Genomic DNA, 72089 nt, shown 5'->3' on the forward strand with positions numbered 1-72089 from the left:
AGTCACCAGAAAATTGTAACGTGGACAGCATTCACCAGACAATCGTAATGTGGGCAGCGTTCACCAGAAAATCATAATGTGGGCAGAGTTCACCAGAAAATCATAATGTGGGCAGAGTTCACCAGAAAATCGTAATGTGGGCACCAGTCACCAGAAAATCGTAACGTGAGCAGCAGTCACCAGAAAATTGTAACGTGGACAGCATTCACCAGACAATCGTAATGTGGGCAGCGTTCACCAGAATATCGTAATGTGGGACAGAAAATCGTAATGTGGGCAGAGTTCACCAAAAAACTGCAATGGTGGCAGCAGTCACCAGAAAATCGCCATGTGGGCAGCAGTCACCAGAAAATCGCCATGTGGGCAGCAGTCACCAGAAAATCGCAATGTGGGCAGCAGACACCAGAAAATCCTAATGTGGGCAGCAGACACCAGAAAATCCTAATGTGGGCAGCAGACACCAGAAAATCCTAATGTGTGCAGCAGTGACCTGAAAATCGCAATGTGGGCAGCAGACACCAGAAAATCTTAATGTGGGCAGCAGACACCAGAAAATCGCAATGTGTGCAGCAGTGACCAGAAAATCGTAATGTGGGCAGCAGACACCTGAAAATCGCAATGTGGGCAGCAGACACCAGAAAATCGTAATGTGGGCAGCAGACACCAGAAAATCGCAATGTGTGCAGCAGTGACCAGAAAATCGTAATGTGGGCAGCAGACACCTGAAAATCGTAATGTGGGCAGCAGACACCAGAAAATCGCAATGTGTGCAGCAGTGACCAGAAAATCGTAATGTGGGCAGCAGACACCTGAAAATCGCAATGTGGGCAGCAGTGACCAGAAAATCGTAATGTGGGCAGCAGACACCTGAAAATCCCCCTGCAGAATTTCAGAGCGCCCCCCCCCCCCCCCCTGGGGCCCGCTCGTGGTCGGTTTTTGTGGGCTGGAGGGGTGGCAGCATGAGGGGAAAGCCTTGCCCACAGTCGGCGGGGAGAGGGGAAGTTCCCCCCTCTCCCTCACCTTGGGGCTCTCCCCTCTGCGCCCCCCTCCAGCTAGTGAATGTGTGTGGGCAGCGGCAGCGGGATACATACCTTCTTCCTTGCGTTCCATCGCCGCCTTCTCGCTCTAGCGGCTGACGTCACTTCCGCTTCCAGAAGTGACGTCAGCCGCTAGAGCGAGAAGGCGGCGATGGAACGCAAGGAAGAAGGTATGTATCCCGCCGCCGCTGCCCACACACATTCACTAGCTGGAGGGGGGCGCAGAGGGGAGAGCCCCGAGGTGAGGGAGAGGGGGGAACTTCCCCTCTCCCCGCCGACTGTGGGCAAGGCTTTCCCCTCATGCTGCCACCCCTCCAGCCCCCAAAAAACGGCCCCGAGCGGCCCCAGGGGGGGGCGGGCCCCCCCGCGGGCGCAGGCGCTGCAGGGCCTATTGCTACGCCCCTGGCCGCTGTAATGACCCTCAATGCTTGAGCTGTGATCATCTTGTATCTTGCCCCGGCATCAGCCCCGCATGAGCGTGATCGTGGCAGAGCAGAACATCTTCAGCCACTATAATGACAGAGTCCTCTGAGGCCTCTGTTCTGTTTTTTTACTGGTGTCGCCCTATGACCCTGGCGCATATGCGCCACAGGTCTGTAGAGGGCGCCAGTAGAGAAGGCAATATGGAGGCCTCGAAGGACTGACCGTGCAGATTGGATTTCAGCAGCAGCTTATCATGTCAGCTCCCTCACACCAGCAGCTGTTGCCCTTTTCCTCTGTAGCTGGCAATGGCAAGATTAAGAGCCAGGGGACATAGATATAGTATATAACTTATGTTACTTGTATCCTTAAAAAATTGTAAGGCAGGGTCATTAAGATGTAAGTTTAGAAAACATATTACATTGGTCTTCAAAATTTTAATTTTTGCAGTTTAATACCACTTTAATAATTGCCAGTGTGCTTTATTCCACAATAAAGGCTAGATTAACACCGTGCATGTTGAGTAGCACACCCATTATAATGTGTGTGAGCTGCAATGGACACTGAGTGCGTTATACGATACATGTTAATTCAAAGTCTGTATGCAGTGAGTTAGAATAACACGATCCGTTAAAACCCAGTACTGTGAACAGGCCCATAAAATTATAGGGGCAGTGAGATGACATGCAGAATTCTTCCGCAATGCAACTGATACACGTGCAATGTAAGTGAAGGGTATCAATGCAGGTACTATACACTTGGCACTGAGTCTGACAGTGTAAAGCCCCATCTACACCATACAATTTTTTCTCCGATTCGATTTGATTCGATTCGATTTATTGATTCGATTCGACATGTCCAATCAAAATTCAATTCGATTCAATTTGCCATTGCAAAACAATGACAAATTGAATCGAATTGAACCCTGATCGGACATGTCGGATTGAATTGAATCAAATCAATGAATCGAATCGGACAAAAAAATTGTATGGTGTAGATGGGGCTTAATACTGCATTTTACCTGTATTGACTGATGAAGTAGAATAACTCTATCAGTACAAAGGGAAACACAGCAGAGATAAGGAAGGGATAGAGAGATTGATGTCAAGAAGAATGTTCTAAATTAAGCATTGGCTGTTTATATTACAGAAAATCCTGTAATCACAGTCACACATTAGAATGCTTAGAGTTAGTTTTGAATAGTTCATATTTTTGGATTTTAACAAATAAGTAGTCTGCTGTTATCTCTAAATTAATTTTAGACAAAGCTGTTTTTAAGATACTGTACATGTTTTACTATACCTACTGTATGCATTTTGATTGGTATGCTATCTGAAACATTTGGCAGAACACATTCATGACATCTGCTGCAATTTTACATTGAAGCAATAAACTCTTAAGCTATATGAAAGAAGTGAGAGAGAGAGATAAAAAACTTTCCTAAATTAGGCTGCTTAACACAGATCTAAAATCAACATATCTATCTATCTATCTATCTATCTATCTATCTATCTATCTATCTATCTATCCATATATACAGCAGTGATGTATCTACCACAAGGCTGCAGGTGCTCACAGCACTGGGTGTAGCCATGGCTAGGGGTGCCGCTTTGGTGCTCAGTCACTGTGTTCTACCAACTGGCATCCCCTTTATCATAGTTTGGGTAACATTTGGGAAAATAGCAGCAGGCAGTGCAGGGGACTGTACTACTTCCTGCACTAGATGTAGCACCCCTCCCTCTTCCTGTCCCATGAGCAATGTGTCTCCTCGCTTGCTACACACAGCCTGCAGTGAGTGAATGTACAGAGCAGCAGGGTGCCTGCTCCTTTGCCACCCGCCATCTTGCTAGGCCCTTCTTCCGTGGTGTGCTGCGTTGCAGTATTAGACTGAGTGAGATAGCGGTCCATCAGCTGCTGGTGCGCTCTCTCCATTCTCCGCACTTGCGCCGCTCTATTTTCAGGTTCCGCTAGAGTGATTTTATGGCATTCGGGGGGATGTTCGCCGATGCTCAGTCAGAGCTCTCTCTTCACGTTACCGCCATGCGGGCGCTGGAACCGGAAGTTCAGGTGTGATATCTTTGATAAGGTGTGATATTTGAGTTATTACGGTTTAGTGAATCAAGCCCAGGGTGTGCAGAAAACGCATACAGAAAACGGACAGATGAGTGTGCTCCCAGCCTTAGCTTATTACACTCACTCTGTCCATCTCTGGAATCAGCTCTGCAGATTCCTCCAGCATCACTGTACACAACACTTAGGGAGGGGTAGAGAGGTTGGGGGCTGGGCGCTGTACAGAAGAGCCTGCTACACACTGAATAGGGACTGTCTACAAAACTTTGTATGATTCGTTATCAGTGGCTGAGCAGATGCAGTGATTAGAATAATTGTGCAGAGACTCTTCAAGAATAACTACAGTACACAGCACCCATGGAGGGGTAGAGAGGCTGGGGGTAGGGGTAGAGCAGCGCTGTGCACAAGACCTTGCTGAACACTGAATAGGGGCTGTCTACAAATTTTTGTCTGCAAAACTGTGTAGGATTCATAATCAGTGGCTGAGCAGATGCAGTCATTAGAACAAATGTGCAGAGAACAGAAAGTATTTTCTCTCCTTGCCCTTATGCTAGGTACAGTCTATGATATGTTCTGGCACATTTACTATCAGATCGATTATTTCCAACATGTCCGATCTGATTTCCGATCGATTTCCGATAATTTTACGATCAATTTCTGATAGAAGTGAACGGAAAATAGATGGAAAATGATCGGAAATCAGATTGAACATGTTGGAAATAATAAATCTGACAGTAAATCTGCCAGAAAATCTCATAGTGTGTACCTAGTATTAGTTGTCAGTCTCTCAGGAGGTGCCAAGCGTATTTTGGACTCCGTGCTGTGTATTACTCCAGTTGTTTATTGCCTGAGGAAGCGGGATTTTGCCCGTGAAACGCGTTGCAACTTGTCTTTGGAGTATATAAATAAATTATTTATTACTTGAATCGACAGTACCGGTGTCTGTTTTGGGTTGGCTGGTCCACCACCGCATCCCGAACGTTTTAAACGTTTTAGTGACTTTTATCCTACTGGCGCCTCTGTACAGCTCTACACATCAATAATCCACCCTTGGTGGAAGGGTGGTACACCCTCTTTTTCTCCTCTATCCACAAAGAGCGACATCTTAATCCTGAGTGGGGACAGGCTTGGTCTCCCCACCTGCCTTTTCAGTGGTTACCTTGGAGGTAACCCTGGTTTGTAAGTACAATACTTACGTTTCATCATTATCATTCGCACTCCTCCAATACAAGCTACACTATATTGGGCTCTCGGTTTTCTACCTCTCAGGACGGGGCCCCCTGTGGCTTCTGCCCCCCCCCCTGCGGCTGCATCCCTTGCAGGGTCTATTGTTATGCCCCTATTATTAGAGCTGTACAAACTTTAATGACTCTCTGCAATAAAAGTAAACATTTTTAGATGTGTTCACATTTTCTTTCCTAAGAGTAGGTGCTTACATTTTAGTTTAGGGAGTTTAATCCCACTTGAAAGTATATCATAGTTTTTTTGGTGCGGAAAGCTGCCAATGCTTAAAGTGGACCTGAACTCTTGCACAGGACAGAAGGAAAACATAGAGAACTGCATCCTCTATGTATTTAGAGAGTTAATCCTGTTTAATCTCCCCTCATTTGTGTCTAATCACAAATTGTAATCTGATCTCTCCCCGTGTCACATGACTGCCATGGCAGATAAGGCACATAAGCTCATTTGAAAGCACAGGATGTTGACAATAGGTAAATATGAAAGCAGGAAGTAAAAACAGTGCAGATTTGTTTAAAGGAGTCATCAGGGAAAAAAAAATATATCAGCCTTACTCACCTGGGGCTTTCTCCAGCCCATTGCAGCCGACTGTCCCACACTGACCGCTCCGCTCTCCGCTGCTGTCCCGGGCTTCCCGCACACTGTTCAGGCCGACCTCGAGGTCGTTCTTACTGAAGCTACATAAAGCGCCGCTGTCAGTCATGGCCACGTGGTCCGCGGTGTACTGCGCAGGCGCAGTAGAAAGCCCCAGGTGAGTTAGGCCGATTTTTTTTATTTTCCCCTGATGACTCCTTTAATGACTCCTCTATCTGTCTTACTATCTATCTATCTATCTATCTATCTATCTATCTATATATCTATATATCTGTTTATCTATCAGCTACCTATCCACTCATTCACCAATTCAAAATTAAATTAAGTGGAATTAGGGGCCTGCCAGCCATTTGAAAATCTCACACTTGTAAACTTCATTATAGAAATTATTATCTTGTTATTTTTCTCCCATCAGCATTTTCCTCATGTTAGGTAACTACTTTTCATGTTAACTTTCTCGTTTTCTTTCAAAATTTCGTTCTTCCTGAAAATATCATTACCATTGCAAACAAGGAAATGTGTTTATCAGAAACTGCAAACTCCTTCAGGGCCTCATAGGATTAATCACGGTTATAAAGTTTTATTAAACACAATTTTTGTTTAATGACAAGCTCCACCAGTCCTCCCTGTTCTATAGCAAGCCTGTCCTAAGGGTGTATCTAACAAAGCAGATTGTTTCCGACAGACTCTCGAGACAATCCCTAGTACTTTGTCATGCACGGAGATATTTTTCTTCCTGGATAATTTGAACTTCCTTAAAAATCACATCTGTTTCATTCTTTATTTATTTGTAATTTAAATCCTTAAATTGAATCTTTCATTACCAACATCTGGGCTTGAAATTCAGCCCACTCGAAAAAAAAAAATTACCAAATTTTATTTTTATTCGTAGTTACCCCTCCTTCGCTTTTTTTTTTTTTAGTGAGCATCGGTAAAAACATTCCCTGGCCAGAGGCAAAACAGCCGGGTATCTTAAAGCTGGGCTGCCATACCACGTGTAATGTGGTTCCCTTGAATGTCCCTGAAGTGACTGGCAATTTGCCCAGAATTAGACTGAATGCGTGTAATAAGCTGCAGAAATTCCACAATATTGACAATTAGATATCTCTATACAGCAGCAGCTGTGTATTGTTCTCATGGTATATTCCCCTCAAAGCGCTTCCTAAAAAAAAAAAACTGCTGGCAGAAGGTTGCAGCCAGCAGAAAGGTAACACAGATTGTGCAAAATTTCTCATATTCACATTATTGAGGCCGTTTATTTTATCTTTTTTTTCCTATCCCTAAAAACGCGCTATAAATTCTTTTTTTTATTTTCTTTTGCAGCAAATGGTTTTGCGACTGTATGCGGTATAGGATGTCAATTGTTTTAAAAGAGAAAGAGAAAAAGAAGGATAAAAAATGTTTTAAAAAGTTTATTATTGTTTGCTTGTTGCGGAAGAGAAAAGGTCATCTTCCTGCTTTTTACAGAGCACAGACACAGCAGAAAACCACGCAAACAGTTTACAATATATAGTATTCCAACGCTTCCAAATAATATAATATTGTCTGTGGATACCATTATTCTAACGAATGCAGTAAAGACTTATCTTTGTGGCTAGTTTCACAGTGGGACGTTGCGTTGTGATGCAATGTTAAAGTCGCAACGCAGCATTACAATGCAACGCCAAAAAATGGTGGTAACGCAAATTAATGTTGCATTACTATCACATACAGTAGGTACAGTAAAGCATACAGGCAATGAAAAGTATGCTTTCCTGTACCCAGTAATGTGTGCGTTCAGAGGTAATGCACTGCAGCAGTGCATTAGCATAACGCTACATGTTACAAGTAACATCGCACTGTGAACATCCCATAGGCTTATTATTGCAGTGTGGTAAGCTGCATTATAAGACTTTATAACACAATTCCGCAACGTCACACCGTGATCCTAGCCTGTATCTTACAAGTAAGTGCTCACCTGCCTGTACTCCAGGGACATTGCACTGCAAGTTGTAAGATTGCTGAAATGACGTACTTGTGAAATAGTAATGCAAAATGTAGTCACAACAGACACCCCTATCAATGTACTAAAGGAATAAAGCATACTTTATTGAGGTTAAAAACGATCAATAAAAATTGCTGGATTGTGTCGTCCAACAATAGAATAAGTTATAAAGCATCTATATGTGTGGGGGTCTTTGCTGACCCCCCACCGGCCCTCCTCCCCCAATGTAGGAATTGCAGGGAGGGGTATAGCTACCCCACACAACAAAATAGTAGAGCTAGCTTAAGCAGCTCAGGGAGTAACAGGAGCAACAGCACTAATGTAAGCCTGCTAATTAAGATGCTAATGACTGGTGACACCACTGGTGAACCTATTTTGTTGTGTGGGATAGCTACCCTCTGTTATAATTTAAGTAGGCCTCAGTTATTTGGACTGAGTTAGTCAAAAAGGCTTGGGGAGCAGACCTGCCCTTTAAGGGGATTTTCTCTTAGAGAGAAAATCTGCAGTTCTGTCAGCAGAACTGGAACATACCAAGAAGGTGTTCTATGGACAAGGCCACAGGTCTCCCTGACCTGTGCATGTACACCACTAGAACAGTAAACATCAGCCATATTTACTAAACACCAAATTCTTGTATGTATGTCAAAAGCCTCATTGAATATTAATCGAGTAGGTGTGTATGATGACACCACGAGGGGGTCCACCAATAGTCTGATCTAGGGGATGGCGAAGATGAGATCACAGTTAACTCTTTCCTAGTCGGTATAAATAGCCGGACGAGCTGAAAAAGGGGGCTCTCTCTCTGATTCCTGCTATGCTTCAATACTGACTGGGACCTCTAAGTATGTTCATTCCTTTCTGTAATCTGATATGATGTATGCTGTACATAGGTAGTCTAGTGTAACATAGAGTAGATATAAGAATACCTGCCTAACTTCCGCAGGGAGTTAGGCAAGAGCTGCAACGCCAAGAAACATGAAGATCTGCTTTGCTTGCTAGGATATGATGAACTGTATCTATCTGTATTTCTGTTTCCTGAATAAATAACGTGAATATGGAAGAAGCCTGAGAAAGTCTATCTCCTGCTTGCTGTGTGAGGAGTCGTGTTTGCAAACTCCTGCTGACGAGTTTGCTGGTGCCGGAAAAAGGTGATTAGAACAGAATATAACACCCTCCCTGCAATGGCGGTTCGATCAAGACCAGTCTTATCAGCTGAACGACGGACTGTACACACGCCCGATTTGACGTCCGGACGACTGAACGATGGGACGTCCAAACGACGGGTCGCTTAAAAAATCGGACGTGTGTATGGGCCTATACGTTGGGGGAGGTGGGGGATCAGCAAAAACTCCCACACTTGAAGATGCTTTATAACTTATTCTATTGTTGGATGAAACAATCCAGCGATTTTCAGTAAAGTATACTGTGTTCCTCTAGTACATAGTTCCCCAACCCTGTCCTCAAGGTCCACCAACAGTACATGTTTTGCAGGAAACCACAAATGCACAGGTGGGGTAATTAGTGTCTCAGCAGAGCTGATTAATTACCTCTGTGGATTTCCACAAAACATGCACTGTTAGTGGGCCCTAAGGACAGGGTTGCGGGACACTGCGTGTAGGTCAAGGGAGCTTTTGTGTGCCTTATCTGGAGAAGTAGCGTCCTCCTTGGTCTGCATCTATGGAACCCAGCAGTGTGCAGAGTCCGTTGGAATGTCTGCCTTGAGACATTGCCACCAGCAGAGCGCAGAGTCACTAGGATGGCCTTGGTGGTGATCCTTGGATTATTTTTCACTTCTCTCATAATCCTCCTGGCCAGCACAGGTGTCACTTTTGGCTTCCAACCACATCCTCTGAGATTTTCCACAGTGCGGAACATCTTGTATTTTTTAATAGTGCTTTGCACTGTAGCCACTGAAACTTGAAAACCTTTAGAAATGGCCTTGTAGTCCTTTCTTGACTTGTGAGTAGCCACAATGCACAGCCACAGGTCCTCACTGAGCTTGTTTGTCTTAGCCATGCCTGTCCACAAAATAACTGAAGAGAGCTGCTGTTTTCCACATGTTGAGATGATTAAAGCAGCTGTTCCCAATTAATCAGGGTAATTAGGATGCTTTAGAACAGCTTGGACAATTTGGAATGGTATAGAACTTTGTATTTTCCCACAGACTGTGACAGTTTGTGAAGGGTATGAATAAGTTTGGACTGGACACTTTTTGCTCAAATGTAAATAAAGGCAGAGAAATGTTTTTCTTTTTCCACAATAATGCCTCATGTACATCATCTTATTATCTTTTGGGAGACACCTATGTCTCCTACAAAAAATGACTTGCTGGTTGAATAAAAGTAACTTTAAGTCAAAATTTGCCAGGGGTATGAATAATTATGGGCAGCACTGTATGAACATTATGGCGTCTCATATCCAACAATTTAGCCCCATCACATGTCTTCTGTCTGGAATGAATAAAGCACTGGCTGAGATTGACTAACTTCTGATACCCAGTAACAGGGTCAGAACCACCTGGTGTTATCAAAAGATGTTCTTCTAGGCAAGCAGCCCACACATATGGCTTCAGCATGCATCTCATTGTCAGCTCACACTCCGTAACTCCTCGCCCATTTTCACTAATCTACCACTCCTATCGGAAAGGCCATACTCATAGAGTGTGCCACTGGATAATAGGACTACAGAAAAAGGCTTTTACAGTAGTCTACTTGCAGGTCCACTCCCTTCCTAGTTTCTTCTTTACACACATATTGGTATAGATAAAAGGGTAGGGCTGTTTCCCATGAAAAACACTAGTGATTTTGGAGCAATTTGGTGGGAAATATCCTTTGGATTTCATTGTCCAAGAGGTTTTGCAAAGCATTGGAAAGCACAGGCAATCAGAAAAGCTCTTCAAGAACACCCTGGGTGTGAAACAGCCCTAAGGCTTTGTTCACATTATGCTGTGCGTGTGGCCATGCATTTACAGTACAACGCACGGCATCTGCATTGCTCTTCATTGCTGACCATAGTGGTGCTGATTCCCTGACAATGAATGAGTCGCGGCTGAATTTTGACAAAAATGCATGCAGCAGTGTGTAACAAAAATGGATTGCATTACATGGGAGTAACTAGGGCTGTTACTGAGAGATCTGGGGACCCAGCAGGCAATGCACACAGATTTTCAATAGATTTCATGCTGAAGTCTATTGAATATCTATTGAAAATCTGTGTGTAGTGTGTGGAGGGATACAATCATTTAGAATCAACTCTGATCAGCGGGATCTATCTGATGGCCACATCGACTAGTGTAATGCTAGTTATGCACCAAACAATTTTCTGTTAGATTTTCTGTTAGATTTACCTACCAGATAGATAATTTTCAACATGTTAGACATTATCTATCTAACCATCTATCTGCCTAGCAATTAGGCATTGTTCTACTCAGCAGGAGATAACCAGAAGACAATGCACCAGAGATAAGGACCAGTCTCTGCAGAAAATAATCGTACAGAAAATCTAACTGAAAAATCTAATGCTGGGCATACACGAGTCGATCCGGCGGCTAATCGACTCCCGCCGCATCCCCGCTCGTCCGTGCGTGTGCCCGGATCGATTCCCGCTCGTCGCCGCTTCTTATCTTCTGCTCGATTTGCCGCTATTGTCCACCAACGGGTATCGAGCGCGGAATCGATCCCCGCGGTGATCGGACACGTCGGATATTATCAATCAAGCCATCAGGCTCGATTGATAAGCCCCCCTCGACGTTGTGTATGCCCAGCATAACAGAATATTATTTGGTGTGTACTAGGCCACCTTTTTACTAAGTAGCCTTTTGTGGTGGATAAAAAGGAGATGACCTTTTCCTCAAAGATATTGTCTGTACAATAATTTAATATACTGATCCGTTGTGTAAAAAAAAACTAAGGTATCATGGCTATCCGATGCATACAATGTGCTCTCATTTTTAATACAGAACATCACATCAAAGAAAAATTAACACTTCAAAGATATTGCATTAATATGTCACCCTGCTCTTACACATTGCTAATAATTATACCAATAATCTACATTTTAAGAAGAACATGTACAAACTGAATAATGCCTTTGTTTCCACTTTATTGGTGTGGAAGGATTAATAGTTTAAAACTGGTAAATCATTGTAATGCTGTTATTATCAATTATTTGTTTTGCACCAGCAGCATGTGCTTCTGCTCCATACACTTTAAAAAACAAACATGGGCACACAATATAGACATTGGTATGTTATACAGAGGAGGAAGATAGCATAAATGTCACAGTGACATACAGTATATTCTATCAAACAAAATGCACAGTAAAATTAATTTCATTAGCTTACCTAGTGTTTCCTTCCCACTTTTTTCTAGATTGTAAGCTTGTAAGGACAAGGCCTCACTTAGGGCCAGTTTACATGGGCTGCTGCCGGCATCAGGGCCGGATTTAAGCCAAGGCCACCTAGGCAATGGCCTAGGGCACCACACGAGCAAGGGCACCAAAGCAGCAGGCTAAACCGGTGCAGCATGTGCAAGCTTGCAAATGCTGCAATGCAGGGAGATCAGGCGAGCGCCTGACCGGGGTACTCTGCTGCTAGCCGCCTGTGCACATTTACATTGTGGCTGGCAGCTATGGACATGGGCAGCATTTACGACGGAAAGGAAGAGGAAGCTTCTGCACTGGAGAAATGAGTGACACTGATGGCTGCTGCGGTGTGAACGTGAGCTGGCTACCTATAGTCAAAGGGGGGGGGGGGGATTAAGGGAGTCATCTGACGACCTATACTGGAGGGAATGGGGGAGGTGTAATCTGGCTACCTATACTGGTGGGAAGGGGGAAGTGTCATCTTGCTACCTGTACTGAATGGGGGGCGGCTGGTGACAGTGGCCTTGGGCGGTAAAGAGTACAAATCCGGCCCTGGCCGGCATCAGTGCACATTATTTACCACTGCGATGCACTGCGTCCCGAATTGATATGAGTGACATCATCAATGTGTTTACCGTCAATAGCGGCTGATTGAGCTTGCTCCGTGGTTGATCAAATTTTTCGAAATGCTGCATGTAGCTTCTTGCGTAGGCTGTGTTGGCGATTTTGTATCCCCCTAGCTGAAAACATACCAAGAGCTTTTCTGCTACTGAGGATTGCGTCATGTTTGATATCGATGAAATGAACCACATGGCAAACGGCCGTGTCAACCAACTCTTTATGCCTTTGTTATTTTTGTTCCACTAAAAAACATGTACTTTGTTGTACTGTACTAATATACAGTATACATACACATTTACTGCATGTACTGTATTGCTGTTGCTTTATGTTACATGTATATATCACACTCTGTACAGTGCTATCAAAGATGGTGTATCCTACCTAATAAAACCTAACTGTCCCTGCGTACTCCTGTCCCTGTGTCCTTGGGTCCGTGCTTTTGGCTACTGTGCATGTGCGCAACACGGACAGCCATTGGGACAGGAGGACGGGGCCAGTTAGCCAGGCGGGCATATGCACAGGTGGACAGGTGCGGTGGTTGTGCGAGCGCATGTAGCCCCTTACACACTCTTAGGAGTTTTGGTTCACCATGAGCTTTCTGGGTAATCTGTAACCCTCACAGGACCCAACAGATTTTAAGGTTTTGGCAGGCAATTTTCTTTTCTCCCCAAAGAAACACAATAATATTAAATATTAGAACCCGTGATGCCTAAAAATCTTTCCTTCCTAGTCTAACTACATTTCAAACAATAGTTCCCTATGGATTTGGCGATGTGGGAAAAGCCACAGTTCTCCTGGCTAGGCCAAATAAATATAATCAGAATGAATCAGCTCAAAAATGGCTATACTGATTAATAGAGACCTGCACATGTGGAATTCTTTGAAGCATCTGGAATACTCTTACGAGAGAGTGTGGAGACTATTTGGGCAAACCATAAACCTACCCTTGCCAAAACCAAATTTGACAGGGGACTAGGCTTTCCGGGCCTTAAAGGGGAACTGAAGTAAGAGGTATACGGAGGCTGCCATATTTATTTCCTTTTAATCAATACCACTTGCCTGGCAGCCCTGCTGGTCTATTTCTCTGCAGTAGTATCTGAATAACACCAGAAACAAGCATGCAGCTAGTCTAGTCAGATCTGACTGAAACACCTGATCTGCTGCATGCTTGTTCAGGGGCTATGGCTAATAGTATTAGAGGCAGAGGATAAGCAGGGCTGCCAGGCAACTGGTATTGCTTAAAAGGAAATAAACATGGCAGCTTCCATATACCTCTCTCTTCAGTTCCCCTTTAAGATCTGCAGAACTGTTTTTATTTTTGAGAATTATTGAGAATGCTGGATTTACTTCATAATAGCAATAATAAATTGTTATTACAGTAAGAAAAGATTAGTCAGACCAGATTGAACTTCAAGGACTTCCGAGGCCAAAATCCGGCCCCCAAATGTAAAAAAAGTTATCTACCTGTATGACTTTCTAAGGCACGGAGGACGCCGTCCGCGCCCTCCGTGCCGTTCCGCCGGGTCCCCGCCTCTCAATACGACCCCGAATGGCTCCCGACCCCACTGCCAGGGTCGGGCTCTGCTGCCTGTATAAAGATGGCCGCCGACCCTGGCCGCGGCTGCGCACTCCGCATGGCCGCTACTGCGGCTGCGCAGCACTAGGGCCAACCCCCTGATCCACGCTACAGGAAACAGCCTGTTGCGTGGATCGGGGGGTTGGCCCTAGTGCTGCGCAGCCGCAGTAGCGGCCATGCGGAGTGCGCAGCCGCGGCCAGGGTCGGCGGCCATCTTTATACAGGCAGCAGAGCCCGACCCTGGCCGTGGGGTCGGGAGCCATTCGGGGTCGTATTGAGAGGCGGGGACCCGGCGGAACGGCACGGAGGGCGCGGACGGCGTCCTCCGTGCCTTAGAAAGTCATACAGGTAGATAACTTTTTTTACATTTGGGGGCCGGATTTTGGCCTCGCAAGTCCTTTAAATGAGGAACCACATTCAGAGACAGAGGACAATCCCCAGGCAACTACCAAAGTCTTGAGCAAACTGGCTCATCTGATTCTAATTACAGCTCGAAAGGTGATCTTCAATATGTGGATTTACGCAAGCCCTCCCACAATGTGGGATGTTAAAGAGGAACTCATGCATCTTCACCAACTGGATAAAATGGACACACTAAACCACAAGGATAGAAAAACAAAATCATTCTTTAAAAAGTGGAAACTCTTTATTGAAAAGATTTATACACAACAGGAAATAAGAGACTTGATGGAACATTTCAAGTACACAAAATGGTATCTAACGGAACATTTGCTGGGCACGCTGGGAAAACTAGACATTTCTTACATTTTTTTGGAAGTTTATGGTTTGGAGTGACAGGGAAGGGCGGAGGGGGGGGGGGGGGGGGGAGGGCGGGGTGTTAGGGGGGGAAAGGACGATCCGGAAAACTACTCCTTCAAGACACTACAAGGAGAGGTTTTCATTGGATCCTTTATGATTACATAAATTGGTTTGTAAAAGCTACTTCCTGTATGCTAGAATCTTTTAAGCCCACTACCGTGTTGAAGGAATGAAACCTTGCCTGTGTAATATGTGAAATGTTCAATAAAATGTTGTTGGAAGATTGAACTTCAACCCCTGGTTACCTTGATGGAAAACACCTCCAATTTATGCTTATATATGACCAAAGCTACGCTAACGACCTGGGACAATTTGCTAAGAGGCCATCAAGTCTCAATATGCTGGATGACACCCAAGTCACTGGATTTTTTAAAATATCGCCCATGCCTTTTTGCTTAGCTCGCAACTTTAAAGAGGCTCAGAGTCAGAGATATGGTATTAGAACATGGCAAAATATTAGAATTAGAAGAGCATCCTGGGCCAGATTTTCCGTAAGGCACTGTAGGTGTGTGCCTACAGGCACCTGATGATAGAAATGCGGCTCACTCTCCTCCCCAAATGCCTCCCTCCTTCCTTCCTTATTCAGAGTCTTGAGCCCAGCATAAATGAACGGTTACTGACCAAGCTTTTGCCATTTCACGGATAAGGTCTTCTTTCAGCTGGGGTCACCCTTAGCTACCTAATACTTGGGGCATCTCTACAGTAATTACTTAATACTGAGGGTACCTTTGGGTATGTAATACGTATGGACACCTGTGGCTACCTACACTGGCAGGTGCATATTTGCGGGGTGGTTCAGGTAGTGGAGGGGGGGGGGGGGGGGTTGGGTTTGAGGAGGGCAAGATCTAGGCTGCCTGAACATTTGTACTGATAATCTCCTGCAATGTAAATTCGGGCCTGCCGAAACCCATACCCGACAGAATTAAAAAATACCCAAGGAAGCTGAGGTGAGAGACAAATGGAGGCTGCTATATTTATTTCCTTTTAAACAATACCAGTTACCTGGCAGTCCTGCTTATCTTTCCGGTCAATAGTGTTTAAAGCACATACCTGAAACAAGCATGAACTGTCAGATGCAGGACAGCCAGACAATGTGCATTATTTAAAAGGAAATAAATATGTCAGCCTCCATATGCCTCTAACCTCAGGTACCCTTTCACTATTTGACATTTAGAAGCAAAAAAACCAATGGTCCAGGATGGGCAACCACCACATAGGACTTTACACCGTCTGATGAAGAATATCTAATATACAAATATAGCTATTGCCATTCTATTTAAAATTTTTAAAAATTGGACAATGGAATAATCCTAGAAGTCAGGACAAAACATGGTCAGAGAGAACCGGGAGGTTGATTTTTTTCAGAAGCGTGGCAGAAGTAGCTTTAGCTAATTCATAATTGTTTCACAGTGTCTGAAAGAGAATACATTTAAATTAAAGCTGAGATGGTAAAAATGGCTGAATTTCATAATGAAATTCCTGACCATTCATGCTGATGCTGGGATGTGGTTGCATCAGAGGTACTATGACACACATTTGCTTGGAATTTCAACCCATACACACTTTTAACTGCTTCAGGACCGTAGTTAAAATTACACTAGCTGTACACAGAGAATTATACCTTACCTCCAACTTGTGTACATAACTAAAAACAAATAACCACTAAGTTGAAAACCTTTTTGCAACCATTCTTGTGATCTGATCTGACCCAAAGAAAAGCTGTAGGCCTTTGCCATCTGATGCTGCTATTTAAAGTGCACCGGAGACATGACATACTGCATGATTTATAATTACCTGGGGTTCCCTACAGCCAGGGTAGTTTATAGGCTTAGGCATTACTGGCCATTTCCTGGAGTGCCATTGGTCCTGGGGAGGCCATGCTCATGGATGGAACCCCACCCTGAATGAAGCCACGCCCCATACTAAGCTAAGAACCACCCCACGGGTGTTCTATCACCTGCTGCGTCCGGGTAGCGTAAGTTGCAGGCAGCGGCCACTGTGTCCCTCTGCGCCACCTCCACCCCCCCTGCGCATCCCTCTGTCCCCTTGTGCCTCCTTCTGTTCCCTTTGTGTCGCCTTCAGTCCCCTGTGTCACCTCTGCACGCATTTTCCTTCTCCCCATATGCCTCATTCTGTCCCCCTTTGTGCCACCTTCTGTCTCCATGTGCTTCCTTCTTTCCCCCTATGCCTCCTTCTATCCCATTGTGCCTTCTTCTGTCCCCTTGTGCTACCTCTGCCTCTCTGTTCTTCCTTCAGTCCCCCTCTGCCTCCTTCTGTCCTCCTGTGTCTCTTTCTGTCTACCTTTGTACCTCCTTCTGTCTCCATGTGCCTCTTCAGTCCCCCTGTGCCAACCCCCGTCTGTGCTCCTTTGTGCCTCCTTCTGTCTCTCTCTGCCTCTTTTCGTCCCCCTGTGTCTCCTTCTGTCTCTCTGTTCCTCCTTCTGTCCCCCTGTGCCTCCTTCAGTCCCCCTCTGCCTCCTTCTATACGCCTTAGTGCCTCCTTCTGTCCCCCTTAGTGCCTCATTCTTTCCTACATTGTGTCTCTTACTGTCCTCCATGTACCTCCTTCAGTCCCCCCGCACCTCCTTCTGTCCTCCTTCCATCCCCCTTTGTGCCTTATTCTGTCCCCTTTGTGCCTCCTTCTGTCCTCACTGTGCCTCCTTCTTCCCCCCTATGTGCTTTCTTCTGTCTCCCTGTGTGCCCCCTTCAGTCACCCTGTGCCTCCTTCTGGCCCTCATGCCCCTGTGTGCCTCCTTCGGCCTCCTTTTGTCCCCATGTGTGCCTCCTTCTGTCTCCCATTGTGCCTCCTTCTGTCCACCTGTGTGCCTCCTTCTGTCCCCCTTTGTTACTCCTTCTTGCCCTTAGGCTTCCCCCTGTCCCCTTGGGCCTCCCGCTGTCCCCATGCCTCTTTTAGTTCCCTTGTGCCTCCTTCTGCCACCTTATACTACCTTTGCCACCCCATGCATCCCTCTGACCCACTGTGCCTAGGCTCCTTCTGTCCCCCATGTGCCACTTTCTGTCCCCCTGTACATCCTTATCTTCCCTTGGGACTCTGTCTGTCCCTGCCCCCCTCCGGCAATCTCCCAGCCCAGTGTGTTATTGCAGAGTATAGCGCAACAGAAGCCGTTCTCTCACCTCCCTGACGGAGTCCAGCGCTGTGCCTGTGTGAACATCCTGTCAGTCTCCTGCTCCCTTTAATGCTGGCACCTCCCTCTCCTCATGTCACGTGTAATCCTGCTACATGTGGTAGGAGATGCTGGGCACTAGGCACCACTCTAGCGGAGAGGTGAGAGCACAGCTTCTGTCACGATTCTGTTCTGTTCTGCTCTGGGAGAGAGCAGAAAAGGGTTGTGCAACAAAATGTGACAGTATTGGCAGGACGTTTGTATCTTTGGGACACCCTGCATTACGCATCCACCTTAAACACCACATGGTTAATATTTTTTAGTGTGTGTATGTGTATGTGTGTGTGTGTGTGTGTGTGTGTGTGTGTGGGGGGGGGTGTTACAAAGTTCTTGCCTGGAGTAACAAAAAGGTGTGCCTCCAGCCACATGTGGACTGTTACAGAATGCGCAACAGGGGTGTACTCCTGGCCGCTGTGCATGCGCAGAAGAGCACGACTGGCTGCAACTGGCCAAATTAACAGAGCTGTGCATGAGAATACGGAACGGCCAGGGAGGAGGGTGATGGAGCCAACGGTCTATACGGGGTTATGGGAAGCCCCAGGTAAGTATAAATAATGCAGTATGTCATGTCTCAGGTTTCCTTTAAGAATGTTATTAAAAACAAAAAAAATCTTTAAAAAAAGACTGCTGCAATATGAATTCATCTGGTGAATAGTTTATACATTTTTAAAGCCATAATTATATTAAAATATGATCACATTGTAAAAAAAATATTTTCTTGGATCTTCTTGACACTATCTATTACAACAAAAAATATTAAAACCATAAAGATAATTTATTACTTTTAATTTAGTGGGAAACTTTTCTTTTTGTTTTATGTGACATTTGTGTCAAATATGTGATGTTTGCAAATGCAATTATTATCTGTAAATTAATTAATATTAATACATTACATTTTGTACTTGCTTATAAAGTTAAAGCTTGAAAATAGCATACATGCTTTCATAGATATTTTCCCAGCTTCCATTAAAGGACACTGTAGTTTATCCCGGTACCCCTTGTAAGAAGCTTTCCTCCGAGATCTTTCAGTGCAGTTGACTCTTCCATGAGGCGGCTTGAGCAGGTGGCTTCCTCTTTGGCTCGGGGCAGCTGGGTGCCTTCCTGGCAGCATTGCTTCCCCAGCATCCCCGCATGTGCACTAAGAATCCCTTCTGAGGGGTGTCCGATTAAGTCCTGGAGGCAACCAAAGTCATTTAGATGTTTTTAGTCTTCCTTTCAAGCAGGGGATTGTCTATAGGTGAAGCTCATGGTGGAGATTGGGGTATAGGATCTGAAAGAAAGCTGTTGATCACCCAAGATCCTTACACCCCTATAGTAATTTAAGAGCTTAAAAACTGCACCCGCAATTGGTCTCTTTTAACTGACAAGAATTCTGTTGGCCATTGTTGGATTGCAATTACTAATAGGTTTGTAGCTGAGGGTAGAGATGTAGCGGGCTAGACTAGTCAGGTGAAAGAGACAAAGGGCCCTTTCCGTGAATATTCCATATCACTCATCTGCAACTGGCTTGTGTTGGCATCTGGGGAGCCTTCTTAACTAAGGACACCTCAGATGCCTGTCCTTTACACAGGTTAAAGGTTGTATCTAGTTTAAAAAAAAATACATTTTTTACAGCACGGTGGCGTAGTGGTTAGCTCTCTCGCCTTGCAGCGCTGGGTCCCTGGTTCGAATCCCAGCCAGGGCACTATCTGCAAAGAGTTTGTATGTTCTCTCCGTGTCTGCGTGGGTTTCCTCCGGGCACTCCGGTTTCCTCCCACATTCCAAAAACATACAGATAAGTTAATTGGCTCCCCCTAAAAAATTGACCTTAGACTACAGTACTTACACTTCATAATATAGACATATGGCAATTGTAGGGATTAGATTGTGAGCTCCTTTGAGGGACAGTTAGTGACAAGACAATATGTCTATATACACTGTACAGCGCTGCGTAATATGTCGGCGCTATATAAATACTAAATAATAATAATAATAAAAAATAGAAAAAAACATGCTTCCATATTTTTTTTGTATTTGTTCCCTTCTTTTTTTTTTTCTTTCTTTTGTCTTCCTTCTTCTTTTTGTTGCTTGCAGTATTACCTCACATCTACCCTTCCCTGTGGTCCTACCGCTGCTATCCACTGCTCCTTTATTGGGCGACCCTAGCAGCACCATTGGTCTTCACCCCAGAGCACTTCTTCTCCCTATAGCTCTGGTGATAGCAACTCTCTGCAGGGCTGCATGCAGCAAGCTAATTATCACCTTTAATAGGATATGACCCATAGGGATAAAGGAGATTCCTGTCCCTGTCAGCAATCCTTGGGTATCAAAAGTAGTAAATAGGGATGAGAGAGTAAAAATCTCAAGATTGGTCCAACAGCAAATCGGCCCTTTCTTTGTTAACACCATTTTTATTAAATTGTTGTCCAATTCTGGATGAAATTTAGTATTTTATATTGAAGTCTATAGCACCAATTTCGGCACTCGGCAGTTAGTAGCAATGCCCCAATACACACTATCTTCACCTAAATTGCTAAGTACCGTATGTTAAGGAGGATGATGGGAACAGGTAAAAACAACCCAAAACACCTTGTAGTTTTTGAGAAAATCGATTTAAAATTTACATTGTAAAACATTGTCCATAAAGTGAACCTGAAGTGAGAAGACTTGCTTTGTAATTACTTACCTATGTAGAGGGAAGGTTCTAGATACTATAGAGCAGTGGTCCTCAAACGAAGGCCTACGGGCGAATGCGGCCCCCTGAGGCTTTTTCACTGGCCCCCAAACATACTATACATACTACTATCAATACCTAGATTCAATGTAATGTTTTTCAACATCACTTTATGTATGTTCCGGAATCCGGCCCTCCAGCAGTCTCTGAAGTATGTTGACCCAGCCCTTGACCGAAAAAGTTTGGGGACCCCTGCTATAGAACCTCTATGCTGGCCTTTGTTCCTGCATCACCCACTGTTAAACATCTTCCACCTGCTCGGTACAATAGCACTTTGAGAGTCTTTGGAAAGCTTTTGGAAGTACCGGTACTCATTTTAAAATTTGCAAACGCGTGAAAACATGAAAATGTGCGCAAAAACAGCCGTGATATGAGTTATCACGGTTTAGTGAATAAGGCCTAATGTCATGGAGGTAGTGTCTTAGGCATTTAAGGATACCCGTGACATGTGACATGATGAGACATGTGTATGTACAGGGCCTAGCACACAGATAACTATGCTGTGTTCCTTTTTTCCCCCTCTGTCTGAAAAAGTTAAATATCAGGTATGTAAGTGGCTGAATCAGTCCTGACTCAGACAGGAAGTGACTACAGTGTCATAAGAAATTCCAAGAAAGAGATAAAAAGGGGGAGTCAGCCACTTCCATTACCTAATATGTAACTCTTTCAGTCAGAGAAAGAAAAAAAGGAACACAGCATAGTTATTTGTGTGCTAGGCACTGTACATAAACATGTCTAGCTCATCATGTCACATGTCATTTCGCGTATCTTTAAAGTTAGTGGGATTTGATAGGATACATCATACAAGCAGAGGTGACTTTGATCACCATCTACTGCGTAGGATGTCTCGTTGGATTGCCAGCCACCTGTGAGCTATTCTCACTTTTTGCCTGGATAACTGGTTCCTTGATGTTTATGTCTGATTTTCATGAGTTTCTCCTCACCTGTGGGTTTGCCTTTTTGCCCCCATGCAGTGTGAACTTTTAGCTGACCAATTCTCATTAAAATGACAAATGTCATATGTATTGACTTTCATTTGGACTCTAGGTTTGAGGTTCCCCCTTTTCAATGTTTTATGCTATCACTTTAATGGCTTTCTTGTTTGAAGTCCTAATGTATCATGTGTTTCTATTAGTGGTGCATACCTTTGCATACTTTTGGCCTTACCCTTGGGGAAGCTAATCAGGAAGGTTCAATTTTAGTGCAGCATGCTTGTGACACAATTGTTTAGCTTTAAATTGCTCCCTTTGGCTGAAGTTTATCCCAGCGTGAAGATTACTATATATGACTATATATACTATTACCTTTTGTTTGGGATCTAGAACTGTCACCAAGCTCTTCTTGGTTACAACCACTGCACTGCCCACATTTTCCTGATTGGTTGTTTAACCTGGGACCTGTGTATGATTGGTTTTTGGATGCTTTTAGTCTGTGTGTGTATTCTACATTGAAATTCATCCCGAAAATGATCGTATTTACGCTATGGATTATAATTACGGTAAATTTGTGTAGGGTCTTAATTACACAAAATTTTGCATAATTTTCCATAATTGTGATTTTTCCCTTACAATTGTAATTGCTAAATTATTCAAAATGTTGTGAAATCGTAATTCCACATTATAATCATCACTACTTATCGTGCGATAAGACTTTATGCACCTAATTCTGTTTAACGCAGTTTATTGCATACATCGCATGATGAGCTAAATGTATATGTATAGTCTTATTCTTACATAGAACCAGACTGTGTTTCCTTTTTCTCACTGTAATGGTTAAGAATCTGGGCTTTATCAGTCAGACTTAAGTTGGACTGCAGCATAAAGGTGGCCATACATCAAGCAACTTGGCGGCCGATCGACCATCCAATTCAATTATTATAATCGAATTGGATGAAAATCGGTGCCACCAAGTGTATGCCCGACCGACAATGAGACCAATTTCGGGATGAAAATTGGTCACATTCTCGACAGCGCATGCTGCAAGATGTTGATCGATCAGGTGCGCATCGGTAACGCCGTGCAATTTTCTGATGATCGACGAGCGAGACGAAACCCCCGACGCTGTCCCCCTAATGTAAATATCCCTTGTGTGCCGCATCCGCTGCTGTGCCTCTGTCCTCGTGCCCGTAAATGCGGAGCGCCCGGGTAAGATAAGTTACCGCCCGGCTGATGAAATCACCGCAAGCCACACTCTTCACTGACAAGTGCCCGGCTGTCAGGATGTGCTTCTTCCCCTCTGTGCGCGAGATCTCGGGCTTCCCGGCGAGGTCCTGCACTGATTGGCTCAGTATGGTAAGAGGTGTGACCATAGTGCTAGCTGCCGACTCACTGCAGAGGCTCATGACTGTAAAAGTGTAAGCTGTGCAGGGATGTGCTGGGCAGAGACTAGAGGCAGGCAAAGCGCAATCATTCACCGGCTGAACATATTAATTTATGTGCACGAAGTTCAGTGCATAAAGCGGACAGAGAAGTGCGGTGATCTGTGATTCATAGCACGGGAGAAACACGTGCTGGAGTCGTAGGAGAGCTGACAGCGGGATGGAGAAGTGGGGTGGGCTGTGATTTATAGCAGGAGGATCCTGGGCAGGTCACGGTGAAAGAGGGAATGCTGTCTGGAGTCAGCCTCAATGTAAACTGCAGATATAACTGAGAGCCAGTGGCTGTGGAAGCACATAGCTCTCTTGTCGTTCTATATGTGTGCTTGTGACTGGGAAAGTCTCCAGACTGAAATCCTTCATAAATGAATCTCTCCTGGACTCTGATGGGTCTGTTCTGCCTATGCAAGCCGGGTGGGTTGTGAGTGTTTTGTGTGTATTTTTTACTTTCCCTTCTTCCATAGTCTGATTCCCTTGCCCACCAGCACCTCCCCATCAGCATCACACAGTGCGAGACACCCCCTCCCCCCCCCCCATATAACCCAAAGGGAGATGGTTCCCTGTCCATTAGCAGCAGCCACTCATGTACCCTCAATCCACTAGCAACACAGTGTAAGGCATCTAGTATGAACCTCTCACCTACATCAGCTGCACCAAGGGTGAGATCTCCCTCCCCACCTGCTAGCTTTCATTGGTATTACCTCCACATCCAGTAGCACTCGGCGCAATCTTCTCCCACACCTAGTATTACCCAGGGTGATTGAAGTGCCCCAACCGACACTTTTTGTGATCCTCCACACACACACCCTTGTTTACCCCCCCTCCCCCGCCCGCCCCATCCCCCCCACCCGGCCACTTTTTCATGCCACCCGGCTGGAAAAAAATTCTGGGGAGAACACTGAAATGTATACAGTACCTCTTCGCTGCCTCTGTTTGTCCTCCGCTGGCTTCTGTCTCTGCATGCACGCATGCCCCACATGGTTTCCTAGTAAGGGCGCGCGTGTGACATTACACACGTGCGCCCTTACTAGGAAACCATGTGGGGCACGTGTGTATGCAGAGACGGAATCCTGGAAGCCAGCGTGGGATAAGCGGAGGCCGCGGAGAGGTAATGTATACATTTACGGACTGGGGGGACATACATTAGGGAGGCACAGTGCCCCACAAGGCCGATTATCAAAAAATTTCATGCTGAATTGAACGGGTTACGACCTGTGGTATATGGGCAGCTGTCAGATTTCTCATCAGATTTGATAAGAGAGACATTTGTCTCTTGGTTGAATCTGCCCATACATCGCTAGAAGTATGGGCTCCTTAACTCTCACTAATAACTAAATACAAGCCATAAAACTCTTGATTGGCAGAGAAACATTTCTACGTGCAGGGGACAATTGTTCAACCTGTAAAACATTAAAAAACTCATGAGTCACCTGAGACAACAATACTTGGATTTTTAGATTTAAAGGATACCTGAACGCTTGTAAATCGTAAAAACAGGGGGAACGGTCATGTGTAGGAAGCAGTCCTCATGCCCACTGCTTCCCCGTCCTTTTCTGTCCCCCTCTGTTACCTTATAAAGGTCCCCAAGAGCTACTTCCGTGTCTGCCAGATCAGCGCCTGCGCACTACTCACCGACCTGGCTGACCCGGAAATAGCTTTGGTGGCCTTTAGAAGATAATAGAGGAGGGGGACAGAGGAGAACGGGGACTGCTTCCTGCACATGCCTGCTCCCCCTGTTTTTATGGTTTATGAATGCCTAGTTATCCTTTAAACCATAAATTAAAACTATGGGATTTCAGGAAATATATTATAAATATATAGTAGGATGATAGAGAAAATAGCCTTAATTATTTTCACTTCAGGTTTGCTTAGAACTTTACAGAGATGGTTGGATAATGGTTGTTTTCGATAATTGTGAAGCAAAAATACAGAAGCTCTGGGACTCATCATTATGTTATTAAATTTTGTTATATGACCGGTGATTCTGAACAAACTTGGAGAGCCTTATAATGATATCTCTCCAGTAACGGAGAGCTGGGTACCTTCCAGTCTCACACCTGTCAGCTAGTAGATGCTCTAGGGAGATACAGACCTGCCATAATATGTAATGGAAAATCTAACTAGCCTAAATAGGCTTCCCTGTTATCAAGTGGAATAATGAAATTAACCTACAATTTTCTGCTAACTTTTAATCTCACAGAACTGTTATTTTTCCAGCAAACTTAATGTCGTATTTAACAGATATGATCACCGTGTATATTTCCAGCCTGTTGTAAATGTCAAAAGGCACATCTAGACCTAGAAAACATACATTATATTCATGGGGCATAAGTGGTGTTTGCTGAATGAAGATATTTCCAGGTGCTTTGATATTTCAAGGTGCTGTTTATTAATGCATTTGCCATTTAACCCCATTCAGCCTGAGATATCAAGGTAGTGATACCTTTTGTTTGTATATGAATTTCTGCTATATCTGTGCCAGTTTATATATCATCAGGACATGGTGATACAGAGGCCTGATGGTGGCCTTAGTGTGTCTGCACAGCAGTGGTTCCATGCAAAACATGGAGAATGTCAACTTCGAAAGTTGGCCAATGAGATAATAATAATTCTGTCTTCGTGCAAATTTAATGCAAATTTTATGCAGCTTTGGAATTGGGCTAATCAAATGCACTTCCTGTCTATATAGCTGGGAGCTTACTAATGTCTGTAACATCCAGCCGGTTATAAAGTAGTAATGTCTCTGGAATGTTCACATGGAGGATTGGCCATTTAACCACAAGGAGCTGGATGATTAGGTGCACGTTTCACCTTGTAGACTGGTCACAGCTGGCCGTTCATCTCATCATGCATTGTTGAATGTGATGAATTTCTTCCAGAGGTAAGTCATGTGACTGTATACTTTTCCTTAGGTGGTTTATGAGCCTTCTTAATGCTGACGTATCATCTGTTTGTAATACTTCGTCACAGTTTCTCAGCTTGGAATAGATGTCTACAATTCTCTCTAGCCCAATCAGTGGTTGTTGATTGTTTTGCCATTGGAAAGGCAGGCATAATCACCTCCACCAGGGGGGTCTCTCTAACGGGTACGTATTAGTACACAACTAGTGAGCTAGGTGCAGGGTGAGCCAAATAACAGCTCACCCTGCTGCTGCTAACATACCCCTCTGAGTCATAGCAACTCAGAGGGAGATGTAATTTGGGGTTCAGAGATTGCCTGAACCATAAATTATCCTTACGAGCCCCGCACACTATATCATTACTGCTATAGCAGTAACCTAGTTTCGTCACTCGGTGTTGAGCACCTCATGCCGAAACCACCTGTTTCCCCTCTAACCTCAGGTGGTGAATGCATGTTACTGGAATGGTTTTTGCAGCTTCACTCATTGATGTTCTGCTGCTTTTTAGTTTAAGCATGAGGAAGGGCAGACTTTCTTTGATAATGTTAATCACAGAACTGCGCAGAGGGCCCGAGATTCAATGCAGAATATTTCTGGAGAGCTGGATGGCAACAAGCTCTCTATCAGCCTGAGTGATGAGATATTGGCTGCTTAGTTTAAACAGTTCTTCCATTTTTTTCAAAGCCTTGTCCAAATCCAAAGGTCAATATCAAGAGATCAATTAGTGATAAAGCGTCTAAGGACAGTCAAAATCCAAAACCGTAATCTGTAGTCCAAAGCCATGAGTCAAGAAGAGGAGATCAATCAATGGTGGGTCATCTAAGCAAAATCGATGTCCAAAGCTGTAATCTGTAGTCAATTGTCAGTAATCAGTATTAGTATTTCCTTATTGAAATCTTAAACTAAATTTTGTTTTATTTGTTTAGTGTCTTAGCACTAGTAATTTTTCCCAATTTATTCTAGTTAGAAACATGGAAAACAGAGGATAATATCCCATGCTCTACCTGGAAATGTTTTCTGAGCACAAGAGAGTGTGGCACTTTACTGCTGTAGTAAAACAGTTTTTAACATTACAGAAGCAGAGTATCCAGACTTCAGATTACCCAGACTTAAGGTGTATCTGAGGTGGCCTGTGACATGAGATAAATATGTGTATATACAGTGCAAAACATATTAATAACCAGGCCGTTTTACTTTTTTTATTTTGCTGCTTGAAAGAGTTAATTTTTAGGCATGGAAGTGACAGCTTCTGTCTTGTCGGTACCTTGTCTGGAATATAATAGACATTACTGATAAGCAAATTACAGCCATAAAAGTTTTCCTGGCAGAATACAACTTCTGAGAGCAGGGGGAGATAAAAAAACGGTCAATAGTTCATGTGTTTTCATTTTGCGACATTTAATAGGCTGCTACTGAGCAGAGACAACAAAAAATTCAATCTACTTTGTAAATGTTTAAATATAAAATACAAACATGGGATATCTAAAAAAGCATTTTTTTAGGAGTAGTAGGATAAATACAGTTGTTTATCTTATCAGTTTATTTTCACTTCGGATTCACTTTAAGATAACAAGGCCCTATTTATCCACACAGTGCTAGGCTAAATTTACTTCACTGCTCTGGAACGTGGGGTTGTGGATGGTCATATTGCTGAATTCCTGAAGGTCAGGAATCCGGTATTACCAACTTTTTACGCTTTACCTAAGATTCATAAGAAATTAACTAAACCACCTGGGCGCCCTATAGTGTCCGGTTGCGGTTCTCTCACGGAGAAAATTAGTATTTATTTGGACAAACATCTACAGCCCCACGTTCAGACACTTCCATCATATACCAGAGATACTATGCATTTATTACAGATTTTAAATGGATTGCAGGTGCCCCAGGGCACCATTTTAGTGGCCCTCGATGTAGAGGCCCTATACTCTAGCATCCCGCACGATAGAGGTATCGGATCAGTTGAGATGTTTCTGAGTGAACTCGGTATTCAATTTGCCCCACATAATATGTTTTTGGTTTCTCTTTTAGAGTTCTTGTTGAAGAACAATTACTTTGTTTTTGAGGGAGCCCACTACCTCCAGGTGCAGGGGGCGGCGATGGGTACCACGTGTGCCCCGTCGTATGCCAACCTGTACCTGGGGGAGTGGGAAAGGGAAATTTTCTCCAGTGACGGTCTCTCTATGTACCTGTGCCACATTCTGTCGTGGCACAGGTACATAGATGACATCCTTATATTGTGGACGGGTACCGCATCCCTCCTCGAGGCTTTTGTAAAGATTTTGAACGTAAATGAGCGCAATTTGCGATTCACTTTTGACTTTTCCTGTACCAGTGTCCCTTTCCTGGATTTGCAGATTTCAGTGGATGCCTCTGGTGGTATTTCTACATCATTATATAGGAAGAGTACTGCTACTAACTCCCTTTTGAGAGCTGATAGCTTTCACCCTCGGCACACCATCAGGGGCATTCCCACTGGTCAATATTATCGCTTGCGACGCAATTGCTCAGAGGAGAAAACATTCCAGCATGAGGCTGGTCAACTCCGCTCAAGATTCAGGGAGAGGGGCTATTGTGACAGATCCCTGAGGAGAGCCTTTGATAGGGTACGTCACTGTAGCAGGGACTCTTTGATTTGCAAGACGTCACCTCAGAGACAGTCTCAACCTAATACGTCTAGATTTGTAACACGCTTTTGCGCTGAACACGTTGAAATTACACACGTTCTACAAAAACATTGGCACATTCTTCGCAACGATCCCCTTTTGGGTTCCATTGTACCCCCCAAACCCTGTCTCACTTTTCGTAAAGCACCTTCGCTAAGAGACTCATTGGTTAGTAGCCATTTTCGTGGCTCTGGCCCTGGATCTAAACACTGTCGGTTGACAGGCACATATACATGCGGAGGCTGTTCGGTCTGCCGATATATGTGGGTGGGGAGGGATGTCGAGCTACCGGATGGCAGAAATTGGTCATTGACGCATTTTGTTAACTGCGAGACCACCTTGGTGGTATATCTTTTGATTTGCCCCTGTGGGGCGTTTTATGTAGGAAAAACTAAGCGTGAATTACGCTCCCGGATCGGTGAACACATCACCAGTATCCGGAGTAAAAAGAAAAAGGACCTTTCTGTCATGACTCCGGTGGCTCGGCACTTCAAGTCCTCCCACGGCGGCAGGACCGACCAGATCCGCTTTATTGGATTGGATCGTGTACATAGCAATATTAGGGGCGGTAATTTTGACCGCCTTCTGCTACAGAGAGAGGCCAGATGGATCTATGATTTGCGGGCGACAACTCCACCTGGCCTAAATGAATCCCTTGGGTTTTCGTCCTTCCTGCCTGTATAATTTGTCCTGCGGGACTCCTTTTCTCCTTGCTGGCTGCTGAGGTGTCCCACTGTCCATCCACGTTTCAGCGTGGGTGGTTCTTTACATGCCGACTACTGCTTCCCCCCTGTTTTCTATATAAAGAATTGTGTATGACTACACTTATATCCATACATTACCCTCCACATGTGCATATGGGGACTTTAAGCATATATATTGTTCCCTTTAACCAACTATGACAGCAAGGTTTCATGCTGCTAAGGGTGACATTTGTTATGGTCTCCCCATTTTTTGTATGAGTTTATGCATGTGGGGTTATATATATGTGTGCATGAAGCAGCGTTATAAATAGTCTATGCTCTATTAGGATTTATTTTAATTATTAGAATTACCTTTACGCTGTGCTCTGCGGAGATGTTATTCAGTTTCCGGTTTCGTTTGGGTGCGCTTCACAGATCCTCCCCCCTTCCTCCATGTTGTGAGCGCAGGTTTTTGTTCTTCCTGCGCTCCACCGGGCGGAAGTTGCAGGGTGGGATCGGATGCGTCCTCCACTGTCTGCTCTCCAGTTTCAGCCTGCGGGTGTCTGTGGTTCCCTCGGCCTGACTGGGACGCGTTCGGTGGGCGGTACGCTGTGATGCGCACGTCACCCTTTGGTTCCGGAGCCTGGCCCTATAAAAACTCTAACCACAAGTGTGACGCAAGTTAGCCACGCCTCCCTTGAGAAAGCTGGCCGCTAGCCAGCGAAACATGTCGGGTTCTCCGGCGTGATCAACCACGAGCCACCTCTCGTCTCTCTGCCTCCTTATCGCAGCACAGTGGACACCATCAAACTGTTCTATCTCCAGCTAGCTACAGGACTTTGCAAGCCGGATCCACCGACCGAGGACTGCATCTCCTCTTGTAAGGACTCCATCATTGTCTATCCTCTGGACGGTAGTCACCTATGACTGGATCCGATGTCGAGCAGAGAGCACAGGATGGGTAACATATATCATCTAAGCACAGCTGATGTTTACTCTGACGTTTGCTACATCTGACGCCTTTGACGGGCGCTTATACCAACTTACCTATATAGCTTATTTGCTACAGTGTATATGCAACTGGCTTTGACTTGCTTGATGACCCACCTATGCTGAAAGACTTTGCTGCTTATGCTACTCTTGGAGACAGATTTCTTTAATTATTTGCTTATAAATACCATACTCATTGAAGCCTTTTTTTCTGTTCGTAGAAAAATATTATACTAACCAACAATTGCTGGACTTCTTTTGGCTTGCTTGCTTCATTTAACTGCATTTTTTGCATCTGGACTAATGTCAGCAATATTCAGGCCTTTTTGCTAGCTAGCAAGTGCATTGGCATACAGTTTTGAGGCGATTTTTGAATTTGAGTATGAGTTTGTGGTGCAAGAGGTGAGCGAGGTGGCCACCTGGTTGCTTTTTAAAATATAGTGTGTTCTTCTTATATATATGTTTTTCTTTTTATATATGTTTAATAAAATAAATTTTTGATACTTTTCATAAAAACCTATTGTGGTTGTCTGGCTCAGAACCCCTCAATGCTTATCCTAAAACCTTTTTAAATTTACTTCACTGCAGTTTTTAAGGTACTTGAAATTTTTACTACAGTGGAACCTTTGGATTCCGAGCATAATTTGTTCCGGAAACATGCTTGTAATCCAAAGCACTCTTATATCAAAGCAAATTTCCGTATAAGAATTAGTGGAAACCCAGTTGATTTGTTCCACAATCCATTATGGTAAAATAGTATAAAATAAAAATGTAAACAAGACTTTCATTATAACTAACAGAATCATTGCCATCAACAAGGAACTTATCCAATGACAGTTACCGTATTTTTCGGACTATAAGACGCTCCGGACTATAAGACGCACCCAGGTTTAGAGGACAAAAACCAGGAAAAAAATATATATACTAAACCTGGAGCATCCATGGTGCAGGGGCGTCCTATGGACCTTCCCCCCCAATTATTATGTCCTCCTTGTACCTTTCTTATACCTCTTATTACCTCCCTATGTACCCCAGTGTCCCCTGTTTACCTGTGTCCACTGTCCCCATGTCCTCAGTCCCAGTGTACTATCCTCTGTCCTCCTGTATCCACTGTCCCCAGTGTTCTCTGGCATCCCTATCCCCCTGAGCCCTCTGTCCCAGTGTATTGTCCTGCTGTGCCCACTGTTCCCCTGTGTCCTCTGTCCTGGTGTCCTGTCCTCCTGTGTCCACTGTCCCAGTGACCTCTGGCGTCTCCATCCCCCTGTGTCCTCAGTCACGGTGTCCTCTGGTGTCTCCATCCCCGTGTCCTCCGCCCTGTCCTCCTGTGCCCACTGTCCCTGTGTCCTCTGGAATTTCCAACCCCTGTGTCCTCTGTTCTGTCTTCCTGTGCCCACTGTCTCCCTGTGTCCTCTAGAGTTTTCATCCCCCTGTGTCCTCTGTTCTGTCCTCCTGTGCCCACTGTCCCCCGGTGTCCTCAGTCTCAGTGTCCTATCCTCTGTCCTCCCCATGTCCTTTGGTATCTCCATCCCTGTGTGTCCTGTCCCCCAGTCCTATATCTCCCTGTATCCTCCCCTGTGTCTTCTAGCTCCTGTCCCCATGTCTCCAATCCACCATGTCATTTGTTCTTTGTCTGGTGTCATCCTGTGTGTTAAATTAGCTGTATCAGAAGCCGTGCAGCTCATGACGCATTCAGGAGTGATCAGTTTGGTCAGTGGCTGAAGGGGACGATAATAACAACGTGGGACACTTGTACATACTTTTCTGAGGAGTCTACTGTAGTGTTGTATTCGCAGCCTGTGTTCCCTTGTGTCCAATCTCCATGTCCTTCACTGTCCGGTCCGTCATCCCATCCATTGTGTTAAATTAATCCTGTATTAGAAGCCGCTGCGGTGCGATCACATTATTGAAGTCGCTGCAGGCAGAACTAGGAAGTGCTTGCCAGCCAAGAACCAATCACGCACGGGGGCGTTGCCACAGACAGCCAATGACGCTGCTTACTGCTCCTGACTCCTTCCCTGAATGGAGGCATTGGTCCCGCCCGCAGGACTACTGGCTCCTATCAGGGAAGGAGTCAGGAGCAGTAAGCAGCGCCATTGGCTGTCTGTGGCAATGCCCCCGTGCGTGATTGGTTCTTGGCTGGCAAGCACTTCCTAGTTCGGCTGGCGGCGACTTCAATGATGCGATCGCACCGCACCGGCTTCTAATACAGGATTAATTTAACACAATGGATGGGATGACGGACCGGACAGTAAAGGACATGGAGATTGGACACAAGGGAACACAGGCTGCAAATACAACACGCGCTTTCTAGTTCCGCAGCGACTTCAATGATGGGAGTGGTGCAGCTGCTAATACAGGATTCATTTAACACATTGGATGGGATGACGGACCGGACAACATGGGGATTAGAGACACGGAGGACACAAGGGAACACAGGGATAACAGTATATATGTATGTATTTAATACATTCTTCTGGGGGGATAGAAGACTGGAGCACAGGGGGACTGAGGCGCAGGTCCAAATGTATTATTCGGACTATAAGACGCACTGACTTTTCCTCCCCTCTTTTGGGGGAGAAAAAGTGCGTCTTATAGTCCGAAAAATACGGTACTTTTGAGGATTTCATGGAAATGTGACTTTGCACAGTCTCTACACTCAGATTATACAATGCAATACAATACAATACAATAACATTTCTATAGCGCTTTTCTCCAATAGGACTCAAAGCGCTTAGGCTCTCTCAGATTCAGTAATTGGTAGTAGGATGAAGTGTTCACACAACAAAAGTTATATTTCTGCAAATGCCAAACTGAACAGGTGGGTTTTCAGTCTGGATTTAATCACGTCCAGTGATGGAGCTGTCCTGATCTGTTGAGGTAAGGAGTTCCAAAACATAGGGACAGCATGACAGAAGGCTCTGGGACCAAAAGTTTCCAAATGGACTCTGGGTATGACTAGATTATTAGAACCTGTGGATCTGAAAATGCGGGGATTGCTACGCAGCTGCAACATATCTTTCATGTATTCAGGACCTAGATTATTCAGGGATTGAAATGTCAGTAGGCCGATCTTGAATAGGACCCTCCATTCTATAGGTAGCCAGTGAAGAGAGTGCAGGACTGGCGTTATGTGGCAGTGACGGGGTTGGTTTGTTAGCAGTCTGGCAGCAGTATTCTGTATCAGCTGTAGGCGGTACAAGACCTTTTTTGGAAGGCCAGTGTAGAGAGCATTACAGTAGTCCAGTCGGGATGTGATGAAGGCATGGACTAAGGTTGGCAGATCTTTTGGGGGGATGAGGTGCTTGATTTTTGCAATGTTCTTCAGGTGAAAATAGGATGATTTCACCACAGCAGAGATTTGAGTTCTGAAGTTGAAGTCCCCATCAATTAGAACTCCCAGGCTATGCACATAATTAGAGCTGCGTAGATCCGTGCCTCCTATTCCCAGTGGTGAAGACTGCAAGTTAAGTTGTTTTGTTATCATGCTCTGCCCTCCAATCAGAAGGACTTCAGTTTTGTCTGGATTTAGTTTCAGCCAGTTGTCATTCATCCATTGCTGTAGTTAACGTAAGCAAGCGTTTATAGTTCGAGTTGGGTCTGTCACACCAGGCTTGAAGGAAATATATAGTTGGGTGTCGTCTGCATAGTAGTGGTATGTCAGGCCATGTTTTTGGATTCGTTTTCCAAGCGGTATCATGTAAATCGTGAAAAGCAGGGGAGAGAGGATTGAGCCCTGGGGCACCCCATATTTAAGTGATACAGGGGTAGACAGAAAGGGCCCCATAGATACTTTGTGGGTTCTGCCACTCAAGAAGGATTGGAACCACTGAAGAACTATGCCATCAATGCCGCAGTATTCCTGTAGCCTGTTTATCAAGATGTCATGGTCAACTGTATCAAAGGCTGCAGAAAGGTCTAGCAGTATGAGGATCGAGCACTCTCCTCTGTCTCTTGCCATGAGCAGGTTGCATATTTGGATGAGGGCAGTTTCAGTGCTGTGGTGTTTCCTGAAGCCAGACTGGAATGGGTCATAACTGTTGTTTTGTAGGATTTTGGCTTCTAGCTGGAGGTAGACAGCTTTTTCAATTAGCTTGCCCAGAAAGGGGAGGTTAGAGACAGGTCTGTAGCTGGTCATTGCATCAGGGTCCAGGGAGGGTTTTTTGAGGAGAGGCCTGATGATTGCTTCCTTCAGTAAAGCAGGAAATATCCCTGATTGTAAGGAACAGTTAACAATTTTGAGGAATACCGGTACGAACAGGTCGGGGCAGTTCAACATGAACTGTGTTGGGCCAGGATCCAGGTCACAGGTAGTTAGGCGGAGGTGAAGGAGGATGCTTGATGTGACTTCTTCATCAATTTCTTTGAAGTTTGACCAAGGTGTTATATTGTCTCTGCTAATGGTTTTCGGCTCTATATTAGGCTCAGATGCTGTAAGTTGGATGGCGGACCTTATAGCGGAGACTTTGTCTGTGAATAAATGGGCAAATTGGTCACAGAGGTCCTTTGAAGACTCGATATTAAGTTTTTGACATGCCGGGTTGCAGAGTTTTTCCACTGTGCGGAACAGTTGGGCTGGTTTGTTAACTGCATTTGCAATCTCTTGTGATAGAAAGGATGATTTTTTTTCCGTGATTACCTTTTGGTAGTTCTTCAAGTGGAGGATTAAGGCATGTTTGTCTTCTGGGGACTGAGATTTGCGCCACAGTCTCTCAAGTTTTCGGCCTTGTCTTTTCAACTCTTTTATGGCGTTATCAAACCACTGTGCATGATGGTGTGGAGTAAGATATTTGGTGCACAGAGGAGCAATGGTCTCAAAGGTGGTGGACACACATTTGTTGTATTTAAACAACAGAGTATCAGGGTCCAAACTGGATTCAGTCAATTCATGAAAGCTAAGGTTATCTCTGATATCTTGAAGTGTTAGCCCTTTTAAGCGGCGATATTTTATGTACAATCAAGTACAATTCTGTAGTGCCAAAGGGAAAAGAACTATCGGTTCAGTTGTGATGACGCAACACATGTATCCTTTTTTGCTTGTATATCAAGATGTTGTTTGTATATCAAGTAAAAATTTCACAAAAAAATTTGCTTGTATTGCAAAGCGCTCTTACTCTCAATCTAAGGTTTTACTGTATTTTCCTTTTATATCCTAATCTTTACTTTATATCTAAAGTAAAGATTACAGTATTTTAAAACCTTTTTTTCAAGTACTAAACTAAATAAATAAGAAAAAAATATTTCACATAACTAAAACACTGCACATAACTTAAAATACACTATTCCTTGTAAAGACAGGAATTCAACTGCAAATGATCTGATTGGTTGTCCTCCTGAGATGTGTGCAAGCTCGGGGGCCATCTACAAGAAACGTCTGATGTCTGTGATTGCCACCAAGGGCCAAGGGTTTTGCCACCAAGTACATGTTTTGATAGGGTATAAAATATTGTTTTCACTCATTACAATGCACATCAAGCACTGACTTTAAGACACTAGGTTTTTGGGGGTTCTTTGAGGGTTCTTTTGATGTTATTCTGTTTCTCACAGCTACAATAAACCTACCTGTAACGATTGTGGAACTTTCTCCTTGATCAGCGCACAACGTGTGCGCTGACACGGCGGAAATCCTCCACAAGCGTATATTTGCAGGCACCCAGCAAAAGGTGCTACGCACCTGTAGAGGGAAATTCCTGTCGGCAGATGGCGCTGGGGAGTGCAGAGGAACCAATCCTCTGTACCTCCACAAGTGCCAGACAGGAATTGTACGAAGCGCAGAACGCAATCGCAAGAGAGGCGATTGCGAATGAGAGCGAGCAAAGGGACAGGTTGTATGTGTGTGCGCCAATCCAGTCGCCACCCCGCGACAGTGCACACACAACAGCAGATATGAAACAGGAACGCGATCGCGAGAGGTGCGATCGCCAGACGTGACACAAGGCAGATCAGAATAGAATACGAGGGTAGCAAAGGCACAGCAAATAATACAATAAGGAGATACGGAAAATAACAAACGCTAGCTAACCGCGAACACCGCACTAATTCACAACAGTGCACGCGGTTATGCGCGATCTCCACGTGATAAGCACAATAGAGACAAGCACGCCTAACTAACCATTAACAGACAAACATGAAACAGAGGACGCGAGCGCTTGCTTAACGGTTACCTCACCGAGCCTCCAGCAAGCGTAGCAGACAAGACAGACACACGAAAACAGGGACAAGCGAGAGATAGGATCCACAGCACTAGCGAAAAGTGGCTAGCGCGATCCAGGTACAGAGTAGCAGAACAGAAGGATCCCCAGCGCTAGCGAAAAGTGGCTAGCGCGATCCCAGAAGACAGAACAGAAGGATCCCCAGTGCTAGCGAAAAGTAGCTAGCGCGATCCCAGAAGACAGAACAGAAGGATCCCCAGCGCTAGCGAAAAGTAGCTAGCGCGATCCCAGAAGACAGAGCAGAAGGATCCCCAGCGCTAGCGAAAAGTAGCTAGCGCGATCCCAGAAGACAGAACAGAAGAGATAGCTGGTAGCAACCGCTGCACCAGCTATACTCCAAGAACAGAGATCAGAACCATTTCCTGTCGACCACCGTTGGGACAGGACAATGGCAACAGGCAAGACAAGACAGAACAGGCAATACAGATAATACAACCTGACTGGGCTAGAAGGGGAGCCTAAAGCAACCCCCAGGAATTAACTATACTAGATAGCAATGGCTGACACTCCAGCAGTGTCCATCAGGAACAGACCATGGAAGGGAAATGACCAGCAAAGCCTTCTGGGAAACATAAAGCTCTTATAGTGCCAGTCATCAAAGAAGGCAGGTAGGGGATTTGCATAACGAATGTATGCAAATTCCCAGCAAGAGAACAGACCAGAACTTGCAATGGAAAGACAGGTCTCTGTTCCAGAGTCCTGCAGCATGCAAACCTAAACAATGGTCAAAAGTCTGCCTGCCTGCGCAGGCAGCTGAGCGGATTCTCACACTACCATTACAATAATAGACTGGTCATTTCTTGGTCAGAGGACAAACGTGCAAAATCAGTAGGGGATCTTACTGTATATTGCATTTGCCCTGAGAAATGAGGAAGTGAAACAGATGTAGAGGAATCTGGGGTACTATTAATAAACTTTGTCACTGAATACTTACTGTAGCAACACAGGAAGATGGATCCAGGCAGCAACATCCCATGACAGCGGGCGTTCCCTGATCCATCAATCTTATATCTACATGGTGAACACTCATATTCAGCAAATCATTTATAACTTGGTCCTAGGATCAAAAACAAGGTCTGACCAAGCATACAGTAGCGGAGAAGTAACAACACTCTCCATGTGGAATTATCAAGATGGGTACAAAGAAAATTAACGATGGAGTTCTTTCCTGGAACAAGCTATCAGAATTAAGTTGGTAAATTAAAAACTGAGTCGGATTTGTTGCTCTAGGAAACTGCACTATATTTGTTTCTTATTCTTTGTAGAAGTCTTGATATGGCAGCCTCTCTGTGCCTTTACCAATACTTCCAGGCCTTGTAAGGTCAGAAATATCTCAGTGATACTTTTACACACCTTTTCCAAATTTTTATACTATTTATGTCTAGATTTTAGCTTTAAAGGATCCGGAGGTGAGAGACCTTTGGAGGTGTCCATATTTATGTATTTGTAAACAGTACCAGTTACCTGGCAGTCCTGCTGATCTTTCTGGTCAGTAGGGTCTAAATCACACACCTGAGAAAAGCATGCAGCTAATCTTTTCATATTTGTCATAGGCATAGGCATCTGGTCTGCATGCTTGTTCAGGGTATATGATAAGTAGTAAAGGCAGAGGATGAGACGGACAGCCAGGCAATATGCATTGTTTAAAAGGAAATAAACATATTTCCCTCACCTCCGGTTCCCTTTAAAGTGGAATTACAGTGAGGATAAATACATGCAGCAATAATTTCATTTGTGAACGGACAGAAAAAAAAACATTTCCCCCATGTTTCAGTACCTCCTGTTCAGTTCAGTTAAGGCACACCTGAACCAGCACTAAACAGTTGATTTGAACTTACCTGGGGCTTCTTTCAGCACCCTGTAGTGTGTCAGGGCTCTTGGCAACCTTTCGGTCCTCTCTGTTCTTCTGCTGTCAGCTTTGAAATATCTGCAGCTGGAGCACCAGTTGTACCTTCTGCACAAGTGCAGTCACGTTCATGCGTACCCACGATCATGCTCTCACACTATGGGAGGCTGAAAGGACCCCTAGGAATGTAAAAATCCATCTAGTTCAGGTGTGCTTTAAAGAGAGTACAGAAACACAAATGCAATCTTCTACTCAGGATCAGTATAAAATCTCTGCTTTCAGGGGCATAACTACCATGTACCCCTGCAAAAAAGATTTCATGGAGCTGCTCAGGCCTATAATCTCCCTCCCCCAAGGGACCAGGTAGGCAGCTGGTAAACAAACATCCCTGCCACCCCCTCCCACCATGAAGAGTAGCGTGTGTAATATTACCTGCTTCCAGTACAGCAGGTCTCCTCCGTGCATCACAGCACACTCTCTCTGCTGCCATTAACTGGCTCCCTATCACATGACCAATGCGAGTCAAGTGATAGTGAGCTCGGTAAAGTGCAGCAGAGAATGCTGTTGGTGTGATGCACTGAGATTCATGGCAGTGGAGGCAGGTAAATATAATGCTCCCTGTGCTACTCTGCATGCAGATGGGAGGAGGAGGGGCCCCCAAAGTTCCCGGGTCCCTCTGCAATCATAGGGCTTGAAGGAGCTATTGTTACACCCACTCCTGCTTTCATTGCCATTAAAATAATCTTATCTATTCTGCTGGTCCTACATAAAAGGAATATTTCCTGACAGTGGGGAGAACAAAGTGTAGCACTACTTCCTGTTGGCTCCCTGGGAAAGTGAAAGTAATCTTTGTAAATCATTTTCTTAGTAGTTAGTTATAAGAGTGCAGATGTGTTGGAGCAAAAGAGACATTTTGACTTCAGTTTTTCTAAAAGGTCAGTGCAGTTTCTAGGCTAAAATGCACCCAGGGCAAGTGTGTAAAAATTGCGCCCCCCCCCCCAAAGCAAGGTATGGGTGCCCGCAGTATAGGTTAGGCAGGTCTAGTTGCTCTTAGTATAGGTCCCCCCAGTATAGGTAGCCAAGAATAGGTGCCCCAGTATAGGTAGCCAGGCATAGGTGAGCCAGTATAGTTGCCCCCGCTATAGGTTATAGGTTAGCCAGGTAGGAGCCTCCAGTATAGGTAGCCAGTATAGTTGCCCCCAGTATAGGTTAGATAGGCAGGCGCCCCCAGTATAAGTTAGATAGGTAGGTGCCCCAGTACAGGTTAGCTAGGTGGGTGCCTCTAATATAGGTAGCCAGAATAGTTACCCCCAGCATAGGTTAGATAGGTAGGTGCCCCCAGTATAGGTTAGATGGGTAGCTGCCCCCCAGTATAGGTTAGATTAGGTAGGTGCCCCCCAGTATAGGTTAGATTAGGTAGCTGCCCCCCAGTATAGGTTAGATTAGTTAGCTGCCCCCCAGTATAGGTTAGATTAGGTAGCTGCCCCCCAGTATAGGTTAGATTAGGTAGCTGCCCCCCAGCGTAGGTTAGATTAAGTAGGTGCCCCCCAGTGTAGGTTAGATTAGATAGGTGCCCCCCAGTATAGGTTAGATAGGTAGCTGCCCCCAGCATAGGTTAGATTAGGTAGCTGCCCCCCAGTATAGGTTAGATTAGGTAGGTGCCCCCCAGGGTAGGTTAGATTACGTAGGTGCCCCCCAGTGTAGGTTAGATTAGGTAGGTGCCCCCCAGCGTAGGTTAGATTAGGTAGGTGCCCCCCAGGGTAGGTTAGATTAGGTAGCTGCCCCCCAGCATAGGTTAGATTAGGTAGGTGCCCCCCAGTGTAGGTTAGATAGGTAGGTGCCCCCCAGCGTAGGTTAGATTAGGTAGCTGCCCCCCAGTATAGGTTAGATTAGGTAGGTGCCCCCCAGGGTAGGTTAGATTAGGTAGGTGCCCCCCAGTGTAGGTTAGATTAGGTAGGTTCCCGCCAGTATAGGTTAGATAGGTAGGTGCCCCAGTACAGGTTAGCTAGGTGGGTGCCTCTAATATAGGTAGCCAGAACAGTTACCCCCAGCATAGGTTAGATAGGTAGGTACCCCCAGTATAGGTTAGATGGGTAGCTGCCCCCCAGTATAGGTTACATTAGGTAGGTGCCCCCCAGTATAGGTTAGATTAGGTAGCTGCCCCCCAGTATAGGTTAGATTAGTTAGCTGCCCCCCAGTATAGGTTAGATTAGGTAGCTGCCCCCCAGTATAGGTTTGATTAGGTAGCTGCCCCCCAGCGTAGGTTAGATTAAGTAGGTGCCCCCCAGTGTAGGTTAGATTAGATAGGTGCCCCCCAGTATAGGTTAGATAGGTAGCTGCCCCCCAGCGTAGGTTAGATTAGGTAGCTGCCCCCCAGTATAGGTTAGATTAGGTAGGTGCCCCCCAGGGTAAGTTAGATTACGTAGGTGACCCCCAGTGTAGGTTAGATTAGGTAGGTGCCCCCAGCGTAGGTTAGATTAGGTAGGTGCCCCCCAGGGTAGGTTAGATTAGGTAGCTGCCCCCCATCATAGGTTAGATTAGGTAGGTGCCCCCCAGTGTAGGTTAGATAGGTAGGTGCCCCCCAGCGTAGGTTAGATTAGGTAGCTGCCCCCCAGTATAGGTTAGATTAGGTAGGTGCCCCCCAGGGTAGGTTAGATTAGGTAGGTGCCCCCAGTGTAGGTTAGATTAGGTAGGTGCCCCCCAGTATAAATTAGATAGGTAGCTGCCCCCCAGCATAGGTTAGATTAGGTAGCTGCCCTCCAGTGTAGGTTAGATTAGGTAGGTGCCCCCCAGCGTAGGTTAGATTAGGTAGCTGCCCCCCAGTATAGGTTAGATTAGGTAGGTGCCCCCCAGGGTAGGTTAGATTAGGTAGGTGCCCCCCAGTGTAGGTTAGATTAGGTAGGTTCCCCCCAGTATAGGTTAGATAGGTAGCTGACCCCCAGCGTAGGTTAGATTAGGTAGCTGCCCCCCAGTGTAGGTTAAATTAGTTAGGTGCCCCCCAGGGTAGATTAGATAGGTAGCTGTCCCCTATAATGGAGGGGGGAGCCGGAGCCGCGGGGAGGGCAGCCCGACCTCTCCCTCCCTTTCCTGGGCCGCCCTCCGTGCTCCCCCCTCAGATGCAGAGCGCAGCAGCAGCCAGGGAGGGAGCGCTGTATACAACATACCTCCCTGCGTTCCAAGCGCTGCTCTCTCGCCGCTGGTCTCTTCCTCTCTGCCTATACGATGATACACACGCTGGTTCCTGTAGCCAGAACCAGCGTGTGTATCATCGTATAGGCAGAGAGGAAGAGACCGGCGGCGAGAGAGCAGCGCTTGGAACGCAGGGAGGTATGTTGTATAGAGCGCTCCCTCCCTGGCTGCTGCTGCGCTCTGCATCTGAGGGGGGAGCACGGAGGGTGGCCCAGGAGAGGGAGGGAGAGGTCGGGCTGCCCTCCCCGCGGCTCCGGCTCCCCCCTCCATTTCAGCGCCCACTTCCCAACAGCGCCCCAGGCGGAGGCACGGGCCGCACGGCCCTAGAAACGGGCGTGTAAAAGGTCATTGACCATCAGTAGACTTTAAAGAGACTCTGAAGTCTCCTAAAAACGAGGTTTTTACTTTAAAAACCTCTTTAACCTAATTGCCCCTCCTAAAACACCGCATCCCCACCGCTGACAAAGCCATAAATCACCCCTAATTACCCCCGCAAAATCCACGACTGTAACGATTGTGGAATTATCTCCGTGGTCAGCGCTGACAGTGCGGAAGTCCTCCACAAGCGTATAAAACAACAGAACCCAGCATTCTCACGGGCAGCGGGTAAAGATAGGGCCTCCTTATTACAACCAAGGAGGGAAAGGAATCAAAATTGTACCCGAGATAGGTTTTTTATGCACTTTTCCTATTCGCCAATGTTTCAACATATCAAACATATGAATAGGAAAGAACTGGTGGATTATTCAACAGGATAAATTATTGAGTTCAAAGAATACATTAAGTCCTTGTGTTTCTTATAAGCGGGTCCCTAATTTGAAAGATAAATTATCACACAGTGAATTCACCAGCCCTCAGTCTCAATCTTGGCTAGGCTCCAATCGCCCAAGGGGCAATTTTAAATGCCAGAGATGTTCCTGCTGTAACTTTTTAGAGTTGGGGAATATCTTTACACATTTCGGAAGGACATGCAGGATAAAACAATTTATCAACTGCAGAACTAAAGGTCTAATTTATGCCCTTGTATGCCCATGCCAGAGAATTTACGTTGGCGAAACTACGAATATGCTCAAGGACCGTTATCAGGCCCATTGCCGGTCGGTCCATAGTGGGGAAGGTTGCCCCAAAGTGATCGAGCACATGCGAACAGCCCACAATAGTGATGTGACCAAATTGAGATTTTTAGGCTTAGAACAAGTCAAACGGGATAGAAGGGGTGGAGACTGGCACCGTAGGCTTCTACAGAGGGAGAGCTTCTGGATATCATATTTTGATGCGGTAGGACCTTTAGTATTGAATGAAAAAAACAATTTAGCAGTATTTATCTGAACAAGTGTTTGTATTTTAATAATATTTTAAATTTCTATAAGTACTCATTTTAGTATGTTGTCTACCCCTTTTTGCAACCTGTATAATCTTTATGATCCTTCCATTAATCTTTTTATTCATTTCCAGAAATGGCTATGGATCCCGATTTAACGGTCCGTCTCTGTGGGTCTGTGAGTATTTAATGACAGATGTTTGTAATTTACTACACCTTGTTTACCTGTTCACATTTGCACCGCATTCCCACATAGACGGACCTAGTATCCCACAATTGGGATATATATTGATAATTGGGATTATATATATGGAGCAGCTGCCATATTCATTATTATCTCCCTAACTTCCATCCATTTGAGAAATGTATTTGGTGGCACTAATTTTCTAGGCCACACGATGGCAGTAGTGGATAGAGTAGTTGCCCCCTGGTGGATAAAAATTTCTTTTTCCGCGTTCCAAGTGTCCTTTGGAACGCATTGGACTGATGTATTGACGTCCAGCGCACACCGGACATGACGCGTACGCGTCTTCCGGGTTGCGCTTCACCCAGGCGGAAGTGCCATTTGAGAGGCCAGTAGAACGACTTGGAGTGCGTTCTATGCGCGAATAGTGCGCTTTTTTGCAACATAATTGGCAGCTGCTCCTTATGGATGGGGTAAGTGTTTATTTAAGGGGTGAGCACACAAGGGGTGATTGTCCTGACGATGCGCCACAGTGTATAGAGGCGCGAAACAGCTGTCGACCTCCCCACCAGCCTAGTACCTCTCTCAACATTGTACTGGATGTAATGTATGCTGTTTTTATTTTTCTACAATAAAAGTGAAGTTTTACAAGGGATGTGCAAAGCCCCTTTTCTCTACCCACTGGATCTGCTACCTGTATTTAGGCAATTTGCACTCCTGCAGTGATCTTTTTCAGCCCATCCTGTGCATGTTTTTCTTTGTTTCCTTATATCAACAGAACCCAGCTTTGGTGCAATGCACCTGTAGAGAGAAAGTGAGCACAGAGACAGAATGTATGTGTGTCCACCAATCTAGTCGCCACCCGGCGACGGTGAACACACAACAGCGGAAACCAAGTGGAAATGCAATCGCAAGAATGGCGATTGCCAACAGCGACACAAGACTGAGTAAAGACAGAGCATAAGTGTAGTAAGAAAGACACAGCAAACAATAATGATCAGAACGCCAAGGAAAATAACAAACGCACTCGCTAAGCGCGGTCGCCGCACGAGAAGCGCAACAGCGACAAAACACGCTAATGGCGCGGTCTCCGCACGAGAAGCGCAACAGAGACGAAACGCGCCAACCCTAACTAACCAATGTAACATGAAAATGAATAGAGAACGTGAACGCTTGCTAAACGGTTACCTCATCGAGCCTACAGCAAGCGTTCGTTCCAGACAAGACAGACAGAAGGAGTAACCAGTAGCCACCGCAGCTCTGGCCTACACTCCCAGACAGAGTACAGAAGGAACCACCGCCACTACCGCTAGGGCAGATGCGATCCAGACAGACAGAGAGATGGAGCAACCAGTAGAAACCGCTGCTCTGGCTTGCACCCCTAAGACAGAGTACAGAAGGAACCACTGCCTCTACCGCTAGGGCGAATGCGATCCCAACAGACAGAACGATTTCCTGTCGACCGCCGCTGGCGACAAGACAATCGCAACAGATAGACAGTACAATGCAATACAGATAATTACAACCTGACTACGCTAGAATGCTAGTGCACCCCCAAGGAATTACTCTAAGATATTCTTAGCAAACAATTAGCAAAGGCAGAGACTCAAGGTAAGTCTAGCAGGATCAAACCTTTATGACCAGCAGGGAATTCTGAGAGGAAATGGTATTTATACTGCAAGCCATCAAAGGAAGCAGCTAAGCAATTTGCATGCCAAGTGGATGCAAGTTCCTCACCAGAGCAGCAACTCAGCAAGTTGCAGAGTGAAGACAGGTCTCCTTTCCAGGGACCTGCAGCACTAAACCTACAAAATGGTCAAAAAGCTGTCTGTCTGTGCAGACAGCAGAGCAGATCATTACAACGACTTTCTTGGTCGTGGATTTTGCTGCTGGAGGAGGCAGAGCTCTGCCTACATGCGCGTCTATCAGCGCGTATCTCCGCCTTTCCCCCGCCCCTCTCAGTTTAGGAAGTTTGAGAACGGTGGGGAGAGGCAGCGATCCGCACTGATAGACGCATGTAGAGGCAGAGCTGCAGCTGAAATCTTTGCCTCTATGCGGAAGGAGCCTTGCGATGTCCCCCATGTAATTTAAGGGTGATTTATGGCTTTGTCAGCGGCGGAGATGCAGCATTTTAGGAAGGGCAATTAGGTTAAAGAGGTTTTAAAAGAAAAAAAACTCACTTTTAGGAAACTTCAAAGTGTCTTTAAATTTTCCTAATGAGTAAACTGCAGGTAAGTACAACAAACTTTTATTAATTACCTTGAAGACTATGAACATTTCTGTGTCCTTCCCGGTGTTGCGGTACTAAATGGGGAAAGCGCAGTATGAATCTGCAGTTGTCTTCAAGCCTTTCCCAGGTAAGGTGATTTGCAATTTTCATTGCGTGAAAGCAATCTTGCCGGTAAATATTATCCATTCATCATGTATATTAATACATATATTTTCCCTGCCTGACGAGCCTTGTTTTTGTATTTGCCACATGTTGATTGAAAGGATCATTTGCTAAGAAAGCACCATTTTGTGAATCCGAGAAAAAGATGTCAGGTTTTTTTTTTTTCCATTGCAGATGCTAATTTATCAAGCTAATTATGAACAAAATGCAGCTAAATTGCTGATAATTTTGAGGCTGATTAATTTAACAGCGCAGACATTGGTAGGTGCTTTAAAAGATTAGGAATCTAGAATCGTCTTGCTGGGATCACTCTTTATTTCCATATTCTTTTCATTCACGGCCGCCTCTGTTGTCACCTCGGCCGCCGCACACTTTACGCCGTGACCTGAACGCAGCTTGGTCTGGCCCATTCACAAAATCATATTCAGCGCCCAGGGTAAAATACAGCCTTCCTTTTCTCAGCTGTGTGCCCTACTTTGTTCTATGTTGTCATGGAATTTGAGGAGCTGACTCAGCATTTAATGGAGGGGGTCACATAATCTCGTATTCACCAGTGCACTAAAGACAGGGCTGACACTGCATAAAATCGATGCCCCACGGGCCTTTAGACTGCCAGCAGCTTGACATTAAGTCCCCCAGGAGCAAGAGGCAGTCTAATAAAAGAAGTTAAAAAGACAGTGCATTAATTGAGGACGGTGCAGAGCAGCTTTCACAACCTGTGTTATCAGCAGAAGTACAAGTGCACTGTCGTAAGGAATGTAATTATGAAGCAGATTTCCTGGGAGAGGAATTAGGCAGCTCTGATTCTGATCCCTGTTGTAATGAACATGTTTCCCTATTTAGAAATACAATGCCGTTTTATGATGTTCTCCTCCGCCATCATAAAATATACAGTAATCCTGGTGCTGGAGCCGGAAGCCGGGCTCTCCCGCGGCGCGCGAAGAGTTAACCTGCAGCCTGGCGATGAATAAAATAAAATGAGCTGTAAATAATGTAATGATATGTATTGTTAAGCTACGTACCCTGCACCAGGTGCAAAGACACCCACTCCTCAGTTGGATATAATCTGGGACAGTCATCAAATCCAGTTGCATCCTCACAAAAAAAAAATGCCTGATTAAAAGAAAAAAAAAAAAAGTTAAAAAAGGAAACATGAAATTTAAGCCGTTTAATGAAAAATTCAGGTGAATTTTAGACTGAATTATCTCCGTGAAATAATTAAAATGTACAGCTTCACGGTGTGAAAGGGATAGTGAGATTTTTTTATTTATTTAGATCTGTTGCATTATACAGCATGTCTTAGAAGAAAAATATCTAACAGCAGTTTAAGTTTAATTAATAGACTTGATGCATTCTCAGGAAGCTGGAAAATGGTCAGTGAAGTGAGAAAATGAAGAGTTTCTAATTAATGTTGTAGTATGACATTTTGACTTCATGTATGCTTTTTTCGCTTTCTTTCTTTTTGAATAGATTTGTTGTTACAGAACTGCTAAATGCATAGGCATTAGTAAACACCTCAGGAAGGATAGAAAGTTCATAGAAAACACACCTTGTATTGAATAGGGATGAGCAAGAATGCCTGTGGCAGTCTCACAAGAATTTCTTCGAACTACGGGAGGGTAACACAAATATTCGGCACATAACTGTGGTGACATTAGACATTACTTTCGTTTAAAGCAGGGATGTCAAATCGGTCCTACGAGGGCCGAGGTCCTCACACATTTTTAACACAGCTCAAATTAATTGATGGGTCTGAATCAGGAAAGTTGTGGTCCATCAGGTAGAAAGGTGCGGTCCATCAGGCCAGATCCATGCCATCCTAAACACTGGCATGGATCTGGCCCTCCAGGCCTGGATTTTGACACCTGTGGTTTAGAGTGTATTTGAGGTGGAATGAAAGGAGATATTTACCTAAGAAGAGGGAAGCCTTTGGATCCTGCAGAGGCTTCTCACATTCTCCTGGATCCCCAAAACCTTTCCAACAAGAGCTTTTGGATATGTGCTTTGCTTCATGCGTATTGCACCTGCCCGAGCATGGCTACGACCACGCAGCAAGTGGAGCCACTCATCTAGGCGTGGCTGTTATCGCGCGGGTGCAACATCCATGGAGAAGAGTGTGGACGTAATCTTCCAGAGGCTCCAGGCAGTGGCGGTGGTCTGGAGGAAGACATGGGAAGCCGCTGGAGGGTCCAGAGACCTCTTGATAGGTAAGTATCTTAATTTTTTTTATTTTACTCAGGTTCTCTCTAAACAGAAACTTTAACCAAGGAATGAGCTTTATTCCAATCAGTAGCTGATATCCCTTTATCTTTTCTCAAATAGATCAACAGGGGGGTCTGCATGGCTGATGTTGTGGTGAAACCCCTTCCCAGTGTGATGGATTTCATGACCAAAGCCCTGAACGTTTTCTGTCTGTGGACCTTATTGCATTGTGGGAAATAACGGCCTTTTCCAACTGCCAAGCAAGCAACATCTCCCTCTGTGCATAGAACTCTCAGTAACGAATATGTCACCACCAGTGATACATTTCAGAATGTAAGTCAGAGAAAGGAAAGACTTTACAATGGGAAAACACTGTCTAAATAATCTATAAACGAATATTGTAAAAAATGCAATTGTATTCATTATTTTTTTTCCACTACAGTTCCTCTTTAAGTCTGGGCCCAACATGCAGCATATTGATATTAGGTCAGTGCAGTATCTCTACTGATTTAGCATGACCTCTCCATAGAAGTCAAAGGAAAACATCACTCTGATTGACTTTGGTGGAGCTGACACCTTAGGCCTCCTTCACACTATATGGCTGTGCATTTACATTTCAACGCATGGCATCAGCTTTGCTCTCCATTGTTGTCCATTGCAGAGCTGATCCCATTCACTGACAAGAATGAGACAGCTCTACTCTTGGAGAAAAATGCATGCAGCAGTGATTTTCGCAATACACTGCTGTACAGACAGAGCGGTCTATGCACTTCTGAGGTTTGTGCCTATTGCCCGCTGTACGCATGGCTGCAATGTGCACTGCGAGGCCTTATTTAAACTGCACTGCATTTTTAATAAGGCTTATAAAGAATAAGAATTAAAAAAAATGTACGACAGATGTTATTCTTAGTCAACACTCAAGGAAATTATTCTCCATGGTTCTCCTTTAAGCCATTAGTTGAAAAAACAAAAACAAAAAACAGTGGTGTAAAATGTTGCATGTGTTTGTGGTTTATTAAATCTGTTTACTTACTATTATACCCAGGTGTAAATATCATATTTTAGGAGGCAATCATGTAGAAATACAGAAATCCCTGTAGGTTCACAGACCTTTTCTCCCAACTGCATTCTCATATTCTCAGGAGACTTCTCTGTCGAATGTCTTATGATTTGGTTACTAATCTTTATCTTGAACAGATGGTATGCAAAGGTTGGATCCCTTTCTGAGTGCATAAGCCTTGCATGCAAAATGACATTGGTATGAAAGTAAATTTCTTTTAAAGCTCATGAAAAAAACAGCATTTACCTAAACATAAGGATGATTGCAAATACACAGCTGAAAAACATTTTCGATGTTTTTCCAGCTGGTTATATGGTTCATATTGTTAAAGGTGTACCATCCAAGCATTTCAACCAGCAGGAGGACCTCTATACTGCACTCCAGATAATGAAGACATGTCATGACAAGCTGATTGGATGGTAAAGAGTAGCAGCGCACTGTACAGTATGACATCATCTAGGCTCATTGAACTTAGCCCTTTCAAGCTTTCCAATGCGGGTGGGATAAAATTCAAATTTCATCTATGGTCTAAAGTATTAAACACAGCATTAAACTAATAGGAAAAAAAATATAAATGGTTTCCAAGGTACTGGAGGGGTTAATACCCAAACCTTTTTACTTCACTTAGAAGCTAATTGATAAGATTGTCATTGCCTTACCAAAAGTATAATCTGCTAAGTACATCACAACATCATTGCGCCGGTATTTAATAAAGTAACATTTTTAACAAAAAAAACCCCAAAAGCTAAAAGCATTGATGGCACTTACAGAAACAAAAAGAAAATATCCCATATTACCACTACTAGTAAATATAATATATGAGTTTTTCGTTAATAAAGACTTCAAGTAAACCTGTAACTTTAAAGACAAACAAAGTTGTATACTTACGTAGAAGCCTCTGGATGGTCCAGAATTTTTCCATGTCCTCCTTGACCTCACCACTGCTGACCTGGACCCTCTATTAGTTTATACTCTGTTCTGTGTATGAGCAAAGCCGTGCATAGGCACCGCTGCTCTCATCCTTAAAGTAGAGCACTGCCACAAAAACATGCTCTTGTCAGATCTGGAATCCCCTCCCACAACACATCCGTCACTCGCCAACCTTTGTTACTCTAAAAACTCATTTGTTCCGACAAGCATATGCGCTACCCTAGGCCACTTCCCTTTGTCCTAAGACCAAATTGCACTCCTACTAGGTATCCTAAAACACACTGCCTTTATATATTTTATCGTATACTACCCCTCCTCTTGTTTCCCCCCATTCCCTTTAGATTGTGAGCTCGCAAGGGCAGGGCTCTCTCCCACTTTTGTGTCTTGGAAATCATTATACATTTTATTCATCATGTTACTTTTAACTGTCATTACCAATTCTGTATTTTGTACTCTGTATGCTGTATCATGTTTTGTACTTTGTCACTAATTATGTATCTTGTATATTAGTGTACACCATTGTCTGTATTATGTACCCCATGTTTGTTTCTTACTTTGTACAGCGCCACGGAATATGTTGGCGCTTTATAAATCAATAATAATAATAATAATATGTTCGGAGTGAGCCTGCACTGCAGCGGTGGGTTCAGGAAGCCCCATGGGTGTACAAATCATAGGTCCCCATGTAAAACTTGGATGGGGCCCCTTAATGTTCACAACCCTTCCTTTGCCCTTTTTTGGTGACCCTCACAGCCTGAGGGCCCATCTTACAAGGGTCATAAAACAAATGTGGTCATCAAGATCTTCACACTCATAACATGTGTAGCCACAAAACACCTGATCTGAAGTATCAGAGAAATGGAAGGATTAGTAGTTGAGGCTGTCCCCCACACCTCTGGGCCCCCCTGCAGTTGCAGGGGCTGCTCCCTCTTAATTATGCCCCTGCCTCTGGACCCTTTAGAGACTTCCCACTACCTGGGTAGGTATGTAACTTTTTTTGCTTCTAAAGTTGTAGGTTCCCTTAAAGGACTTACGAGTTGAAATTAAAAAAAAAGTTAATTACCTTAGTGCACTATTAGAGCTCTGTGTAGACGATCTGTGACTCCCTTGTAGTTTCCAGACCCTCTGTTATCTTAATCCTCTTATCATTACAGGCCCCGACCCAGCCCAGGGTCGCCTTATCTCTGGGCTCTACAATCGCCACTTTAGAATCCCTCTGCCTGCTTAGCTCAAAGAGACGGCTGGCTTGAAGTGAAATCAGTCATGTGGGCGGTCATGTGGTAACGCCCACATGATTTATTACTCAGTGTACGGAGTGACGATGGGCTGCGATCCTACGCAGCAACGTCTCTTTGAGCTAAGCAGGCAGAGGGATTTCGGGGCCTGTAATGATAAGAGGATTAAGATAACAGAGGGTCTGGAAACTACAAGGGAGGCACAGATCGTCCACACAGAGCTCTAATAGTGCACTAAGGTAATTAACTTTTTTTTTTTTATTTCAGCTTGTAAGTCTTTTAAAAAATGTATGTATATAAAATTGGTTTCATTTTCTTGAAGGTGGAGAAAATCAGCATTCTTAATGGCAAATCCACAACTATAAGCTACAAGACAAGAATGCAAGCCACTTCACTGAAACATACATGACTACCCCTGTGTAACAATAGCAGGAAATGCACCTGGTGACTCATCATTCAGCATGTGACAATAGCAGGAAATGCACCCAGTGACTCATCATTCAGCATGTGACAATAGCAGGAAATGCACCCGGTGGCTCATCATTCAGCATGTGACAATATCAGGAAATGCACCCGGTGGCTCATCATTCAGCAGGTGACAATAGCAGGAAATGCACCCGGTGGCTCATCATTCAGCACGTGACAATAGCAGGAAATGCACCCGGTGGCTCATCATTCAGCACGTCACAATAGCAGGAATTCCACTCAGTGGCTCATCATTCAGCACGTGACAATAGCAGGAAATGCACCCCGTGACTCATCATTCAGCACGTGACAATAGCAGGAAATGCACCCGGTGGCTCATCATTCAGCACGTGACAATAGCAGGAAATGCACCCGGTGGCTCATCATTCAGCACGTGACAATAGCAGGAAATGCACCCCGTGACTCATCATTCAGCACGTGACAATAGCAGGAAATGCACCCGGTGACTCATCATTCAGCATGTGACAATAGCAGGAAATGCACCCCGTGACTCATCATTCAGCACGTGACAATAGCAGGAAATGCACCCCGTGACTCATCATTCAGCACGTGACAATAGCAGGAAATGCACCCGATGACTCATCATTCAGCACGTGACAATAGCAGAAAATGCACCCGGTGGCTCATCATTCAGCACGTGACAATAGCAGGAAATGCACCCGGTGACTCATCATTCACCATGTGACAATAGCAGGAAATGCACCCGGTGGCTCATCATTCAGCACATGACAATAGCAGGAAATGCACCCAGTGGCTCAATGCCCTGTTCTAAGCTTTTTCCTGCATGTTGGGCAATGGAGGAATTTTAATATAAATAGCACACATTTCTGCACACAAATTAATACAGCAGAGCAATTGAAAAACACAACACAGGCAACATATGTATTTGTAGAGCCATATGCAAACGTGTTTCGTGTATATGTTACGGCCAGAACCCGAAGTGTGGCCACTTCGCGTTCTGGCCAGCCACTTCGGGTTCTGGCCAGCCAATGTGCGAAGTGGCCGCAGCGCAGCGGCCAATGTTAGAAATGTAATATTTACACTTATTTTACAGCCATCTCGTTGCGGCCAAATGTATTAAAAGTTGCTTAATTTAATTAAATATAGCCGGCGGCAATGTGATAGATTTCGCACTGCCTCCTCCTCCTCTCCCCCCCCCCCCGCCTCTCTCCTCTCCCTGCCTTCCATACAATACGGAGCCGCCGGGAGAGTCGTTCGTCGCGGCAGGAGAGCAGAGCAGGGAGGCTGCAGACATTGCTTCTGCCAGCACCCGCTCTGCAGGAACGGCAGGATTCCCCTGCCGCGACGAACGACTCTAGGGGACACGCGTGTCCCCGCCCGGCTGCTCCGTATGTCGTATAGGAGGCAGGGAGAGGAGAGAGGTGGGGGGTGGGGGGGGGAGGAGGAGGAGAAGGCAGTGCGAAAGCCGGCGGCTTTATCTATCACATTGCCGCCGGCTATATTTAATTAAATTAAGCAACTTTTAATACATTTGGCCGCAGCGAGACGGGCGTAAAATAAGTGTAAACATTACATTTCTAACATTGGCCGCTGCGCTGCGGCCACTTCGCACATGGGCCGGCCACAACCCGACGTGGCTGGCCAGAACGCGAAGTGGCCACACTTCGGGTTCTGGCCGTAACATATACACGAAACACGTTTGCATATGGCTCTACAAATACATATGTTGCCTGTGTTGTGTTTTTCAATTGCTCTGCTGTATTAATTTGTGTGCAGAAATGTGTGCTATTTATATTAAAATTCCTCCATTGCCCAACATGCAGGAAAAAGCTTAGAACAGGGCATTGAGAAAACACATGCATTTTCTATGCATTTTTATGATTTTTGTTTATGTGTACGAGCCATTAAATAGTTGTACACATGAATCATATCCTGTCCAAGCACAAAGTTGACAACCAAAGTTGTTAAAAATGAATCTACTCTATTTCCAGTGTCCAGTGGGATCATACAATGCAGCTATTCTGTTTACTGTACTGCTTTTGTAATTTCATGCTTGGAATTTGTGATTTGGGGATTTATTTAATTAGTGCACAGATTAATCACCAGATTGCGTCACCTAATGCCCAACTAAACCCAAAATTGAGGCTGTTCATTTCTGTTTTTGTTTAGAGTAAATAAAGTCCTGAGAAAAAGAAACTACGCCCTCTTTCAATTCTACATTTTTGTGTATTGGGACTTATTAAAAAAATCATCTGGTTCTTAGCAGTCTTAAAATTACCGGTATGTCAATACATTCTTAGATGAACAATGACACATACATAACACATTACAGGTGTCATTGTTTAACTACTTCAGCTTACAGTGTTGTTCACCTTATGCATCCAAGCAACTTTCACCTCTTATTCATTTGCAATAACTTTACCACTAATTATCACAATGAAATGCTCTATATCTTGTTTTTTCCACCACCATTTAGGCTTTCTTTGGGTGGTACATTTTGCTAAGAATTATTTTATTCTACAACCCATTTTAAAGAGACTCCGTAACAAAAATTGCATCCTGTTTTTTATCATCCTACAAGTTTCAAAAGCTATTCTAATGTGTTCTGGCTTACTGCAGCACTTTGTACTATCACAGTCTCTGTAATAAATCAATGTATCTTTCCCTTGTCAGACTTGTCAGCCTGTGTCTGGAAGGCTGCCAAGTTCTTCAGTGTTGTGGTTCTGCTATGCACTCCCCCCTCAGGGGGGAAAGAAACACACAAATGATCTCTTGAGATTCAAAAGGAAGGCTGTATACAGCCTGCTTGTGTATGGATGTATTTTCTATGTGTGGACATACTGTACATCAACCTACTTCCTGTTTTGGTAGCCATTTTGTTTGTTTATAAACAAACTTTTTAAAACTGTTTTTAACCACTTTTAATGCGGCGGGGAGCGGCAAAATTGTGACAGAGGGGAATAGGAGATGTCTACTAACGCACTGGTATGTTTACTTTTGTGCGATTTTAACAATACAGATTCTCTTTAACAGGAAGATTAAGAAAGAAATGGAAACAATTCATTATTGTTCAGTTTTTGGCCATTATAGTTTGAAATAAATACATTCTACCGTAATTAAAACCTATATATTTTATTTGGCCATTTATCCCAGTTATTACACCGTTTAAATTATGTCCCTATCAGAATTTATGGCGCCAATATTTTATTTGGAAATAAAGGTGCATTTTTTCAATTTGCGTCCATCACTATTTACAAGCTTATAATTTAAAAAATGATATTAATATACTCCCTTGACATGCATATTCAAAAGGTTCAGACCCTTAGGTAACTATTTATGCTTTCTTTTTAATCGTAATTTTTTTTTTTTATTAAAAAATTTATTTGGGTAATTTTTGTGTGGGAGGTAAACAGCTAATTTTAAATGTAATTTAAAGAGAAACTCGAACCTAGAATTGAACTTTATCCCAATCAGTCCCTTTTACATGAGAAATATAATGCTTTTCACAAACAGACCATCAGGGGGCGCTGTATGACTGATTTTGTGCTCAAACCCCTCCCACAAGAAGCTCTGAGTACCGCGGTACTCTGGGCAAACTGCCACAATGTAACAATGTTCACAGACAGGAATTAGCTGTTTACAGCTGTCTCTAACAGCCAAAACTGCTAGGAGCAGCTACATAACCTGCCCACAGTAAAAATGTCACCATGTAATAAATGTCAGAATGTAAATCGGGGAGAGGAAAGATTTTACAATGAGCAAACACTGACTAAATCATTTATACATAATTATGGTAAAAAATGAAGCACTTTTTTTACTACATTATTTTCAATTGAGTTCCTCTTTAATGTATTTATTTAATAAAAATGTATGTGGGTGTAGTTTTACTATTTGGCCAGAAGATGGCCACAGTCTAAAAGTCCTGGAAGCGAACAATCTCGCTTCCAGGAACTACAAGGAGGACGGGAAACTTTTTTTTCTGCAGAAAGTCCGTGGCCTCTGATAAGAGGCCGTCGGTTTTTCTGCAGGGGAATTAGATCAATGAATGGGAATTATATTCCTATTCATTGATCTCGGAGATAATGGCAGGTGGCAGGAGCGTGCGTGGAAGCGTGTGCAATAGCGCGCACTGCACAGTGACAGCAGCACAGCCTATCTGGACAGATATATTCATCCAGATAGGCTTAAGTGGTTAACAAAAAATGAGTCAAAATCTGGAAGCAGTGTTTCAGAAATTAAAGGAAACATGTAGGATTAAAAAATAAAAGGTTATATACTTATGACTGTAGAGGCGTACATATATGTATGCCGATGGTGAGATGGGTGCAGGGTGAGCCGAATGACTGCTCACCTTGCTTCCACTTAAATCCCTGATGGTGATGCCAGGTGACGCCGCTTCCTCAGGCGGTATCACTCATAAGGTGGCATCTCGCCCACCCACTCGCTCCCGGCTGCTGCTTTCTCATCCCCCTCCTGCCCCGGTTGCCCCTTACCGTCTTGCAGCAAGCAGCGGCTGCCTCCTGCAGCAGGACAGGCTCACCGGGTCCCTCTCACCTGTCCTGCTTATAGATCTCAGATCCTGCTTATAGATCTGCAGATCAAGACAGGCGAGGGGAACCCCGTGGCCTGTCCTACGGCAGGAGCCGGCTGCCAATTGCTTTAGGCAGGGAACACACTTGACTGTTTTCGTGCGCGTTTTCTACACAGAAAAACTGAGAACTCATGTTAATCAATGGGCTAGTACACACTTAATATGTTGTTCGCACGCAGAAAAAACATTGACATTCTGCATCATGATTCTGCACATTTTGTCAGTTTTCTCTATCAATTACATCAGTTGCTGTGAAAAAACGCGCGCGTTTTCCTGCATAGAAACACACTTGGTGTGCAGAAAAAGTATGCAGGAAAACGCGCGCAGAAAACTGAAAGACAAGTGTGTTCCCTGCCTCAAGAAGGTAAACTGCGGCCAGGGAGGGAGGCCAGGGGAACTGCCTCACTAACCTGTACTGGGGCAACTATACTAACTATCTATACTGGGCAACTATGCTACCTATACTGGGGGCAACTATACTAGCTACCTATACTGGGACAACTATACTACCTATACTGGGGGGCAACTATGCTACCTATTCTAAGGGCAACTATGCTAGCTACCTATACTGGGGCAACTTTGCTACCTGTACTTGGGGAAACTATACTAGCTACCTATACTGAGGCAACTATACTACCCATACTAGGGGCAACTATACTAGCTTCCTATACTGGGGCAACTATACTAGCTACCTATACAGGGGGCAACAATACTGGCTACCTATACTTGGGGAAATTATACTAGCTACCTATACTGGGGCAACTATACCTGGGTACCTACCTACCTGAGGGGGAACATTTTCAGGTTGCCGTGTGATCACTCCAAAATGGGGGGGGCACATCCTCACATGTTTGTCTCAGGCAGCAAAAAGTCTATTACCAGCCCTGCTATTCCCCCTCAGAGTCGTTGCAACTCAGAACTCCAAATTACCCTTACATGCCCCGCGCCGGATAACATAACTGCAATGGGGCACCTAGTTTTGGCCATGTGGCAAAACCACCTGCATTGCTGTAGAGGGCTCCAGAGGCTTCCCCAATGTCGACACCTCCACTGGTGGACTGAACCCTCTTCCCCTTTGCGGCCATACCCCTCTCCACTGCACAGGCACAAAGTATGGCCCATACCTGTGCAGTAGCATGGCCGCAAGCACAACATTTAATATTAATGTCAAATATTTTCAGAAGGTAGCAGTGGAGGAGCAGAGCGATGTAGGAAGAAATTAAGAAGGTAAGGAGCATCCGGGTGCTGCCAATCAAATACACAAAGTTAACTGACCATCTGCCAGTGTGACAACCTCTTTACAAGCAGTACTTTTGGCAATTTGGTTCAGACTCAATTTTGTCTCAGACTGGAGCTCAGTATTCAGGTGTGTGTTAAAGCGAAATTGTAAGACACAAAATCAAATTCCAATTTACCCACTACTCTGTCTTTATTATGCAACCTGCAACCTGACCCTGCATTGCAAGCATTCCAATCTAATCAGAAATGTGTGTGCTGTAATACATCTTAACTCAATTAACCTGGCTCTATTTAGTGCATTGCCAATGACAAGGAAGCTTGTCATCTGTCCTCCCACTTTCTTACTCCTCACTGACTGGCTGAGGGCAGTTCAGCTTCTGAAATACGATCTATGCTGTGCTCAGATGTGTTTATGAAGCAAGCAAGATATGATGGTGCAGTTTTTAGGAGGAAAACAAAAAGAGTAAGGGAGGAAATGACCAGTGTGGTTTGCAAATTTTCACCAAAGTCATTTTCGCAATTAAAAAACTAGTCATTTTCGCAATTAAAAAAAAATTAAAAACTACTATTTTTGATTTCGAAGAAATTTGTGAAAAATATGCTTGTGTTTTTGTTTTTCTTGCAAAAACGTGTACAATGTATATTTTTACAGTGAAAACACAAAGAATCAAAATGTTTACTGCAAAATGTGAAAAATCTATTTTGATTTTTCTGAGGTCATCTACTAGACCCTTAAACTCAAGGAATGCAATGAACAGCAAGGGACAATCTAAGAATCGGGGCCCTTATGCAATTCACTTTTTCTCCTGAGTTTTCTCCTAGGTGATATTTTCGCACCTTTTAAACCATCAGCAAGCAAGAAAAAATTCAAATAATTTTGATAGTATTTTTTCACCAACTTTTGGGTACTTTTTCAATTGTATAATGATGAAACGTTATTTTCAAGAGAAGATGAAAACTATCTCATAGGCGATAACTCAGTAAAAAAAGTGAATTGCATATGTTCCTCTCTGTGTTAATGAATCCGCCATCAAGTCAAAGGAACTGCATACTATGCAGACTTACCCATTCCTACTGCTGTCTGTACTGCTAAACATGGCTGTCTGGATTGCTGAGGATTCCAGACATATTGCTGGTAGAGATGGCCCGAACCTCCGATTTTTAGGTTCGCAAACCCCTAAAATCAGAGGTTCAGGCCATCTCTACCAGCAAAAGGTTCGGTTCGCGCGAACCTTCGCGAACCACCATAGACTTCAATGGGGAGGCGAACTTGGATAACTAGAAACACTTATGCTGGCCAGAAAAGTGATGGAAAAGATGTTTCAAGGGGTCTAACACCTGGACCCCCAGGTGGCGGAGTGAGATACATGCCAAAAGTCCCGGGGAAAAATCTGGATTTGACGCAAAGCAGCGTTTTATGGACAGAAATCACATTGAATGCTAAATTGCAGGCCTAAAGTGCTTTAAAACATCTTGCATGTGTATACATCAATCAGGTAGTGTAATTAGTGTACTGCTTCACACTGACACACCAAACTCAATGTGTAACGCACCGCAAACAGCTGTTTGTGTTGTGACGGCCGTGCTGGACTACTGCGCAGCATGGCGAGATTGCCCTTCCTCACTCAGTGATGTCAGGTTAGGTAATGTCTGACTGCCTTACATTTTCTGCTTGCTGCTCAGTACCTGCAACGAGAATCTATTATGGAGGGCAAGTCTGCCATTGTGACCACGGTTAATGGCCGGGGAATCCTGGTTCTATTCCGGTCCGGATTTGGAGCCTAAGAAACGGCTACCACCACACACATCCAAGGAAGGCAGCAGGCATGGTATGCACGTCCCGAGGTAGTGACCAAAAATAACAATACAGGAGGAGGACTTTCGAGGCCCTGCTGTATTTGAAATGAATTAACTATAAATCCTTTAACGAGAATCTGTTATGGTGGACAATGATGACACACCACTTGCCTTTCACGAGAATCTGTTCTGGAGGGCAAGTCTGCCATTGTGACCAGTGGGTAATGGCCGGGGAATCAGGGTTCGATTATGCTCCGAAAGTGGGAGCCTGAGACCCATGCTGTATAAGTAATGTACATGCCCTGACTGTGCTTTCCAGACCAGGCATCTGTGGTCAGATGGACCCTTGACCCAGCGGAAGACAAACCAATTCGAACGCATTTGCCAAGAATGTGTTATGGAGGGCAAGTCTGCCATTCATTCAACTGTGTGAAACTTTTGATGGTACTTTCTCAGTACCATGGTGACTGACCAGGGGTAATGGCCGGGGAATCCTGGTTTGATTCCGGTCTGAAGTGGAAGCCTACGAAACGGCTACCACCACCACACATCCAAGGAAGGCAGCAGGCACGCTGTGGGCAAAGGAGCAGGAACGGCTACCCCCACACATCCAAGGAAGGCAGCAGGCATGGCATGCACGTCCCGAGGTAGTGACCAAAAATAACACTACAGTAGGACTTTCAAGGGCTTGCTGTATTTGAAATGAATTAACTTTAAATCCTTTAACAAGAATCTGTTATGGTGGACAATGATGACACCACTTGCCACAACAGCTAGGTATATGCACTGATGAGGTGGGTTCACTGAACACAAAAGGTAGGTAAGTATATGCAGTGATGAGGTGGGTTCACTGAACACAACAGCTAGGTATATGCTGTGATGAGGTGTGTTTACTGAACACAACAGCTAGGTATATGCAGTGATGAGGTTAGTTCACTGAACACAACAGCTAGGTATATGCTGTGATGAGGTGGGTTCACTTAACACAAAAGGTAGGTATATGCAGTGATGAGGTGGGTTCACTGAACAAAACAGCTAGGTATATGCAGTTATGAGGTGGGTTCACTCAACACAAAAGGTAGGTATATGCAGTGATGAGGTGGGTTCACTCAACACAAAAGGTAGGTAAGTATATGCAGTGATGAGATGGGTTCACTGAACACAACAGCTAGGTATATGCTGTGATGAGGTGGGTTCACTTAACACAAAAGGTAGGTATATGCAGTGATGAGGTGGGTTCACTTAACACAAAAGGTAGGTATATGCAGTGATGAGGTGGGTCCACTGAACACAACAGCTAGGTATATGCTGTGATGAGGTGTGTTGACTGAACACAACAGCTAGGTATATGCAGTGATGAGGTGGGTTCACTGAACACAACAGCTAGGTATATGCTGTGATGAGGTGGGTTCACTTAACACAAAAGGTAGGTATATGCAGTGATGAGGTGGGTTCACTGAACAAAACAGCTAGGTATATGCAGTTATGAGGTGGGTTCACTCAACACAAAAGGTAGGTATATGCAGTGATGAGGTGGGTTCACTCAACACAAAAGGTAGGTAAGTATATGCAGTGATGAGATGGGTTCACTGAACACAACAGCTAGGTATATGCTGTGATGAGGTGGGTTCACTTAACACAAAAGGTAGGTATATGCAGTGATGAGGTGGGTCCACTCAACACAACAGCTTGGTATATGCAGTAATGGGTATTACAATGTGCAGCTGCCTATCACACACACAGGTAGTCACTGAATGTGCTGGGCCTGGCAGTGGCACACACACAGTATGAATTACAACAGCTGTCTATGCAACACAAGTGCAGTAATGGGTATTACAATGTGCAGCTGCCTATCACACACACAGGTAGTCACTGAATGTGCTGGGCCGGGCAGTGGCACACACACAGTATGAATTACAAAAGCTGTCTAGGCAACACAAGTGCAGTTGTATTTGAACAGCACCCCAGTAATCTTCAAGTCCGATGTGCCAGACTAATGGAGATGGAGCACTTCTATCTCCCAAGTCACATCAACAGCTGTAGTCGGCACCATCTGTATAAGCTCTTTTATTGTCAGTTAAAAAGACACATGACAGTGTAACAGCAACGTTTCGGAGGACAACCTCCTTTCTCAAGCTCTATCCGTGTCTACAATACATACATTTTACACTTCCTTTTATAGTTACTCTGATGGAGAAATAGCCAATCACACGTCCGCATCGCTCTATGGCGACCAATCCCCGTCCACCTTAACCCGCGGACCTGATGGGGAACTTCTTACAACATCAAACGGACATGCGTACAGATGGACGCGTCATCCTATGCAACAGGGCGGAGATACACGTGACCCGGAGCTGAGAACGCCAAGTCCGCCGACCAGTCATATGGAGGCAGCAGCTGACATCACCATCTGGTCACGCCTACCATAGCGGCGGACCAGATGGGAAACTGCCTCACATACGGCCAGAATGTGGCCTCCTACTGGACTGACGTGTACAACCACGTGAGCGAAGATGTACGCCGCTCACGTGTGTTGTCAGCGTAAACAGCAACCAGGGACGCTTTCCGCCCTGCTGCATAGTGACAGAGCACGCCATGATAAGCAGCCCGTGCAGTAAAAAGCTGCACTGTTAAAACATGGAAAAGCAATACCAATATATATAAAGGGGCAGTAATAGGCAGTACCAATGCATATGTAGGGGCAATAATACATAACATTATCCAAATTGATCGTCACATATTGATCTTATACACACCAATAGGACAACTATAAACTCCAACCTAAAATTCTATAGGAGTGGTGTCATATCATATTCTCTATTTAAACCCCTAGGGAATAAGGTATCCAATAAACGTATCCATTTAGATTCACAATACAGTAACTTTTTGAGTCTGTCACCCCCCCGTCTCAGTGGTCTGATGTGCTCTAAGACTTGAAACCTTAGTTGATTAACTGAATATTTTGCTTGCACAAAATGGGAAGGGACAGCTAGCTCTAATGCTGGTTTTCTGATAGTACTTTTATGTGCTGAAATCCTATCTTTTACTCTCTGTGTAGTCTGTCCAATGTACAACAGGCCACACGGGCATTTGAGGGCATAAACAACATATTTTGTATTGCAGTCATATCGACCCTTAATAAAAAATGTTTTACCACTATGGGGATGGGTGACATAACTGCCTTTAATGACACTATTACACTGTACACATCCCATACAGGGATATGTGCCATTGGGTCTGGTAGATCTGTAAACATTCTTTTTTATGGGACCTAAGTCTGCATGTACTAATTTATCCTTTAATGTTGGTGCTCTCCTATAAGACATGAGTGGGACTGTTTGGAACTCATCAATATGAGGGAAATTATCCCTCAAAAGATGCCAGTTTTTGCGTATAATCTTTGCTATATCTTCACTTACTACATTAAACTGACTAACAAATGGGATCCTCTTATTCTGTCCCCTCCTGCGATTGGTCCTGTCAATTTTGTCAACCTGTTGTCTCGCCTTATCCAATAGTGGTTGAGGATATTGTCTCTTTCTAAATTTAAGTTGCATCTCATCCAGCCTGTCCTGACATAGGTCATCATCATTAACTATACGTCTCACCCTTTGGAACTGGCTCCCTGGAATGGATAACTTAGTACTAGGGGGATGGAAACTATCAAAAGACAAAGTCGAATTCATGTCAGTCGGTTTGACATAAATATCCGTGGTCAATTTACCCTCACTAAGCCTGACCAATACATCCAAAAAGCTAACTTCTCCCTCACTGTCATGGACGGTCAGTTTGATACTTGGACACTGTGCCTCCACCTGGATCACAAATTCTGATAGGCTCGAACGTGGCCCCGCCCACACACAAAAGATATCGTCAATATAACGCATCCAACACATAGCATTTTTCAAAAAAATCGTATTGGTATATATAAATGCTTCTTCGCATGCGTTCATAAAAATATTTGCGTAGGTAGGGGCCACGTTCGAGCCCATCGCCGTCCCCTTAAGCTGCAAATAAAACTGTTCTTTCACCAAGAAATAATTACATGTTAGCAGTAGTTGTAACAATCCACATATAAATTTCCTCTGCGTACCAGAGTAGTCAGATGCACACATCAGGATGTGTTCAACCGCCTCTACACCTCCATCATGAGGGATGGAGGTGTAGAGGGATTCCACATCCATGGTTACCAGTAGGGCCCCCTTTGGAATATCTGCCATTTTCCCAATTTCCTCCAAAAACATAGTTGTACCCCTAAGATATGACTTTCCTGCCAAGACAAAGGGTCTCAAAACTTGATCTAAATATTTTGCTAATGGGGAAAAGATGGAATTAATCCCTGCAACTATGGGGCGGCCAGGGGGGCGGGTTCTGTGTTTATGTATTTTGGGACAGATATAGAAAACTGGAATGATCGGATGATCTTGTATCAGATATTGGTTCAACTTGTCATCTATGACGTTCTCACTATATGCTTGATGTACCAATCTTTTAATGTTCTCAAAAAATTCCGCAGTCGGATCCACCTGCAATTTCTTATAGGTAGAAGAGTCTGATAACAGTCGATCGATCTCACTCTTATAGTAATCACTGTCCATTATAACCACCGCTCCCCCTTTGTCTGCCTGCTTAATTATTATGGATTCATCATCACAAAGTTCCTTAAGTGCTTGGCGTTGTTCCCGGTCTAGATTATGTCTAATATGGCAATTGGGGCCCAAATTCAGATTTTTAAATATGTAATCCACCTCCTCTGTGACTTTCCTCACAAATTTATCTATGACCTGACATGAGGGAGGGTTGAATTTGCTTTTCACAAATAACTTGGTGTCTTTGAGCTTAAGTTGGTCTTTTTCGAGATTTTGATATTGAAAAAACACTCTCTCCTGAGGTTGGCTGAAAAAATATTTCAAACGGATCGCTCTAAAAAATCTATGTAAATCAATATCGAGATCCACACGGTTAGGCCAGTTGGTAGGTGCAAATGACAATCCTTTTTCCAGAAGAGACTGTTGAGAAAGAGTAAGCTGTTTCTCCGATATATTTACCACTATGGTTTCGACTGGGTTGCTCTCTGGCTTTTCGCTCTAGGCTGTCTGGATCGTGGTCTCAGGCGTTCTTTTATGTTTCCACCGCCTGCCCCCTCTACGATGTCTTCGCTGGACACATTGTCCGATGACGTGGTCTGTTCCAAAAAATCAGTAGATTCACCTCTCTGTCCACCTTGGCGATGTTCATAAGGTTTCGTTCTTATTATCCTCCTTCTCTGAGGTCCAGGTCTCTGCCATTGATAGACATAGCCTGTCGTGTATTCCAATGCATCCCTCTGGAATTTTTCTCGTTTGATGTTCTGAATCTGTTTCTTATGTATTTCCAGGGTATTACCGAGATCCACCACATATTTCGCATATTCATCCGTGGGTGTGTTATCAAACAGTCTCTGTTTTAGATCACTGATTTGTTTATCCAACTTAGGTATTTCCATCATGATTCTATCGATTGTTAACGTCATCGAATCAAATGAGGCTTTGTTCCAAATCAAGGACCATGTGTGGCAAAATCCAGTATCAGTAGGAAACAGTAGTGGACTGACATGGGAACGTAGGCCCCTAGGGATCCTCTTGTTCCTATGGTATTCTGCTAGTGTTGCAGCATGTAGTTCCAATGATATCTTCATTCTGGACACTTTTTCCAGTTGTCTCTTCACAGATTTGTCATCCACTGTAGATAAATATGTAACCTCTGTGGTAACCTGAGCCATGATCCTGGCCGTATCCTCAGGTGTATAAGAGAAAATAAGCTCGTCCATCTGTAAGTTCTCCATGATAAAAACTGGGTGCAAGTCCTGTGCTGAAGTCTTGAACAGTTGTATTTGAACAGCACCCCAGTAATCTTCAAGTCCGACGTGCCAGACTAATGGAGATGGAGCACTTCTATCTCCCAAGTCACATCAACAGCTGTAGTCGGCACCATCTGTATAAGCTCTTTTATTGTCAGTTAAAAAGACACATGACAGTGTAACAGCAACGTTTCGGAGGACAACCTCCTTTCTCAAGCTCTATCCGTGTCTACAATACATACATTTTACACTTCCTTTTATAGTTACTCTAATGGAGAAATAGCCAATCACACGTCCGCATCGCTCTATGGCGACCAATCCCCGTCCACCTTAACCCGCGGACCTGATGGGGAACTTCTTACAACATCAAACGGACATGCGTACAGATGGACGCGTCATCCTATGCAACAGGGCGGAGATACACGTGACCCGGAGCTGAGAACGCCAAGTCCGCCGACCAGTCACATGGAGGCAGCAGCTGACATCACCATCTGGTCACGCCTACCATAGCGGCGGACCAGATGGGAAACTGCCTCACATACGGCCAGAATGTGGCCTCCTACTGGACTGACGTGTACAACCACGTGAGCGAAGATGTACGCGGCTCACGTGTGTTGTCAGCGTAAACAGCAACCAGGGATGCTTTCCGCCCTGCTGCATAGTGACAGAGCACGCCATGATAAGCAGCCCGTGCAGTAAAAAGCTGCACTGTCATAACATGGAAAAGCAATACCAATATATATAAAGGGGCAGAAATAGGCAGTACCAATGCATATGTAGGGGCAATAATACATAACATTATCCAAATTGATCGTCACATATTGATCTTATACACACCAATAGGACAACTATAAACTCCAACCTAAAATTCTATAGGAGTGGTGTCATATCATATTCTCTATTTAAACCCCTAGGGAATAAGGTATCCAATAAACGTATCCATTTAGATTCACAATACAGTAACTTTTTGAGTCTGTCACCCCCCCCCCCCCCCCGTCTCAGTGGTCTGATGTGCTCTAAGACTTGAAACCTTAGTTGATTAACTGAATGTTTTGCTTGCACAAAATGGGAAGGGACAGCTAGCTGACTAACAAATGGGATCCTCTTATTCTGTCCCCTCCTGCGATTGGTCCTATTGATTCAGCACATAAAAGTACTATCAGAAAACCAGCATTAGAGCTAGCTGTCCCTTCCCATTTTGTGCAAGCAAAATATTCAGTTAATCAACTAAGGTTTCAAGTCTTAGAGCACATCAGACCACTGAGACGGGGGGGTGACAGACTCAAAAAGTTACTGTATTGTGAATCTAAATGGATACGTTTATTGGATACCTTATTCCCTAGGGGTTTAAATAGAGAATATGATATGACACCACTCCTATAGAATTTTAGGTTGGAGTTTATAGTTGTCCTATTGGTGTGTATAAGATCAATATGTGATGATCAATTTGGATAATGCTATGTATTATTGCCCCTACATATGCATTGGTACTGCCTATTACTGCCCCTTTATATATATTGGTATTGCTTTTCCATGTTTTGACAGTGCAGCTTTTTACTGCACGAGCTGCTTATCATGGCGTGCTCTGTCACTATGCAGCAGGGCGGAAAGCGTCCCTGGTTGCTGTTTACGCTGACAACACACGTGAGCCACGTACATCTTCGCTCACGTGGTTGTACACGTCAGTCCAGTAGGAGGCCACATTCTGGCCGTATGTGAGGCAGTTTCCCATCTGGTCCGCCGCTATGGTAGGCGTGACCAGATGGTGATGTCAGCTGCTGCCTCCATATGACTGGTCGGCGGACTTGGCGTTCTCAGCTCCGGGTCACGTGTATCTCCGCCCTGTTGCATAGGATGACGCGTCCATCTGTACGCATGTCCGTTTGATGTTGTAAGAAGTTCCCCATCAGGTCCGCGGGTTAAGGTGGACGGGGATTGGTCGCCATAGAGCGATGCGGACGTGTGATTGGCTATTTCTCCATCAGAGTAACTATAAAAGGAAGTGTAAAATGTATGTATTGTAGACACGGATAGAGCTTGAGAAAGGAGGTTGTCCTCCGAAACGTTGCTGTTACACTGTCATGTGTCTTTTTAACTGACAATAAAAGAGCTTATACAGATGGTGCCGACTACAGCTGTTGATGTAGGCAACACAAGTGCAGTAATGGGTGTTACAATGTGCAGCTGCCTATCACACACACAAGTAGTCACTGAATGTGCTGGGCCTGGCAGTGGCACACACACAGTATGAATTACAAAAGCTGTCTATCCAACACAAGTGTCAGTTAGATCAGTGGGACACACGGTAAAAAAATTGATCACAATAACATTAGCTCTCAAAAGAGCTGTTGTGGGGTGCTATTTTAGCAATAAGAATCAGCCAGGAGCAAGCTAACAAGCCAAGAGCCTAACTAATTTTTCCCAGCAGCTTGCACTTCTCTAATTACTGCAGGCACACGAGTGAGTGTAATGGCCGGCACTCCCTGCCTTATATACGGGGGGGGGGAGTGGCTCCAGGAGTGACTGTAGCCTGACTGGCTACAATGTGCCTGCTGACTGTGATGTAGAGGGTCAAAGTTGACCCTAATGGAGCATTATGGGGGCGAACCGAACTTCCGGGGAAGTTTGCCTTTGCCGGCGAAAGCGAACCACCCAAAGTTCGCCTGGAACCGTTCGCCGGCGAACCGTTCGGGCCATCTCTAATTGTTGGCCTCCCTGGTTTGAGAACCTTGCCATGGCTCCTCCTGATCATGTCACACCTCTGCCCACCCTCGCCCCAGTCTCCATTCACAGCTGACCACAACAACCAAGTATCCCGGTGTTTTCATAGCCTGACTTCAGCATCAGTTTAACCAGATGATACTTCTCTTAGCTTAATTTATTACAGAAGAAGACTAACTATTGTGATAGCAATTGTGCTTCAGTTTCTGAATCTTCATTGATTTTTCAACTGTGAATTCTGTTACTTGATTGATGTCCTGATCAGAACTATGGATGTTTTGGTAAAATAATCAAGATGGTGGATAGTTTCTAGTGGAGCCTTATAAGGTTTTTTATATAGCAACTATAACTTATATAGAATAAAGCTAAGTTACACAACAAAAATGACAACCCTGACCTAAATGGCTACAGAAAACATAATTTTCTCCTTTGCTACTTGTAACGATCGGTGGGCGCAGAGAGTATCTGATTTACCGGTGATCTGCAGTATCGCCGGAAATACAGATATATACCAGATTATAAGTGATCTGCAGTCTCACCGATAATCCGATATACAAACTAACCTCTGTTCGCCTGAGTAGAGTGTAGTGTTTTGGTGTAACAGTAACACTAGGAGGCCTAGGCCTCAGTGCAGCAAGGAGAACTGCACGTATTCCTTCTGCAGACCTGAGCTCTCCAAGACGGGAGGAGTCAGACTGACAGTAGGAAGGAAAGTCCGAGAGTGACACTCAGGAAGAAGTGTCACTAACAGGACTGGGAACCGCCTCCAATCGTGAGGTCGGTTCTCGAGGTCAGACAAGCCAGGTCGTACACACACGGACAGATAAAGTACAAATACAGTAGGCAAAGGCGGAGTCAAAGTACAGGCAGGGTTCGGCAACGGGGTATCAGATATATCGGGGTACAAAATCAGGAGGCAGAAACAGAGTCTTGGAACGAGCCGAGGTTCGGCAACAGAGTATCAGAAATATCGAGGTACAAGGTCAGAGTTCAGGAGGATAGTCGAGGCAGGCAAAAGTCATAACATATAATCACAATCAAACTAGTACTTTAGCTATCAAATATCTAGCTAAGTGTAGGATTACAGCTCCAGCTGGTCCCGGCACACTTCAGGATCTGACTACGGATCTGGGTGCTCCCACGTATGTGATCGCACGCCAGACAAAGAGCAAGTGAACAACCAGCAGTATATATACTCTAGGACCTTTCCAGGACCTCCCTAATTGCTGGTCCAATGAGAGCAGTGGAATTTGTCAGCTGACCCAGCTGGTCAGCCGACACCCTTCTAACTGTTATTTAAACTCTGCCTTTCTGCTCGCGCGCGTGTAAGTCTGAATCTTGGTGGACTATCAGTCCCAGCCACACCAGTACTGTCATGCAATGTATCTAGTGCGGGGGCCGCCTCTGATGCGGATTCCGCCGCACTGCCTATGCGGCATGCAGCGTTTTTTCCGCGTTGTGACGCCATGCTGGACGCGGAAACAGCCGCCTCACCTTGAGAGACGGCGGCATTTCCGCGTTTCCTTACTGTACCCCCCCCCCGAGGAGTGGACTCCGGACAACTCCTACCAGGTTTCTCGGGATGTAAGGCATGAAACTCCCTTCTTAACTCGTCTGCATGCATGCGTGAACCCGGTACCCATTGTCTCTCCTCAATGCCGTACCCTTTCCAATGTACGAGGTACTGAACCGAGTTTTGAACCGTGCGGGAATCTAAAATCTTTTCCACTTCATATTCAGGTTGGGCATCTACTAACACAGGAGGAGGAGGAGTGGGACCCACCTGGACTGCGGGTTTAAGAAGTGATACGTGGAAGGACCTCACTCCCCGCATGCTGGTGGGAAGATCAACGGTATATGTGACCTCGTTGATCTTCCTAGCAACCGGGAATGGACCCACGAACCTGGGACCAAGTTTGTCAGAAGGTTGTCTCAGGGTCAAGTGACGTGTAGATACCCAGACCAAGTCCCCTGGTCTGAACCTCCACTCCACTGAGCGTTTTTTGTCAGCTTGACCCTTCTGACTCAAAAACGCCTTTTGTAAACTATCTCTCACCGTGCGCCAAATGTCTTTAAAAGACCTCTGCCAGGCCTCCAGAGCTGGAAACGGGGTGGAGGCCACTGGAAATGGTGAGAACTTGGGCAATTTTCCAGACACAACCTGGAACGGAGAGAATCCGGTGGAAGAGCTTTTCAAATTATTTTGTGCGAACTCCGCGAAGGGCAGAAATTTAACCCAGTCGCTCTGCGTCTCCGCAACGTAGCACCTCAAAAATTGCTCCAATGACTGGTTGATTCTCTCCGTTTGCCCATTGGTCTGTGGGTGGTAGCCCGATGAAAATGACAGCTTCATGCCCATCTGTTGGCAGAATGCCCTCCAGAATCTAGAAACGAACTGGACTCCCCGATCCGACACTATGTTCTCCGGAATGCCGTGCAGCCGGAAGACATGTGTAATAAACAAGTCGGCCAATTCCTGGGCTGAGGGGAGTCCTTTCAAGGGCACGAAATGGGCCATTTTACTGAAGCGGTCGACTACCACCCAAATGACCGACATACCTTCTGACTTGGGAAGTTCGCCCACAAAATCCATGGACAAATGAGTCCATGGCTCACTCGGGGTGGGTAAAGGCTGCAAGGTACCCACAGGTGCCAGCCGGGAGGGTTTACTCTTAGCGCAAACTGCACACTCCCTAACGAACTCCTTGCAGTCTGCTGCTAAAGAAGGCCACCAGGCACACCTGGATACTAGATCCTGAGTTCTAGATGCCCCAGGGTGTCCCGCATTCTTGTGAGAATGAAACATCTGCAAAGTGCGGAGACGAAAGGGTAGGGGTACAAACATCACCCCTTCAGGTTTCCCTTCGGGGACATCCTGCTGAAAAGGCCTCAGGGTCTCTGTCCAGTCCTCCCAAGTCTCAGCTGCCGCTAACACTAGCCTCTGTGGGATAATGGACTCTGGGGCAGGAGGCTCGGCTGTCTCTGGCTCAAAGCATCTGGACAGAGCATCTGCCTTAACGTTCTTGCTGCCCGGGGTGTATGTAATCAGGAACCTGAACCTCGAAAAAAATAACGACCATCGAGCCTGACGGGGACTTAACCTCTTAGCCCCCTCGATGTATTCCAGGTTTTTGTGATCGGTGTATACCGTAATCATATGCTCTGCTCCTTCCAGCCAATGACGCCACTCCTCAAAGGCAAGTTTAATGGCAAGGAGCTCTCTGTTGCCTATATCGTAGTTTCTCTCTGCCGGAGAGAACCTACGAGAGAAATAGGCACAGGGATGTAATCTTCCCTGCAACCCTGATCGCTGAGACAGCACAGCCCCTACCCCGACCTCTGAGGCGTCCACCTCAACAATAAAGGGGTAAGAAGTGTCAACGTGCCTCAGAATGGGTGCTGAGCAAAACAAGTCTTTCAGAGTGGAGAATGCTCGTAGAGCTTCTGGAGTCCAGTGGTTAGTATCTGCCCCTTTTTTTGTAAGACTGGTGAGGGGTGAAATGACCGTGGAATACCCCTTTATGAACCTTCTGTAATAGTTCGCAAAGCCTAAGAACCGCTGTAAAGATTTTAACCCCACGGGTTGGGGCCACTCTAACACAGCAGAGACTTTGGCGGGATCCATACACAGGCCCGTGGTGGAAATAATGTAACCCAGAAAGGCGACAGATGTTACTTCGAAAATACATTTCTCAAGTTTAGCGTATAACGAGTTTTGTCTTAGTTTGCTGAGTACAAATTTCACATGCGTTCTGTGCTCAGAGAGGTTGTTGGAGAAAACAAGTATATCGTCTAGATAGACCAGCACGAATCTCCCCAACACCTCTCTGAAGACCTCGTTGATGAGTTCCTGGAAAACGGCCGGGGCATTACATAACCCAAAGGGCATCACTAGGTACTCGTAATGCCCGTCTGGCGTGTTAAAGGCCGTTTTCCACTCATCACCCTTTCTTATGCGTACCAGGTTGTACGCGCCCCGTAAATCCAGTTTTGAGAAGATCTTGGCGTCTGTGACCTGCGTAAATAAATCGTCTATCAGGGGTAACGGATATCGGTTCTTTACCGTGATTTTATTCAGTCCCCGGTAATCGATACAGGGCCGCAGGCCCCCGTCTTTCTTTTTAACGAAAAAGAAACCTGCTCCAGCAGGCGATCGGGACGGACGAATGAAACCCTTGGCTAAATTCTCACGGATATATTCTTGCATGGCCAACTTTTCTGGCCCAGATAAATTGTACAGATGACCCCGAGGAGGCATACAACCAGAACGGATATCTATGGGGCAATCAAAAGAGCGATGTGGGGGTAATTTGTCTGCTGCCTTGGGACAGAACACATCAGAATATTCTAAATATTGCTCAGGTACCCCTTGTACATGAACCCTGGTTTGGCCCAGTGTCACCTTCCCTAAACATTGCTGAAAGCAGCGTGCTGACCAAGAAACCAGTTGGCCGGTGGCCCAATCGATGTGCGGAGAATGAAGGTGCAACCATGGCATGCCGAGTATAATGGTGGAAGTAGACATATGCAACACAAAGAATTGTAATTTTTCCCAGTGCAGAACCCCTATGGTGACTCCCACCTCTGGTGTCTGAGACAGTGGGTGACTCCCTTGCAGAGGAGAGTCATCCACTGCCGTAACCTGGATGGGTGGTTGT

At 44.8% G+C, this 72089-nt stretch overlaps 1 long non-coding RNA gene across 1 annotated transcript; it reads right to left on the minus strand.

Moving 5' to 3' along the window:
• Positions 1-27098: 27098 nt before the first annotated feature.
• On the minus strand, positions 27099-46474 carry LOC137519709 (uncharacterized). Its single transcript, XR_011021087.1, has 3 exons — positions 46393-46474; positions 38277-38463; positions 27099-27162 (listed from the first exon to the last, which is right to left on the minus strand). It is a non-coding gene; the product is annotated as an uncharacterized lncRNA (long non-coding RNA).
• Between the last annotated feature and the right edge of the window lie 25615 nt (positions 46475-72089).

The sequence above is a fragment of the Hyperolius riggenbachi genome, chromosome 5, assembly GCF_040937935.1.
Source record: "Hyperolius riggenbachi isolate aHypRig1 chromosome 5, aHypRig1.pri, whole genome shotgun sequence".
Lineage (NCBI taxonomy): Eukaryota > Metazoa > Chordata > Amphibia > Anura > Hyperoliidae > Hyperolius > Hyperolius riggenbachi.